We start from the raw sequence: 72,089 nt of genomic DNA on the forward strand, positions 1-72,089 counted from the left end.
TAAAACTGACTATCCTACCGATCATCGACTTCGGCGATGTCATCTACAAAATAGCTTCCAATACTCTACTCAGCAAACTGGATGCAGTTTATCACAGTGCCATCCGTTTTGTTACTAAAGCACCTTATACGACCCACCACTGCGACCTGTATGCCCTAGTCGGCTGGCCCTCGCTACATGTTCGACGTCAGACCCACTGGCTCCAGGTCATCTACAAGGCTATGCTAGGTAAAGTGCCGCCTTATCTCAGTTCACTGGTCACGATGGCTACACCCACCCGTAGCACGCGCTCCAGCAGGTGTATCTCACTGATCATCCCTAAAGCCAAAACCTCATTTGGACGCCTTTCCTTCCAGTTCTCTGCTGCCTGCGACTGGAACGAATTGCAAAAATCTCTGAAGTTGGAGACTTTTATCTCCCTCAACAACTTTAAACATCTGCTATCCGAGCAGCTAACCGATCGCTGCAGCTGTACATAGTCCATCGGTATATAGCGCACCCAATTTACCTACCTCACCCCCCATACTGCTTTTATTTATTTACTTTTCTGCTCCTTTGCACACCAGTATCTCTACTTGCACATGATCATCTGATGACTTATCACTCCAGTGTTAATCTGCTAAATTGTAATTATTCGATTTATTGCCTACCTCCTCATGCCTTTTGCACACATTGTATATAGATTCTCTTTTTTTTCTACCATGTTATTGACTTGTTTATTGTTTACTCCATGTGTAACTCTGTGTTGTTGTCTGTTCACACTGCTATGCTTTATCTTGGCCAGGTCGCAGTTGCAAATGAGAACTTGTTCTCAACTAGCCTACCTGGTTAAATAAAGGTGAAATAAAAATAAAAAAAAGGTAATGAGTGGAGGACAGAGGAGCCTCTTAAAGAAGAAGTTACAGGTCTGTGAGAGCCAGAAATCTTGCTTGTTTGTAGGTGACCAAATACTTATTTTCCACCATAATTTGCAAATAAATTCATTAAAAATCCTACAATGTGATTTTCTGGATTTTTTTTTCTCATTTTGTCTGTCATAGTTGAAGTATACCTATGATGAAAATGACAGGCCTCTCTCATCTTTTTAAGTGGGAGAACTTGCACAATTGGTGGCTGACTAAATACTTTTTTGCCCCACTGTAACCCCACCCACTTTGCCAAAGCACAGCCGCCCACACCACTAGAGGGATATCTTCAACCACCAACTTACCATCCTGAGACAAGGCCGAGTATAGCCCACAAAGATCTCCACCACAGCACAAACCAAGGGGGGGCGCCAACCCAGACAGGAAGATCACGTCAGTAACTCAACCCACTCAAGTGACGCACCCCTCCTAGGGACGGCATGAAAGAGCACCAGTAAGCCAGTGACTCAGCCCCTGTAATAGGGTTAGAGGCAGAGAATCCCAGTGGAGAGAGGGGAACCGGCCAGGCAGAGACAGCAAGGGCGGTTCGTTGCTCCAGAGCCTTTCCGTTCACCTTCAGACTACACTCAATCATATGACCTACTGAAGAGATAAGTCTTCAGTAAAGACTTAAAGGTTGAGACCGAGTCTGCGTCTCTCACATGGGTAGGCAGACTATTCCATAAAAATGGAGATCTATAGGAGAAAGCCCTGCCTCCAGCTGTTTGCTTAGAAATTCTAGGGACAATTAGGAGGCCTGCGTCTTGTGACCGTAGCGTACGTGTAGGTATGTACGGCAGGACCAACTCGGAAAGATAGGTAGGAGCAAGCCCATGTAACGCTTTATAGGTTAACAGTAAAACTTTGAAATCAGCCCTTGCCTTAACAGGAAGCCAGTGTAGGGAAGCTAGCACTGGAGTAATAGGATCAAATTTCTTGGTTCTAGTCAGGATTCTAGCAGCCGTATTTAGCACTAACTGAAGTTTATTTAGTGCTTTATCCGGGTAGCCGGAAAGTAGAGCATTGCAGTAGTCTAACCTAGAAGTGACAAAAGCATGGATTAATTTTTCTGCATCATTTTTGGACAGAAAATTTCTGATTTTTGCAATGTTACGTAGATGGAAAAAAGCTGTCCTTGAAACAGTCTTGATATGTTCGTCAAAAGAGAGATCGGGGTCCAGAGTAACGCCGAGGTCCTTCACAGTTTTATTTGAGACGACTTTACAACCATCAAGATTAATTGTCAGATTTAACAGAAGATCTCTTTGTTTCTTGGGACCTAGAACAAGCATCTCTGTTTTGTCCGAGTTTAAAAGAAAGTTTTCAGCCATCCACTTCCTTATGTCTGAAACACAGGCTTCTAGCGAGGACAATTTTCAGTCTTCACCATGTTTCATTGAAATGTACAGCTGTGTGTCATCCGCATAGCAGTGAAAGTTAATATTATGTTTTCGAATGACATCCCCAAGAGGTAAAATATATAGTGAAAACAATAGTGGTCCTAAAACGGAACCTTGAGGAACACCGAAATGTACAGTTGATTTGTCAGAAGACAAACCATTCACAGAGACAAACTGATATCTTTCCGACAGATAAGATCTAAACCAGGCCAGAACTTGTCCGTGTAGACCAATTTGGGTTTCCAGTCTCTCCAAAAGAATGTGGTGATCGATGGTATCAAAGGCAGCACTAATAGATACTATTATCTGTACTTACTGGTGGCACAGACGCTGTTTCATCCTTTCCTACACTGAAATTACCCTTGCCTAACGATTGCGTCTGAAGCTGGGCTTGCAGCACAGCTATCCTCGCCGTAAGGCGATCGTTCTCCTGTATATTATAAGTACAGCGACTGCAATTAGAAGGCATCATGTTAATGTTACTACTTAGCTTCGGCTGTTGAAGGTGCTGATGAACCATGTGCAGATAAAGCGTCCGGAGTGAAAAAGTTGAATGAGGGAAAAAAGTTGTGAGGGAAAACCGATCTTTCGCTTTTTGCCGGTTATTAAACAACTAATTGCCCGGCAGCGGTTCAATACGTTTTGGTTTTTTTCAGAACCAAGAAATTGCGTCTCTTGACTGTTGATCAAATGACCAGTCATCAGCATTGGCGCGCACATATCCAGATTAGTGACCAGAAAGCACTTGTTTAATTTTCTGCCTGGCAAAAACAGAGTAGCCTACCGAAGTTATTATTATCCATATAAAATTCAGTTTAGCAATCTGCTACAGACGCATATTTGCCAGAACAATAGGCTAATTGGGGTTTTAATTGATCATTTACATATTTCAGATAGGCCTAGTTTGGTTGGGTAATAATTACATACCTCAGTGGTGGTACTGGCTATATGTCTAAAGATAGCTGTAACATTGAACTACCTTCAATACTTATGGGATGAAGTTGGAACATATTCTGGCGAATTAATTACGATTTTTGCCGAACTACATTGGACACCTTTCTCTAAATATATCTGGTTAACGTTAGCTCTATTCAGTCTGGGAGTGCGTGTGATTTATCAAAAGTGTAGTGGAATATCCCCCCTGCTTATGTTATCCTTATTAGTCCATTAAATTAATTCATCAACAGCAGGCACAGACTGATATTTTTCCCTGCAGGATATTCATGTTATGTTTTATTTTATTTATTTTATATTTTCTTCAGATTGTGTGGTTAGTTTGCTAGCATTATTCAGGGCGATGGTCGTGGCATTTTCCACGTGAGTTAAATTTTCCTCGTGCTTTGCTAGTCTTTCAGAAGTTATCCTTATCCAACCATTAATTAGGCAATGTTAAATTAATGATATTTGAAACACCAGGCACGGACTGATATTTTATTTAGCCTTGTAGTCAATTTTTTTTTATTGAGATTGTGTGGTTGGCATGAGTTGCATGGTAACGTATAGCTTGATAGCTCTTTTGGTGTGTTCATGCAATTTGGTGGCTGGGGTAGTGTCATTTTCATATTGCAGGCTGGCTGGTAGCTGGGAGTAGCTGTATTGGAAATGTACAGGTGTAAATCCTGCAATTTCTGTTTCCTAAATCCTAAAGCATTAATTACTCTGCAAAAAAACCTAGAAATGTGGCGAACTACACTTTTGCTTGTGGGGTAGAGTGCCCTTGCACCAAAGCATCACTACTTGTTACACTACCCCGACCTCATCCTGCAATTTGGGCGACTCATTCGTTTGAGAGCAAGCACTCCTACTTGTCTGAGGCACCAGTACTGTCACGCCCTGCCCTTAGTTATATTTGTTTTCTTTATTTTTTGGTTAGGTCAGGGTGTGACAAGGGTGGTTTGTTTAGTATTTGTATTGTCTAGGGGTTTTTGTATTGTCTAGGGGTTTTTGTCTAGGGTTTTTGTTTATCTATGGGGATTTTGTATGGTCTAGGGGTTTGTAGGTTTATGGTGCCCTGAATTGGTTCCCAATCAGAGACAGCTGTTTCTCGTTGTCTCTGATTGGGGAGCCTATTTAGGTTGCCATTTGCCTTGTTGGTTTTGTTGGTAGTTGTTTTGTGTGAGTACCTGACAGAACTGTTGCGTTTTGTTCCACTTTTTGTTTTTTGTTTTTTGTTTCAGTGTTCAGGTTATAATAAACATCATGAACACGTACCACGCTGCGCTTTGGTCTACTCCTTCCTCAGACGAAAATCGTGACATGTTGTTTCCCTGCGTCACTCAGTGTGTTCTCCGTAAACGATGAGATCTTTATCAGAGCATCTGAGGGCAAATGTTGGAGTGAATATTAAAGGCCTTGATAACATTCAGCCGGAGGCCATAAAATACAATTTGATGCCAATATAGTGCCAGGAATTGCTTCAGTCCTTCATCCAAAGAGGTGAGATCTTCATTGATAAATGTAACATATTTATGTAATTGTTATGAATAGGTATTTGGCTGTCCCCATAGGAGAAAATAAAATAAAATAAAGTGGTGATCCTGACTGACCTAAGACATGGAATTTTTACTAGGATTAAATGTCAGGAATTGTGAAAAACTGAGTTTAAATGTATTTGGCTAAGGTGTATGTAAACTTCTGACTTCAACTGTATGTTTTGTGATTTTAGGTCACTGGAATTAATAAGGTGCAAATTCCTTTGCCAGACACATCAAGGCTGATCATGCTTGGTAATACATTTATTTGATTTAAGGTGGAACAGAAATATATAGTATTGTGGTACCTATCTAGAGATGTCTAGTAAGTATACACTAACACTTACTTTTTTGTATTTCAGGAAATACTCTATTGGGTTCCTCAAAATGGATGGTGTCGATCGAGGTGTTGGGGGTTACCCTGGGGGTCGGGTGTGGGGCTACACCAATGCCATGATTACTGTATATATGTGATAACCTTTGTATGCTTTCAATGTGCAATGATGGAAAAGTACTGGGTAATGGAGATGTACTGCTTTAGTTCTCAGGCTGAGAACTCCCTGCACCTGCTGATAGTCACGCAGCCTCAAGACCGAGATAGTAGAGTGAGAAACCACAGTCTAGACATGTTTTTCTCATCTTAGATACTTTGTATCTAATCAAATGCAACAATGTTAAGGTATGATTGACAAGTATAAAGAGTGTCTCATGTTTCGCCACAGAGATCTTTACTATAGACTACTGAGGTATTCTGTATGTGAATCTCTATCTGCAATTGCATTTTATTACTAAATAGTTTTATACTAAGGTTCCTGTGTCTGTGTCATCTATCTGGAAGACTGATTGTTGAAGGAAACTTGCTGTAAATGTACAGCAAGGAGGCTGTAATATGTTTTACATTAAGGAAAATCATACTGTAAACTATATTACAGCATCACTGCTGTAAAGCAAAATTACAGTATTAAACTGGCAACTGTGGTGCCAGTACAATGCTGTAAATTTACAGGGAAAAGTTTTACAGTGTACATTTTATTAAAGAAAATGCCAAAAAGTGCAGGCCTACCCATTGTTAGTTTAAGATTTTGAAGAAAATAAAACATCCGATTATTTAAAGTGACGCTAGAAACAAGCTGTAAAATACCCTGGAAAGACATGACTCCGACGCACATGCGATATCATTGTTTAGTTTCTTTGACATTGAGGCTGAGATAAAACCTATAGACTAGAAGACTGCTTGGTAAATAATCTAATTATGTCACTATGAATTGATTAAGCTATTCACTTTCTGTACAATAGATGTTTACATTGGGTTAATCCATAGAAGAAGAGTAGCCAGACTAGCCAGCAGTTAAAGCTTACATTTTTCTGCGATGGTAGGCCTACTCGTTCTAAGGGTGGAAAGGTAGGCCTAACTTTTGAATGCATCATGCTCAGATTCATAATGACGTCTCACATTGAATTATTTGCAAACAAGACACACTGAATTGGTATTGGAGAAATGTGATAAGATGAACACAAGGGCCTATCTCTCTGTCCATTCTTAGCCTGTAATTTCGGTAGTTTGTGTGGTATTAACAAATATTGAGATTCGGACCATTTTGAGACTTGTTTGTGACTCGAACAATAGTGACTTGGTCCCACCCGGCGTCCACTCCACTCCTGTAGGTAGCGACATTGCAGAATGCGTTAAGCCGTGGTGCACACACTACGCATGCTTTTGGCACAGCAGATACATATATATCATTGATGAACGGAGTTGTTGTCAAAGAAGAGCGTTGTCACTGATTGTTAGCTAGCTAGCTAGCATTCTGTAAAAATGTCTAAAATACAGATGCTGAGAGTGTTTCTCAACCAGCGGTTAACTGTGGCTGCCGAGGAGATATTTGGGGCAGTTGAAAAAACGATAGCGGAGTACCAGGAAGAGGTTTCCCGTTCGAAAGAGGAGAACGACCGTCTACAGAATATTCTTGACATCGTTATTAAACCTGAGATAAAGTTACAACGAGCAGGTTTGTGCCATTTTTATTGAACCTACATGTCATACACATTGACAACGTTAGTTGTTTCATTTTGAGAGTCAGTGTCCACAAAAGTAACATTGTGTCTAGACATTCTTGAAGAATCAACGCGCATGCTCGCCCTTAGGGTTCCTCCCGTTCCAGCTATTATTTCCCTGTTGCCACATAGCCTAATTGTTTTTTGCCCGTTTTAGATTTTTTGTTGATGTACTATAATTCAGTCAATATTTGATGGATTAGTATATCCAAAAGCGTCGAGTATGTTACTCCATTATGCAGCTGTTAAATTTACCAGAACTGTATTTTTGACCTTTTATCAATTTTGACGTCAGTTGTATTGTAACATTAGCAGACATCTCTCCCTCCAGACCTCCAGCAGCTCACTGTATTGGAAGAGGAGGTTCACCCTGAGCAGCAGCCCTGTGAGCAGGATTGGAGCCCTAGTCTTGGACAGGAGGACAGCGAGCCCATATGGATAAAAAAGGAGCAGGAGGAACTCAAAAAGCAACTTCAGTGGCTGGAGTCTGACACCAGAGAGTTCATATTTGATCCTTTCTGTGTAAGTGATTATGATCAGGATCCAACTCAGTCCTTGCAAATTCAAAGTGAGGAAAATAGGGAGAGAGACTCTCAACCAAACATTGTAACTGGACAGATAAAAACAGAATCTGATGGAGAGGACTACAGAATATCAGAACCAACCTGTTCTTCAGCTCAGAGTAAAAATAGTGAACATGTCAATGGGATGGAAAGCAAAGGAGCGCAGTCTGTTTTAAAGTCACACAAACCAAAGACCACAAGAAAACTAAAAAGAAAACAATCTTATATCAGTGCAAATGGCATGAAATGTACTCCATGTTCTTGTAAGGTTTGTGGGAGGTCTTTTCGGTACAAGCGTCCCTTTTTTAATCATGTGCAAAGTCATGCACATATAGAGGATAAAGAACATCCCTGTGGTGTGTGTGGAAAGCACCTAGATTCTAAAGAGAGTATGAAAGATCACCTCCAAACTCACGTTGTAGCTGAGCCTGAGTTTTGTCATGTTTGTGGTAAAACGTTCACCACGAAGCTTAGGCTGAAAAAGCACATGAGGGTTCACACAGGAGAGAAACCATACCGCTGCGATGATTGTGGCAGGTGTTTCAGCGATGCCGCCAATTTGATCGGACACAAAAGGACTCACACCGGTGAGAAACCATATTGCTGCCAGGAATGTGGCCAAGGATTCACTCAAAGTGGACATCTGGTTTTGCACAGGAGGAGACATACTGGGGAGAAGCCATATCTCTGTTCTGTTTGTGGCAAAAGTTTCAGCACCAGATCAAATTATACAGGACACATGAGAGTTCACACAGGGGAGAAACCATACAGCTGCCATGTTTGTAGCAAATGTTTCAGTAATACTGCGAATCTGAGTGCGCACAGGAGGATTCATACAGGGGAGAAACCATATTGTTGTGATTATTGTGGCAAAGGATTTGCTCAGAATGGAAATCTTAAAATGCACATGAAGACACACAGGAAATAAATCGTATATGCTAATTGCTGTGTTTGTGAGAAATGTCTCAGCACTGACACCCACCCAACTTGAGAATCCAAACAGGAGAGAAATACATCTCTTTCGTGACTGTGGCAAAGCCTTTGCACAGTGGAAATTTGGCAAGGCATAATGAGAATGCACAAAATGTATAAAATATCAGAATTCAGCATGCACAACCACATTTCAACAGTTTGTTTACACTGGAGAGAACGGTGATCTGGCTCATCTGACGGTGCTTATGAGGTTTCACACACAGTTGTGAGAGACTATACAAGTGTCCAAAAGAAAATGCTTTATCACAAGTGTATTAACTAGGCTTCAAACAAGTGAAATGGAGGAAAAATTGTAGGCCTACATGCAATCCCTGCTGCAAGTGCTTCAAGTAGACTCACTAGGAAGGCACATTCACAACAGGGAGAAAACATGGCAGGGCCTTCGGGGAAAGGGCATCAGACAGTGGATTGAGAGGCATATTCTCACTTCCACCAGTAAGAGGAGATGGGGTCTAGTACATACCCACAAGAACCTGGCTCTTGGATCAACAAGATATGACTGAACTAGCTTGAACTTACAGAACATTGTTAGAAGTCCACATGAATATTGCGCATCAGATTGCGGAGCAGTAGGAGTCCCTGCTCATTAGTATGACACGGGACACACATTTGAGCTGCTGTCCTGTATCTTGAATTTTTTTGTTGCATTTTTTGTCTTGAAAGTAAAATGCCTTTTTAATGATGTTGTCTTACTTTTCAAAGTATTTGTTACTTCATGCCTTTCCTACCAAAACTATTGTCATACCTCTTGAGTTTGATGTCAATTTGCTCGCAAAGAAAATAAATGCTTGTCTATTTCATTGTATATCTATTGACAGGTATAAATAATTAGTATGCTATGTTCCAGGTGAACTATTAAATGTGCATGGGCTACCATCTGAAATGTGTGCTTCTTATTTCAACCAGAAATTTAAATATAATAAAACATCAAAATGTATGATCATTTTTACATCATACATTTTCCAGACATCCAGAAAGTGGCACAGAATAAATATCAGATATGCAGTAATGGGAAATTATTTAGGAAATTCTTTCCCTGTATTTGATTTACTGTTGATACGTAATAAACATAATTGTGTGGGGAGACACAGACAGATGCATTTCCTTGGGTAACCTATCTATATTTAATTAAGTCGCTTTGCGCCTGTTAGTACAAAATGATCTATTGTAACTAACTATATTGATTATACTATGTTTTACCTGGTTAACTGCCAGTATCAAATGTCTGCCAGTGTTGAATGTTATGGTTAAAGTTTGACGCAAGACTGGATTTGAGGACACACTGATAATGTATCTTTGACACTGTGTGATTATGTAGCAGCTGATGTGACTTCCTACAAGCCTCTGGCTGGTGTTTACAGAACATTCAGTGCTGTGTCATTAATATATAAGGACCGTTAGACATTTTATATGCTTCTGTTCTGTAGGTGTTTCCTGTAGTGCTGTATTAAACCGGATTGATTTTGATTTGACTTCATCAACGACTGCTCTCCTTTTTGTTCACCTGGACATTCCTGTTACATAATGTTCATTGATAACTCTTAATTCATAAATAGCTACTCCAGTTAAATGGATAATATTTTTCCAGTAATAAATGAATAAAAAGACATGGTCTTGATCAAGTTTACATTTAAAAGTATTCTATCCTATTTTTGACTTTTAATTTGAAATTCATTAACTTTTTTTTTTAACCGGAAGTTAGACCCAGCGTTCAATTTTGTCCCACGGCACATCCGCTGAGCAACAGCACCGCAGAAGTACATTTTTGTGTTTTTTGTATTTCTGAGCACAGCAGTAAACATTTTCAACTACTGTGAGTATGCCTTCAAAAATATGATTTATGTAACTATTTTATATGTAGCAAAAGCTATTCGTTTTCATATGCAATGATAGAATAGTGGCTAAACGTAGCAATAATTGACATGAAGGAATGGTGATGTGGCTGTTGTTAAAGGCTTCTTCGACAGGAATCGTTATTTAGTATTAAAAAAAATGTAAAAAAGGGAGATATTCAAGGTTTCGAGTAATGACAGTAAAAAACGTGTGTGTTAGCTAGTTTCTGTGATTCGGTTATTTATATTCTAACTAACGTTAGCTAGCTAAACGATGTGGCAATTGAACTGTCTGTGGGCAAGCCCATCAATGATGACAAACATTTTCCTTTCCATAACCCCAGACTCTCCCTACAGTCTCTAGGTTTTTCACTGTGCATTATTCATTGGTTACAACAATTGAAAGCGTAGTTTTGCATTGTGTGAGAGGATTTGTTATCACTTGTGAAACAGTGCCATTAACCTTTTTATGTCTATTTTCTGTCACTGCTATCTAGTATTTTAGCCTACATCTTTCCTACATCGGCATCAGTTACTCTAATGAAATCTGGTGTCCCAAAGGGTGAGAACTGCCTTGTAGACATGGACTCCAAGGCAGGGGATCTCTTCAGTGCTGAGCCAGCCGACGCTGCTGGATCCGGAGGTGTGATGGGAAAGTGTGTGCTGTTGTTTTTCCAGCTCTGTCTCTATCTGTTAGTTAATCTGTCTAGTACATGGCTTGCCAATCCTGTTCCTGGAGAGCTACCCCCCTGCATGTTTTTGCTCAAACCCCAGTTGTAACTAACCTGATTCAGCTTGTCAACCAGCTAAATATTAGAATCAGGTGAGCTAGATTAGGGTTGGAGTGAACCTACAGGACGGCTCTCCAGGAACAGGTTTGGAGAGCCCTGCTCTGGTGCCAGCGGTCTGTAAACCTGGTCCTGGAGAGCTACAGGGTGTGCAGGCTTTTGTTCCAGCCCAGCACTAACACACCTGAATCAACTTGATGAGTTGTAGCACTATGCATCTCTCTGGGATCATGGTTGGTGACGGGTTCCGGTCCAAATACATTTTATTTACTGTCCTCATGTGTAGTCATTCTTCTGTGGCTATTATTGTGTCTGTAGGACAATTGTGATCTGAATTTGTCTCATTTTTCTTAATCTAGCCTACCACTAAAGGAACTAGATGGGTCAGTTTGTCCTTTCCTTGTATTATTCCTGGCTATGATGTGTTGTTGTTCATTCTGTCCACCATCAGTCTCTTGAATTGATGCTATAAAATGATTCCATCTCCCCATACCTCCTGTTTAGTTTACCACCCTGGCTTTCTGCCTTGCCTCACAGGCTGTGGCTGCCCAAAGGCCTCTCGGCCACTGTGGCCAAGGAGTGGTTTGATCGTCGCCGCGCGTCAATCCGTCCCTGGGCTGGCTTCGTGGATCATAGGAAGTTCACCAAGCCCCGCAACTTTGGTGAACTGTGCCAGAGGGTGGTGCGCAACTTTGACACCTACAACAGCAACTACATCTTCATCTTCCTCGGCCTTATCCTCTACTGCATGTAAGAGCTGCGGGACAGGAGTTTAAGGACACTGTGGTATTCAGTGAATATAAAAACACAGTAATTACATATTGCATCTAGACAGACTGCTGCCAGCAGCCTATTTTATTTTCAAATTCAAAATCTGAGTGGTTCGAATAGGCCGAGATCTATGCTGGATTGAGTTTATTTAGAATCTGTGATTATCAAAGAATAACTCTTTCCCTTTTCCAATCTCCCCCTTGTTACCTCAGTATCAGCTCTCCCATGCTGTTGATTGCTTTGGCAGTGTTTGTTGGTGCCTTCTACATCATCCACCTCAAGTCCCTGGAGTCCAAACTGGTCGTCTTTGGTGAGTAAAGCAGTCATGATCTGTGAGATGATTGATATGGAGCAATTTCAGTGCCAACAGAGATTGTATTTGAATTCCATAATTTTGCATTTGTATTAGGATATTGAGTTTGAATGTAATATTTTGGAATATGTAATGCACAAATGTAATAATTGAATTCTTGTATTTCATGTTTTGACACCGAATTGAATGAATATTGCATTGTTTTATTTAATTGAACCTTCAAATTCAATATTTATATATTCAATTTCATTCATTGTCTATGTATCTAGTTTACAAACTATCAAGTTGATCAAAGTTTCATATATTCAACTTCTCAGATGCATTCAAATTCAGTTGTCTAAATTCAGATTCAAAACCAGAGACCAACATCCTGGTACTTTGCCAGCCAGGAAAGGTAGAGGAAAGAATCAAATGCTCTCTGTGGTAACGGAAGCTTCTGGCGGTATCTGAAGCCAATGTGGCATGTTGAATTGATTTTCTTCCTATGAATTTGGCTCTAGCATATGAACCGTTTTAGCTGTAACCTATTATGACCCCATTCCTGAAAGGTTAGGCTCTCTGAAACATGGACGTGCCTTCTGTTTCCCTCTATGATGCCGTGTGCAGGACACGTTAGAAGGGAATGTCACAAAAATTTGACCCCCATAAGAATATAGTTGAATAGCCTGGTTAAAGCCCTTCCAAGGAAAGCTTTTCCACTCCCTATTTAATCTTGCTGTTGTGACTGACTGGGTTCGAACCAGGCCTCCTACATGTAACACGACTGTTAGCTAAAAGCCCATAGGAAGCTATCATGTCTTCAAGTCTCCAGCAAGGTTACTCATCAAAAGAGCCTAGTTCATCGAACCACCCAGTTTACATTGAACCCCACTTTGACCTCATACTGAGAGATCACAGCACCAATATACAGTGCATTTGGAAAGTATTCAGACCCCTCGACCTTTTCCACATTTTGTTACGTTACAGCCTTATTCTAAAATGGTTGACATTTTTTTCCCCCCTCAATCTACACACAATACCCCAAAATGACAAAGCGAAAACAGGTTTTTAGAAATTTTTGCTAATTTATTAAAAATAAACCAGAGACCTTATTTACATAAGTATTCAGACACTTTGCTATGAGACTAAATTGAGCTCAGGTGCATCCTGTTTCCATTTATAATCCTTGATGTTTTTAAAATTGATTGGAGTCCACCTGTGGTCCAATCAATTGAATTCACATGATTTGGAAAGGCACACACCGGTCTCTATAAGGTCCCACAGTTGACAATGCATGTCAGAGGAAAAAAACAAGCCATGAGGTCGAAGGCACAGATCTGGGGAAGGGTACCACAAAACTTCTGCAGCATTGAAGGTCCCCAAGAACACAGTGGCCTCTCACATTCTTAAATGGAAGAAGTTTGGAGCCACCAAGACTCTTCCTAGAGCTGGCAGCCCAGCCAAACTGAGCTATCGGGGGAGAAGGGCCTTGACCAGGGAGGTGACCAAGAACCCGATGGTCACTATGACAGAGCTCCAGAGTTCAACGACCCTAAGCACACAGCCAAGAAAATGCCGGAAAGGCTTCGGGACAAGTCTCTGAATGTCCTTGAAGTGACCCAGCCAGGGCCCGGACTTGAACCCGATCGAACATCTCTGGAGAGAATGTATCTGCAGATGAGAATGGGAGAAACTCCAAGCTTGTAGCAAGAAGACTCGAGACTGTAATCACTGCCAAAGGTGCTTCAACAGAGTACTGAGTAAAGGGTCTGAATTCTTATTTCAGTTTTTATTTTTTATGAAAACTGTTTTTGCTTTGTCATTTTGGGGTATTGTGTGTAGATTGATCAGGAACATAAAACAATATTTCAGAATAAGGCTATAACGTACCAAAATGTGGAAAAAGTCAAAGGGTCTGAATACTTTCTGAATGCATTGTAACTGGGTTCAAAATCAGGCCTACTGCACAACAACAACACGTTCAGTGGCAAACAGAAGCATATAGATCTGTGCAGCCTATTTAATGAGAGTGCAACAGAGGTGGTTTGGTGATCCATGCATGTGATGCGCAACCTTGTCTGAGACCTGAAGACGTGCTTGTTTGACTGATGGGGTTCTAACCCAGGTCTCCTGTGTGCCAGACAATGCAACTCTGACAACTCTCGACTCGTTTCGTTCATTTGAGTCACACAGGACCGGCACATTAGTTTGTTGAGCTGTGTATGTTTTGGTTATACAAAGCCATGTCCATCATAACATTCAATTTGCGCATGTTAGAGTGCCACTATTAGCTGAAATATATGATAATTTCTTTTCAGTAAAAATGTAATTAAATGTATTGTCAGCCTGTTGTCATGCAAAAGACTGCCGGTCTCAATGTAACTGACCGTTAATGGACAGAAACATGTTGAGCATCTCCAGGCCTCCATGCATACAAGCCGCTGAGGTGCGCCTTTGGAACATCCTACATTTTAAAGTCAAATAAATCTATTTTAATATACACCCTCACAATAAATCCATTATTTATTTCAGTCAGGTCTTAAGAAACATTATAACAGGTTTCTTCTTCTTCTTCTGAACAGAATATGAGTTGGTCTACTGTATGTCATCTGGCCATGCTCCATGCCATAGAAAGAAGAATATAGTTGAACTTAGTTGAATAAAATAGACAGGCTATTTTTCCCATTCCGGAGGGAGTGCGTGAACCTTTGAAAAAGGTCATATACACGCTATGTTTAGAGTTATTTGGCAACTTTAGTTGTGACCGATACAAACCTTGGAATGTCTTAGAAATCAAAACGCATATGGGCTGCATGATGCGACTACAGGCTATTGATGTTTCGAGAAAGTCGCAAAGAAGGCTTGTGCTCTGTTCCTTGCCTCAGGCTGCACAGCTGTTCTCTCATCAAGTGATCATATTTTCACCCATCAGTCTATTCTCGATTTAATCTTGTCTTTACTAATATTTAACATTTAGATTTAGAATGGCACATTGAGGCTGCGCGCTTTTCAGCCGGTCCATTTTTCAATGATGCCTGGTAGGCTACTTCGGTTTTATAGCGGAGCTGTGCTTAATATGAACTGCTGAGAAATATATATAAGAACCCCTTTTTACTCGTCAACCACTGTTTGAGAAGCATGCTCTCGTTGCGCGACAGATGATATTCCTCCCGAACTCTGCATGTCATGGGCTCTGCAACCTTGTTACTGCAGCTACCCAGTGCTTAATTTGGGAAACCAATTGGAATCTGTTTGGGAACATCGATAATAACATGTTTTCGCAATGAAACCTATATTTCACTAAACTGTTGACAGCTCCTCTGCACGCTCAATAAATAAAGGAGAGAGAGGAGGACGGAAACGCATGGTGGTGAGATATTCTGTAGATAAAGGTAATGTTTTTTATGAAAATATCAAATAAATTCCTATTACTAGGCTATTCAAAATCCAATACAAATTCACTATAATTGCAGTCTACCTGTATGCCGCCCTGCACAGTCAATGAACCAACATCATCGCCTAGGGGCTATACGTTCTCTCCCAGACTCATGGATAAAAAAATTGGAGCGTAGCATAATGTAACCAGTCCATCCAGTATGCATACTATTACAGTCCACACTCAAAGGCTAGACCAATTATGTACCAAAGACATCTTTAAATCAGTTTTGTTTTATGTTTTTCAGCCATGTGTAATATGCGGTATTGTATAAGGCACAATCATCATTTTAATTAAAAAAAATCTTTATTTTTTTTTCGGGTTTGGGCTCATAAGCCTATGCATAAGCTCTAATATGCATATGGGTGTTTTGAATTAATCATCACTTTAGAAAGCGCTGTCCATTTTGTTGTTAGTCTTTGAAACAACATCCACAACGACCATCTTTGACACTCAGTTTCAACCTGCTGTTTAACTTTTTTTCCCCCATAGGTCCATGTTCCAGAGTCGAAGCTTTCAGGAATAGGATCGTAACAGCTTATAGCCAAAATGGTTCAAACGCTAGTGCCAAATTCATAGGAAGGAAATAAATTCAACATGTCACAATGGCTTCTGTTTACCACAGAGATATACAGACAATGAATGCAATATCTACCATATTGAAACTTAATATTTAAATATTGAATTTCAATATTGAATTAAATTGAAACATAATTGTAAAACCGAATGCAATGTTTATTCAATTCAGTTTAAAATAAACAAATTACAAATTGAAAAATCTCAAATTCAGTATCCTAATACAAATTCAACATTTATGGAATTTAAATATAATTTCTGTTGGCACTGAAATCAATCCATTATTTGGGTGTAGGGTGACTAGTGATTTTATTTTGCCCACAGGAAAAGAGGTGACCGGACCTCACCAATTGAGTCTGGCTGGGGCGGTCTCTTTCCCTGTGTTCTGGTTGGCTGGTGCAGGAGCTGCAGTGTTTTGGGTCCTGGGTAAGTTACAACCCCATCTCACTCTTTACTGTACACATCAAACCTGGCATAACTGTAGACTTAGTTGTAGATATGCAGTATGGAATGTATTTCAAATGAATCTTTCTTTTGAAGGAGACAAATTATTAGGGATGTAACAGTCACGGATTTGCATGGAAGCCCAAACCGATCCAAATGTAGCTTACACCAGTAACAAAATCAATTCACTTTACGAATTGCAGAGTCACTCACATGTTTTGCTCATATTACAAACTTTTTACCTATTGAAGGTACCTCATATTTTGTGACAAAGGACACATCCTCTCCTTCATTGTCGGACTAAGCATGTAACTGTTTTGACAGCAGTGGAGGCTGCTGAGGGGAGGACGGCTCATAATAATGGCTGCAACGGAGCAAATGGAATGGCATCAAACACATGGAACCATGTATTTGATGTATTTGATACCATTCCGCTCCAGTCGTCACCATGAACCCGTCCTCCCCAATTAAGGTGCCACCGACCTCCTGAGGTTGACAGTCATTGATTTACAAGTCATTTTGCATGCCAACAAGCCCAAGAATTATCAGTAGCCTAGTCAAACTGCGCACCGTGCCCATCTTTGTTTGCTGACCAACGGCAGGTAGGCGGCCTGTCCCTGATCTTGCTCATCTGCGGGCATCTTCAGTATTCAAATGCTAAAATGGCTTGCACGATATTAGGCTTTATATCAGTTGAGTGACAACCTCTGTAAGTTGCTAGATTGTTATCTTTGCGCTGTTGAAAATGGTGTTTTGCCGGAATAAAAGTAAGCTACCGGAGACGCAACTTTACCTTTAACTTTACCTGCTGAACGGAGCTTACAACAGATTTGACTTTGATTGTTCACGTTCATCTTCAGCAATAGTTTCGGTAGTTGTGTTTTAAACGGTCTTTTTATTTTTTTTACATTATATAGGGTAAAGTTGATCATTTCATCACGAGGAATCACTTTTGCGAGGCACACGGCGGAGAAAAGAAGCTCACTTAATAACTTCCAAACGGTCAAAACCATTCGACTTTGAGATGGGGGTGATATCCAAAGTTGTGCGTATACACTGAGTATACAAAACATTAGGAACAGCTGCTCTCTCCATGACTTGGACTGATCAGGGGAATCCAGGTGAAGGCTATGATACCTCATTTGTTAAATCCACTTCAATCAGTGTACATAGGTTAAAGAAGGATTTTTGAGCCTTGAGACAATTGAGGCATGGATATTACTTTTTACGACACCAATAGGATTTGCGTTCTTTAATTCCCGCCATGAAAATTGTCAAATGATAGCGATATAGTGCTAAGATTAACCATTGTGTTTGGTTTCTCAAAATGGAGCCCTAAATGTATGACCTAGGCTTTTACTCTCCTTTTCCCCCAGCCTCTCCTATCTCTTCCATTTGATTGACTGTCTCTCATCTCACTCAGGTGCGACGATGTTTGTGATTGGCTCTCACGCTGCCTTCCGAGAGCTGGAGGGAGGATCGGAAATGGAGGAGCTCTTCATGGAGCCTGTGTGAAGGCATAGCGATAGAGGAATCTTTATATCTGTGCCATTCTAGCATCTGTGACAGCATTGGCAGTGCCATTGAGGCTACAACCCATAGGGAATCCCCACATGGGTGACTACTTTAAAATGGCAGAAGCATGTTGGAAGGCCTCAATGGTGCTGCCCATGCTAAAGCAGCCTTTTGGCCACTAGAGGCCTCTATCTTTCTCTGTGTGAACCCTCAACACTCACCTTTGACCTTTCATAATATAACACAGAATGCACCTTCTCTTGCCTCTGAAGTGATTTGCTGTTACTGACCCTCTACAACTCTTTAAAACCATAATAATACTCAATTTAGACAAATATATGGATTGACTGTCATACACATAGAGTGACTGAGATGTTCATATACCTCAGCACATACTTCATACTGTATGTCTTTTCCAAATGTGACTGATACTTCTCATTTGTGTTTAATACACCTTTCTTCCCGTGAAGTATCAGTGTCACCTTTGTTTAATGCCTCTGTACCTTCTGTTTAATGTTGTGGATATCTAATAATACAAAATGTCACTCGGTCAACTCAAGACCTGACATGTTACAAAGAGCTTTAACATCGCCACAGTAGTAATAATTCAGATTGTTTTGTATCCTATATAGCTGATGTTGAGTAAGTCCGCAGTGAGCACATGAAAAACTGCATGAGGCAAGTGGCATCAAATCGCCAATGCTTCTCTGACTGGGGAAGAAGTGCCATTTGCAGCTTTACAATGTATTTATTCAACTAGAAGTAATGGTTCTTTTGGACATATTGCATTTACTTTAAAGCAATGCTTAGTGGATATTCCAGATACCTAATGGTGATTAAGCATTATGTTTAAATCATACTTTTAGGTGTATGCAGGCATGTGGTGCAGTGTTGTTGGGTAACTTTTCAGAATTTATTAGCTCTGCTTTATGACTTTGACATTTTAAAAGTCAATATTATTTTTTTTAAATATATTTCATACTTGTCACGCTATCTTTATGCTATTTTTTTGTATTTTTAATGACAATTGGGAAGTGCATTAAACTATCCTACCTGTAAGATATTGTGTTGCGTCCGATTGTGAGTATGTTTGTGTGAGGACTAAAGTCCAAGCATGAATTCTAAAATATTTGGGTCCCTTTTGCACATATTTATTTGTGGTGATTTAAAACATGACATTAAAGGTTATATGTTTATTCTGTGTATATACAGTATATGTGCCAAAATTGCAATACTTTGTAGACCCTTTTGTGTCCTGGATGTGCCGCCACACAATAGGATGTAGTTTCCCCTACTTTTCCCTTTCCGTGTCCTCCTCCCTGTCCTTCCCTCCCTTTGTGACACTTCAGATACCGCAGTGCTCACCACCTCCCCTTTTCCCCCCTTTATACATGATCCCTGTCCATTGCTCATCAAGACAACCCCATGCACAGGTTGCCATGGAGATGACCTTGGAGGTTCACCCATCCACACACACACTTCACTCACTGGCGTACTGCACACTGCGGCAAAGCCGGGCGATCGATATTCTATTATGCGGAGGGGGAGATAGAGGAGCCACACTGCAGTGAGCTCACTGCATGGACATGTGGGAATTTAGGGGCTGTGTGAGAGAGAGCGAGTGTCGGTGATGTAGAGTATCAACGCAGTTTATACACCTTTTGTGAATAGCATTTACCAGTACGCATACCTCGTCATCTCGATCAATGCTAAGCGTTTACTCACATTTCTCCCACCCTACTACAATCCCTGTTGTGGAAAGCTGCATCAGAAATGGCAACTACTGTATTCCCTGTAGTGCACTATATAGGGAATAGGATGCCATTACGGACAAACACTAAATGTGTGAGGAACAGAGGGAGGAGGAAGTGTGTTTAAAACGGTAGGTGCAGGTACAGGCATAGGCTGTCATACCCCCATGACAGGTTTATTTGACCTACAGTAATATCTATAGCAGATATTTGCCACTGAACACATCTATTTAGCCCAGATTAATCTTACTCCAGGATTAAACATGTTTTGGGGAGAACGAAAGTGCTTTTTTAGTCCAGGATTAAGCTTAATCTCAGTCTGGGAAACTGGCCCATACTCAATCTGTACTCCTGTTACCAGTAGCTACCGAACACAAGGCAAGACTAACAAAGCTTCAGAAATGTAAAATGCTGATGACTTGATGATATTCTTTACTCGCAGAAAATTGTATAAATCTGTTTTACTAATGCGGAATATCAGTTGTCTGGGAAGATGGACTACTGCCTTCTGTTTGTAGTTTTTTTTTGGTTTTTAACATCAAAGCCAACATATTTACTTGATTTGGTCGTTTGGTGCATTACCCTGGGCTCTTGCCAACTCACAGTCTTCTATCAGCTGTACATTTTGCAGTGTAACCTGATGTGATTCTGATCGTTAGATGGCATCCTAGCGCTCTGCCAAAATGTACCTCAACACTACAGATACAACATGGGAACACAGGCAAACACTAGATACAGCAGATCTCACTGGTCTAAAGAATCCCTTGTAAATCACTTATTCTCTTACAGATATTTCATCGTGTATACACAACCCCAACTGTTGTCCAGGTGAAGACAAAATATATCAATTACTGATCAGTTTTATCCTACAACATTTCATCAATTCAGGCCTACATTTAGCATTTAAGCCATATAGTATCAGACTGACATGCGAAAAGAGGGGGAAAGGAAGCTGAGTGTCAGTGTGGCGAGTGTGTGGCGAGTCGAAGGCAGGGAGAGAGAAAGACACACAGACAGTGCTAGGTTGTATTAAATGTTCGAGATGTTTTATTGGTGTTGGTTTCGTTTTCTTTCACATACATGTTCTACTACTGTTTTTTTGTTGTCTTCTGTAGTCTCAACCCCCTACAGCCCTCTGAGTAAGACCCAGCCTGAAGTGGCTGTTCCTCTGCTGGTCTCCAATGCAGACATTCACACAGAACTCAATACCTGGACTGTGTCACCTAGACTGGACCGGACTCCAGGAACATGGACTCATCATCTCACACCAAATAATCACACCACACTGCACCGGCACGTCAGAAGTGGTAGTAGGAATATGGACGCCATAGTTTCTGTCTCACATGTTTTAATAATAAAACACAACCTTGTCGTTTTTTTGGGGGGTTACATTTTTGCATCGGCTTTCTGAAAACCTGGCGGAAAAAAAGATTGGAAACCACACAAAAAAAGGAAACAGAGTGATCTTTCCTCTTTTCCCATAACACGCTCAACAATGTCGCCGATGTTCTTTTTCATTGAATGTATATCTTGAGATGTTTTATTTTCAACATGTCATTTTTATTTCTTTAAATCGGTATAGAATTATATAGTTTTCCTAGAACACACAGAAAGATTTGAGTTGTATTTTCCAACTGGGGGTGTACTGTAGTATTTAACAAGGACAATGGTTCACACAGTGCACACAAACGTAGACAAACAGGGAGTAGAGGGGAGAGGAGGGTGTGAGAGACAGAAGGGGGACTGGGGACGCCATGGCGGGGTGTGCTTTGTTATGCCTAAATGAGGGAAAGCAGCTCTCACACACCCCCCTCCCTTTATATAAATAAAAAAAACAAGTAAAACCATTGAACCCCCACCCCATATTATAAAAAAACAACAACACTGTCGAAGAAAAAGGAAAACGGTCGGAGTGAGAAAGACATCCGCTCTTCCTCCTGGAGAAAGGAGAGGGCGAGAGGGGACGGCTCGATTGGTGTCAGCTGTGGGATCTCGCTCGTGATCTGTATGTCTGTGTGTGATCGGAGGACAAGCAAAGGGTCGCAGGAGGAGGAAGAGAGGGAGGAACAGAGGTGTGGAGATAGAGGGAGGGAAGAAAGGGAGGGGAGGAAGGAGTGGTATGGCCCTTTTCTTGCCGAGCGTCGACACTCCCTTTAGATCATAGCTCATTCAAATCTACATACACAATATGCAGCTGCCGTTTGGTAGATATATTGGTTTATGTACACAGCAGTGAGAGAACACATGCAAAGAGTATCATAGGAGATGGAGAGGAGGGGGGTGGGGGGGTTGATGTAGAAAGTCGTAAAGGTGCTTTGCTGTTTTTAATTTGGGGCAGTTGTGATGAAAATTGCTTTGAAGCGGTTGTTGTCTTTTACGGGGTGGGGCATCTGAAGATGTGTCTTGCCAGGGATGGAATGAAGGGGGGAGAAACAAATGGAAAATGTAGGGGTATGAGTAAAGACGGTTTCCATCGCTCAATAGTATGTCTCCCTTTCCACCCAACCTGTAGGAGGAGAGGGGAGGGGAAGAGAAAGAGAGGCGTTAGAGAGTTTTCTTGTTTTTGTGTCAATTAAAGATTTGCGTGAAGTTTCAAATGCAAATCTCATGTTAGGATTTGGGCCTAAATGTTATACGTAGAGAAAGAGACAGCCATTTACCTCCTGGGTTCCTACGGATGAGCAGTTTTCGGATCTCATCATACACAAAAATGAGGACACTGTAGGGGACCGCACAGAACCACCAGCTGGGCCTGGAGGAAGGAAGGAAGGAGAGAGAGAAAGAGAGAGAAAGCAGAGGTTAATAAACACACAACATGGCAGATAGAAGATCAATAAGAGGACCCCACAAGTTGTCAGTGTAGGTGTGTGTACGGTATGTGTGTATGTGTATGTCTATCTGTTTGGTTTCTGTAGGTGTATATCTATCTGTTTGTGTAGGTGTATGTCTATCTGTTTGGTTTGTGTAGGTGTATGTCTATGTCTATCTGTTTGTGTAGGTGTATATCTATGTCTATCTGTTTGTGTAGGTGTATGTCTATGTCTAGCTGTTTGTGTAGGTGTATGTCTATCTGTTTGTGTAGGTGTATGTCTATGTCTATCTGTTTGTGTAGGTGTATGTCTATGTCTATCTGTTTGTGTAGGTGTATGTCTATGTCTAGCTGTTTGTGTAGGTGTATGTCTATGTCTAGCTGTTTGTGTAGGTGTATGTCTATGTCTAGCTGTTTGTGTAGGTGTATGTCTATCTGTTTGTGTAGGTGTATGTCTATGTCTATCTGTTTGTGTAGGTGTATGTCTATGTCTATCTGTTTGTGTAGGTGTATGTCTATGTCTATCTGTTTGTGTAGGTGTATGTCTATCTGTTTGTGTAGGTGTATGTCTATGTCTATCTGTTTGTGTAGGTGTATGTATACAGTATGTCTATGTGTATTTCTGTATATTTCTAGGGTTTACTCCACTCACTTTAGGGGGAACATCCTGAGTGCCACATCCATGCCTGGGGTGTAGGATAGGAAGGCAGCCAGAGCTGTCTCCTCAAACAGGCCAAATATCAGGATCTTGTTCCTAAGAGGAGAGTAGTGCAGAGGAGAGACATGAGAATGAGAAGAAATATAACAGGGTGAGAGAGACTAATATACATAGAGACCAAGCATACTGTATATTAACAAACAGACGGACAGACAGACAGACAGGAAAAGAAATACAGAAACAGACAGACAGGCAGACAGACAGGAAAAGAGACACAGAAACAAGACAGGCTGACAGACAGAGACAGACAGGAAAAGAGAGACAGAAACAAGACAGGCTGACAGACAGAGACAGACAGGAAAAGAGAGACAGAAACAAGACAGGCAGACAGGAAAAGAAATACAGAAAAAGACAGGCAGACAGACAGACTTACTTCATGCCCTGCTGGAAGACAGAGTTACGCCTGGTCTTGCAGACAATGACATCAGCCCACTGTACCACCACGATACTGACGAAGAAGGCTGTGTGACACGTGAACTCCACGATCTTCCTCTGTTCATATGTCTACACACAGCGAGGAGAAGGAGTGAGACACAGTATTTGAATCATAGAATGAAATAGAACGATAGAATGGACATTGGCATCCCGGCAATGTGACTAAAAGGACAGCCATCTTGGTCAGGGAATATTTATTTATAGAATCTGATCAAATATGGTGAAATAGTGTCAACAATGAATTTGCAGATATTCTTGTAATATACTGTATTGCTATATTTTGAATACTTATTTTGGCTGGGAATTGTAGCGTGTACCTACCCATTGCTGGCCATAGCTGTCTTCCAGGTCGTTGCAAGCGCGGTCGTCCCAGTTGAGCCTGATACCCACAAGAATTGAGGGTAGGAAGCCATTCTCAGCCAAGATCACAAAGTAGGAGAAGAAACCTCCCAGAGCCTGGATCATACCTTCACACACAGACACAGACACAAAGCGTTAACACATGTTCACTCTGGAAATTATGTTACCGGATCCCACAAGGAGAAGCCATTGACTTTGTCATATAGACCCGTGAACTATGATCCACTAGCCATAGATTTAGGATCTATAAGCGACGATGCACTCATCAGTCTGTCAGATTCTACCACAGGGTGGTCGAAGACTAATCAACCATACTGTCCACAGTGTAATGCTCAAGGACTTCATGGGGAAGTATTGACCATCGATCTGGCTGTGGGCTATAATAACATGTCCAGCTACATATGCACTGTCTTTATGGCCCCGACCAGGTAGAGGAGCTAATGGGGACCCACCGATTTGTCCGTAGGCGATGCTGATGAGCCTCTCGTTCACCAGCTTGTCCCTGGTGGGGTTCCTGGGCTGACGCTTCATGATGTCACTCTCGGCTGCCTCATAGGCCAGGGAGATGGCGGGCACCTGCGGGAGGGGGGGGGTCACAGGTCACAGATGTGAGTTTGTATGAGAAACTAATAGTTTGATTGATTGCTTCATTGTGAGATAGGGCATATCAAGTTTACGTGTGACATTTTCGTCAACGATGCACAATTTCGTATTTCCGGAGCTCTCTGCCGTATGTCTGTGTGCTGTGTGTGTGTGTGTGTGTGGGTGCCACGTGTGTGTGTTATGTGTGTGTGTGCCTTACCATGTCAGTTCCCAGGTCAATACAGAGGATGGTGATGGTTCCCAGCGGTAGGGGGATGTTGACGATGATGAAGAGGAGGAAGGGTGTGATCTCAGGGATGTTACTGGTCAGGGTGTAGGCAATGGACTTCTTCAGGTTATCAAAGATCAGACGACCTGCAGGGAGACAGGAGGACACACACAGAGGTCACACACTGAACTCTGACCTCTAACCTCTGTAGAATTGAGCAAAGGTCACTCAAGGTTGGATCAGGGTCTGCCCTTATTCATAAAGTATCTCAGAGTAGGAGGGCTGATCGAGGATCAGGCCCCTCTTGTCCATGTGATCTTATTCACTCTGATCTAAAAAGTCTAAACTGATTCGCGATCAGCACCTACTCTGAGATGCTTTAAAAATACAGGCTCAAAATACAGACCCGTCCCTCCTCTCTTCTCCTTTTCTGGCCTCTTTTACCTTTCGTCCACTTCTCCCTCTCACATGCCCTTCTACTCTTTCCATCACTTCTCCTCTCTCTCCCCATTTCTCACCCTCTTCCACTCCGGTGACGATGGAGGCAAAGTTGTCGTCCAGCAGGATCATGTCAGCGGCCTGCTTGGATACGTCAGAGCCGGAGATTCCCATGGCAACGCCGATGTCAGCCTTCTTCAGGGCAGGAGAGTCGTTTACACCGTCACCTGTCACAGCCACGATGGCACCCTGGGAGGGACAGAAGAGTTAGCTTGTGTCCCAAATAGCATCCTATGCCCTTTATAGTGCACTTTAGTAGTGCTTTTGACCATAGCCCATAGAAAGTCAATATTGTACCAAAACTAGGGGGAAGTGATGGGGTCAATTCCCTGTTCAATTCAATCAATTCATTTTCAAATGCATGAATAAAATGTCAACAATCTCCCCGAACTGAAAATGGAATGAACCCCAACCTTGTTTCCAGACTTATATTAGTGTAGTTGTGGAAAGCAAGTTCACTTTTGTTGATCGGGTGATGGATTCAGGTGGTGTGTGTCTTTCTGTATGTATGTGTGTGTCTTTCTGTATGTATGTGTGTGTGTGTGTGTGTGTGTGTGTGTGTGTGTGTGTGTGTGTGTGTGTGTGTGTGTGTGTGTGTGTGTGTGTGTGTGTGTGTGTGTGTCTCACCAGTCGCTGGCAGCCCTCTACGATGATGAGTTTCTGCTGGGGGGAGGTCCTGGCAAACACAATCTCAGTATGGTTTCTGAGGATGTCATCCATCTGATCCTGAGACAATTCCTTCAGGTCTGTACCATGGATCACACAAGCCTTGGCATCCCTGGAGACACACACACATTATAATAACTAGCTTGGATCCACAGAGACAGGGCGAAAGGGACATGAGAGTGAAAATGAATGAGAGCAATGAATTAGCAGAACAGGATCCCGTGTGGTCTCACCGTCATTGTGAAAGGATGTACTGTGCTTGTGTGTGTGTGTGTGTGTGTGTGTGTGTGTGTGTGTGTGTGTGTGTGTGTGTGTGTGTGTGTGTGTGTGTGTGTGTGTGTGTGTGTGTGTGTGTGTCGTGTTTCTCACCTTGGGTTGACCTGGCTGACAGGGATATTGAGGCGAGAGGCGATGTCCTCCACTGTCTCGTTGCCCTCGGAGATGATGCCCACGCCCTTAGCGATGGCCTTGGCAGTGATTGGATGATCACCTGTCACCATGATGACTTTGATGCCAGCCGAACGGCATTTGCCCACAGCGTCGGGCACAGCGGCACGGGGAGGGTCAATCATGGACATGAGGCCCACGAAGCACAGGCCCTCTGTGGTGAAGTTGACGTCGTCACAGTCGAAGGCAAAGCCCTTGGGGTACTGGTCCTCTGGCATTAGCAGGTGGCAGAAACCTGGGGAGTGACAGGAGGTGCTAGCTTAATTTACCTGTTCTACTCATTTTCGACTAAATCAGTCAATCCTTCAGCTCTCACTTCTATTCATCATTGGATACGGTACATTTGACCCATTCTCCAAGAACCAAAATCCTGACCTTCCCTCCTGCGTCTTTCTCTCTCTCCCACTCCCCTCCCTCTAACAACCCTCCCCACTCCTCTTATGCGTTTTGGAAGGCCCATTTCTTTCTCTTCTTACTTCTCATCCTTCCCTCCACATCAACTCTATCTCTCTCACCCACCCCCCTCTTTCTCACTCTCCCTGTCTCACCGAGTACTCTCTCTCCCAGTCCTCCAAGCTCCATGTAGGCGTTCTGGAAGGATTCCTTCATCTCCTCGTCCATGGGCTGCTCCTTGCCCTGGATGATGATGGTGGTGCAGCGGTCCAGGATCCTCTCTGGGGCTCCCTTCATCACCAGCAGGTAGCGGTTGTCATTGGGATCCTCTGTCTCATGAACTGAGAGCTGTGGGTTTGGTTGAGGATGGAAGGGGGAGAGAGAGAAATAGATGGCAAGAAGAGGGAGAGGTGAGATCGGACATGGTCACGGTGTTAGAAACCAATCCGTTTGAGTGTTGTGTTGTGTTTGTGCTTGTGTGTATATGTACACGTTTGTGTTACGTACCTGGTACTTGTTGGTGGAGTTGAATGGGATCTCGGCCACCTTCTTGTTCTTCTCCCTTATTTGTTTGACAGAGCCACAGGACAGCTCGATACACTTGAGCAGGGCAGACTCGGAGGCATCACCAGCGGTGTCCCTCTTCAGGATGGGCAGTTGGTCCTGGCCGGCTTTGAACACGGCGCGGTTGCAGAGAGCTGCGACACGAGCAAGGGCAGCCCATGAGGCTGAGGTCTTGTCGAAGGAGGCACCTGGAGAGAGAGGTGGCCGATTAGAGATGATAAAACAATATAAATTCCTGATCTGTAATTAAACTGTACTTGTCTGTGTATGTGAATACATAGGTTATAGAACTACTTCAAATCAAGAGGGATTCCTACACTTAAAATTGTCTCTAAACGTGACTGTAACCCAAACTTTAACCCTAACACCAACATCTAACCCAAACTCCAGCTCTAACACTAACTCCAACCGAAACGCAAACTCAAACGCTAACTCTAACATTAACTCTAACATTAACTCTAACTCTAACATTAACTCTAACTCTAACATTAACTCTAACATTAACTCTAACATTAACTCTAACACTAACTCTAACATTAACGCAAACTCTAACGCTAACTCTAACGCTAACTCTAACGCTAACTCTAACGCTAACTCTAACATTAACTCTAACACTAACTCTAACACTAACTCTAACATTAACTCTAACACTAACTCTAACATTAACTCTAACGCTAACTCTAACATTAACTCTAACGCTAACTCTAACATTAACTCTAACACTAACTCTAACATTAACTCTAACAGTAACTCTAACTCTAACATTAACTCTAACATTAACTCTAACTCTAACTCTAACATTAACTCTAACTCTAACTCTAACACTAACTCTAACATTAACTCTAACTCTAACTTTAACATTAACTCTAACACTAACTCTAACATTAACTCTAACTCTAACATTAACTCTAACTCTAACTCTAACTCTAACTCTAACATTAACTCTAACTCTAACACTAACTCTAACACTAACTCTAACACTAACTCTAACATGAACTCTAACACTAACTCTAACTCTAACTCTAACACTAACTCTAACATGAACTCTAACACTAACTCTAACTCTAACACTAACTCTAACTCTAACTCTAACACTAACTCCAACCCAAAGTCTAAAGGCTAGCGCACATCACACTGAACGTGGATCGAGCATTCGCCAGCCAATCTTTCACCCTCGGTTCTACTTGTAAAATCGGTTCGCAAATTACGTTCAGAGGTGCTAAGTACTCTCGGCCAGCAAACGCTATTGGTGTGTCTGAGCCCTTACATTATATCTAACACTAACTCCAACCCTAACCCCTCCTGATCTCCTCTTACCAGACTGGTCCTCTGTGGTGTCAGCCTCGTGGATCTGGTTGTCGAACCACATGTGGGCCACGGTCATCCTGTTCTGGGTCAGCGTGCCAGTCTTGTCGGAGCAGATGGTGGAGGTGGAGCCTAGGGTCTCCACAGCTTCCAGATTCTTGACCAGGCAGTTCTTCTTAGCCATACGCTTGGCAGTCAGAGTCAGACACACCTACAGCACAGAGACAGGGGAAAGACAGGGGTTATCCAGGAGCCAGAATGAAGGAGCGTACTGGTACGAACAAACTAGAAAGGGTACCTATTCTGGAGAAAATGAGTGCGCTTGCTTCAGCTGTCTAGTTGGTCTAGAGATCTATAATGTATTTCTGTAGAGCTATCATTGGTCTGGATCTAGTCTCAATCAACGTCTTATTATATTGATTGTGTAGTTAGCTGTCTAGTTGGTCAAAATCTACAGTCTAGTTGATCTAGAATGAATCTCATTCACAGTATGCAAATGTGACATTTCAGTCCTTTATTTTTTTATATATTTGCAAAACATTCTAAAAACCTGTTTTTGCTTTGTCATTGTGGGGTATTGTGTGTAGATTGATGAGGGGAAAAAATATTTAATCAATTTTAGAATAAGGCTGTAACGTAACAAAATGTGGAAAAAGGAAAGGGGTCTGAATACTTTCTGAATGCACTGTATGTAATAAATGATATTTAGCAGATGCTTTTATCCAAAGTGACTTACAGCCATGAGTGCATAGATTTTACGTACGGCTGTCCCCGGGAATCGAACCCACTGTCCTTGCGTTGCAAGCATCATGCTCTACCAACTAAACTGAGGAGGACCACTAGAATCTGATGTCTAGAGGTCAGGTATGAGGTTCAGTAGAGTTTCAGAGAGAAACAGCAATAGAGAGGAAGGGTCAGATGGAGAGGGGACCAGGGTCACTCACAGTGACAGTAGCCAGCAAGCCCTCGGGGACATTGGCCACAATGATGCCGATGAGGAAGATGACGGCCTCCAGCCAGGTGTACCCCAGGCAGACGGCCAGGATGAAGAAGGTGATGCCCAGGAACACGGCCACGCCTGTGATCAGGTGGATGAAGTGCTCGATCTCCTTGGCGATGGGGGTCTTGCCCGACTCCAGACCGGAGGTGAGAGTGGCGATACGGCCCATGACGGTACGGTCGCCGGTGCACACCACAATGCCACGCGCCGTACCTGACAGAGAGAGAGAGAGAGGGAGGGAGAGAGGGGGGAATATAAATATTAATTCAGGAAAAGAGAGGTTGAAATGAGAGAAGAGAAGTCAAGGTGGGAACTCTTGTATGCTTATGTGGGTAACTTCTGTGTCAACAGCAGCTCTATGGTATAATATTACGTTTGAATCAGCTTAGTTGAACCAGTCAAAAGCTTAGCAAGCCTTAGTGCTGCTGGGGTGCAGCATCCAATACTGCAGTAGGACCCTGTTGACTGAATTTGGTAGGTCGAGTCTGACACGCAGGAATAGAGAAAAGAGGATAGGAGAATTGTCAGGGACAGAACAGGTGATGTGTCTGTCTGTTTGTCTGTGAGTTAGCAGTTTCTACGGTTACCTTCAACGCAGTTGGTAGAGAAGAAAGCGACGTTGCGGGTCTCCAGGGGGTTGTCATGGGTACAGTCAGGTGACCTGCTCTGGGGTTCTGATTCGCCAGTCAGGGAGGAGTTATCCACCTATAAAACAAAACCCAGAAAGACAAAATATTTTATGTAAAATGTGTAGCTGTGTGAGTGTGTGTTATATGAACTATGTGTGTGTGTGTGTGTATGGTACCTTGCAGCCGTGAGCAGAGACGACTCTGAGGTCGGCGGGGATCCTGTCTCCTCCCTTCACCTCCACCAGGTCTCCTGCCACCACCTCCTCAGCGTTGATCGTCATCTTCTCGCCCTCACGGATCACCAGCGCTTGCTACAGGGAGAACACAGAGGGAAGGTTATATAGTCCATACACGCATTCATTTATTCACACACACACACACACACACACACACACACACACACACACACACACACACACACACACACACACACACACACACACACACACACACACACACACACACACACACACACACACACACACGTGTTTACCTGGGGCACCATGTTCTTGAAGGACTCCATGATTTTGGAGCTCTTGGCCTCCTGGAAGTAGGAGAAACAGCCGGTGACCACGACGACAACAGAGAGCACGATACCCAGGTACAACTGAGGAGAGAGAGAGAGACAGGGAAACCCATTGTTACACTGGGTACACTGCAGGTCAATGCATAGCAGGAGTATTTAGCTTCAAACTGAACACAGACCACTGTGGTAATAGTCACTAGACTAGATGATCATGCAAAAACAAGCAAAAAGCCATTTGGGTGTATGTTAGAATTAAGGCTAGGGACTGGCGCTGCTGGCAGTGTGTGTGAGGTTTCGTCAACTTAGGTATGTGTGATTCAGCTGTGTGTGGCTCTAACTGTCCCTTATTCTGTGGCTGTGTTTACGTTTAGTGTTTGGGTGCATGTGTGTGTGCGTGGGTGTGCTTGTGTGTGACTCACGTTGTCTCCTGCCGGCTCGTCCTCGGTGGCGGCCTGGATGGCGTAGGCCAGGAAACAAAGGATGGCGCCGGTCCACAGCAGGATGGAGAAGCCACCGAATAGCTGGCGACAGAACTTGATCCACTCGGGGGTGGTCGGGGGAGGGGTGAGGCAATTGGGACCGTCCCTGATCAGAAACTCAGCCGCCTTGGCGTTGGTCAGACCCTGGGTGGGGAGAGAGTGGGGTGCGTTAAACCTAGAACTGAATGGGTTGAAATAAGGGGTAACACCATAAAAATCCTATTAAATCTAATATGTAATTTTAAGCCTGCAGGTATAATGCTTTATGACTACGTATAAGCATGTCTGAGTCTTTACAATATTATAATGAGGCTTAAAATGTGTTATGTCTTTTACGTAGAACGTTTTCAACTGACTCAAAAAGGCTGTAACTTAGTAAGGATCATTATAAGATTAGAATTGAGACTTTATAAGGGGGCTTGAGATGTCTTAGAATGCATTAAAACGTTGCTCAAACTGATCCCCTCAAATACACCGACCCGTGTGGCATGAGTGAATGTAAAATAGTAAAATAGCACCATCTAGTGGCCTAGTAGCAGCTCTGTTAGTGACACAGCAGGACTCGGCGACGACTCTAGTATCTCTGTGGTACAACATAGATAGACCTCTATGGTACAGTGCAGTAGGAGGAGTCACCTGGACAATGTCGGTGTTGAACTTCCTGCAACACTCCTCTATGGACATCTTGTGTTCCGTCTGAAAGGTAGAGAGGGGGGGGGGGGGGGGGAGAGAGAGAGAGAGAGACAGATAAAGAGGGAGACAGAGAGAGAGAAAGCATAGGGAGGAAGAGAGAGAGAGAGAGAGAGAGAGAGAGAGAGACAGAGGGAGACAGAGAGAGAGAAAGCATAGGGAGGAAGAGAGAGAGAGAGAGAGAGAGAGAGCGAGAGAGAGAGAGAGAGAGAGAGAGAGAGAGAGAGAGAGAGAGAGTGTGTATATAGGTGTATTTGTGTGGGAGAGAGACACAGAGAAACATTGAGAATATGCCACAAATATCACAACAATGAATTTAAAACAAACTAGGAGAATTTGGACTTAATTATTATCATTCACTTTAAGGTCTTTCTCCAAACTATTTAGAGAGTGTGCGTTCCAGTTACACATTGACTCTTGGGGGGTACCCTGAAATGATTAGATATTCATACTCTTAACTTATGGAGAGGCATTATGTTAGTATTTCAATAATAGTTATGGGGGTGCCCAGCACACCCCTTGAGCAGGACAGAGTGTGTGCGCCACTGTGTGCCAGTCACTTACAATCGGTACTTCTTTCTTGAGTTCATCCATATCCTTCCCCTTCTTGCTCTTCTTGCTGGGAGAAGATTTGCCATCTTTATCCTGCGAGGTAGCAACGCGGTAACTGTCCGACCGCCCATACTGGGCGGGGGGGGGGACAGTAAGAGAGGGGGGAAGGGATTAGGGGGGGGGATACTTTCATTATTATTTAAATAGAAACATGGTTAAAGCACCAGACACAAGAGACGGGGAGAGGGACTTCATTCTTTTTCTCTGATACCCATTTGATCTTCACAGAGATCACAGACAGAAGGATCAAACAGCCATCTGGTTTCACTGCAGTGTCTGTCTCCTCTTGGGAACCCGCTATCACAGTTTGTATCCACTGGCCACCTGCTTCATTTGTCATTTATGTGAACTGTCACCAGAGACTACTGTATGTTCTACACACACACACACACACACACACACACACACACACACACACACACACACACACACACACACACACACACACACACACACACACACACACACACACACACACACACACACACACACACACACACACACACTAGCTGGTGGGGCACAGAGGCCCTGAAAGAGAAACTCGACACAGTGCATTATCTCAGTCCTCAAAACCTCTCTAATTATTATTTTATTGAACTAGGCAAATCCGATAAGAACAAATTCTTATTTACAATGACGGCCCACACCGGCCAAACGCGGATGACGCTGGGCCAATTGTACGCCGCTCTATGGGACTCCCAATCACAGCCGGTTGTGATACAGCCTGGAATCGAACCAGAGTGTCTGTGGTGACGCCTCTAGCACTGAGATGCAGTGCCTTAGACCGCTGCGCCAGTCGGGAGCCCCTAGATTAAATTCATATCAATTGAGTTAGATTGGATACATCAATGTGACTGTGATGTGTTGAATATGAAACAGTTTTGCAGACACACGCGCGCACGCGCACACGCACACGCACACGCACACACACACACACACACACACACACACACACACACACACACACACACACACACACACAGATGTCTCTCTTCTAGGGAGCTCAAAGTATTGCATTAGCTCAATTTCCGATGTACACTAACTGGTGCTCAAATCAAATCAATACAGAAGCCCCTGACCAGAGTCCCTCAGTTGACAGAATGAGAGAGAGAGATAGACAAAATGGCTTCCAGGAGGGTTCTATGGGTCCTAGTGGAAAAGCCGCTCATTGACACAGCAAACTCATCAAGGAAACTGACCTTGCTGCAGGATCAATAAAATCAGTGATGTAATAAAGGACCAGAAGGGTTAAAGGGACCACAGAGTCCAAAAGGTTACCTGTCTGTATCTTACCACACCCCTCACCAAGAACATGAAACTCACACTTTATCATCAATTCTGATGATATGGTCACTTTTGTTTGTTGTAGCATCATCAAGGGACTGTATGGTGTAGTGTTCAACAAAACACAGGGAAGCCCCCTGGTGGCTAATGTCAAGATGACATGCTCTAACAAGCTTGGTCTACAGCAAAATGTTTCTTTAACTAGGCAACTCAGTTAAGAGCAAATTCTTATCTACAATGACGACGCATGACACTGGGCCAATTGTGCACCACCCTATGGGACTCCCAATCACGGCCGGATGTGACGCAGCCTGGATTCGAACCAGGGACTGCAGTGACGCCTCAGGCACTGAGATCCAGTGCCTTAGACCACTGCAACACTTTCCACTCGCCACACAGTGCTTTGGTTTGACTGGGTTTTAACTGTGTTACTGCTTGGTTGGAACAAAAGCCTGTACCTACACTGGCCCCCTTTGGATATGATTGCCCCCACCCTGTTAATTTATTCTGAATAATAAAGGGTAAATACACATTCAAGTCAAGTTTTTATTTTTGCCCTGGTCCATCACAAACCAAATAAATAGCCTATTTTCTGAGCTAAACACACATTACCTAGGCTCCCACACCCTGATAAATGATAAACACACTTGACTGACTAAGTACAATGCCATGAATGGGTGAGTAAACTTGCCACTGAAAGTCCCAGTGCTTAATGCGAGTTCAGTTGAGACATTTCAGATGTCTTGAATCTTCCACTTGTAAAAGAGACCAGTCTTAAGCGGTTCATTGTGGTCAGAAAGGTTTGAGGAGGATTTATAGTGAGCACTGCAGCTCTCCACTCTGCCCCTGATTTACAGAAGTAATACTGGAAGACACTAGAGTCTCCCTTGAACACTAACCCTGAAAAGATTGGTTCAAACATTCGGCCAAACACAACTCCCCACAAAACAACACACAATTTGACTACAAAATGTACAAAATCAATCTTCCCACGTGCGCATGTGGATGTCATTATCCAAGAATGTGAGTGAACTCTCGCTGCAACAAGACCAGACAGGCCTAGCGAGCCGAATGCAGAACAAAGGAGAGACTGATAGAAGACTACTGCTACTCATGCCCTTTGAGATTGGCCTGCCTGTGTGTGTGTGTGTGTGTGTGTGTGTGTGTGTGTGTGTGTGTGTGTGTGTGCGGACTTCAATATAACATGCACATTAAATACTCTGGTTGGCATCGATAAGCATCTTCTGCCAAACAGTGTAGGGGTAGATGTTATAGATAAGCTACCAGGTCTGGGTTAGGCACACACAGGGGTGGAGTTTCTAGCTAGGCAGGCTTTTCAATGGCTAACACTGAGTGGGCCATAGAAACACATTTACAGTACATTGTTAGGTCCGACAGCACACCTGCTCATCACACACACACTTACACAATCTAGTGCTAATACAAACACTGGAAGAGCGGAGGCAGGTGAAACAGGCATTGCAAGAGAGGGATGGACAGAGAGAGATTAATGAAAAAAAGAGAAAGACCGTGATGGGGGCAGATGGAAAGAGAGATAGCAATGGGAGGTGAGAGAGAGGGAGAGAAGAGCTCTTCTCTCACACCACTAATTAGATATTGACCACTATTTTTTGCCTGTTGACTCAGGCTGTGTATACCAGTGAGTGACAGCGTGACTGGGATCCCACTCTAACAGATTGTTCTATAACACTGTAAAACAAACAACCCCACCTGCAGGGTCGCGACCTTACAACCTGCGGACCCAGAGAGTGGGTGTTGGCCCCTTACCGTGTGTGTGTGTGTGTGTGTGTGTGTGTGGTGGGGGTGTTAACATGCGTGCAGGCACGTGTGTGTGGGCTAATGCCACTCAATCTTTCATGACACACATGGGACAACCCAAGCTGCTCCTTTTACCCACAAGATTTCTTCATTGCAGTTAAGAGGTCACAACTATCGCCTAGGTTACAAGGCAAAACATTTAGAGAGCGTGGTTTTGTTCCTCATTGTTCAATACAACATGGTATACGTCATCTGTCTGTCTATCTATTTATCTGTCTGTCTGTCTGTCTGCTTGCCTGTCTGTTTCTACCATTTGTTGTTGAGAAATGTAACGCAATGACGTTGTTACAGAGACGAAACAGAGACCGCAGGCTGAAATTACAACCACTGGCTCTCACACAGACAGACAAAAGAAAGACAGACGGACCTACTGACAGACACAGACCGGAGGAACTGGAGTCGGTGACTTACAAACAGATCGGCACCACAGTATAGAGTACCGCATCTCCTCCGCACATTCTAATCTTTTCAAGTAGAAGACAAGACTGTCTGGAACAAGGAAGACAGGCACATTCACTTTGGAGCAGAAAGCTAAAGCTACTAGCGTGCTAATCTAGCGTGCTAATCTAGCGTGCTCATAGTAGAACATCATTGGGTGTGTGTACACCGCGTTTGAAAACAAACGAGCAAGAGTTCATCAGGTTCTACTGATGTCATGCTGCTGTGGTTTGTCTGGTTCTAATGTTCTGTTCTGGTCACATTACCAGGGAGGTTGGCATGGCGACCGAGGCTTAGTGGTGGGCGGTGGCCTAGTACTGTAGGATCCCCTGATCTGATCGCTCAGTAATAATTGATGTCTAGGTAACTGGACATTCTAGGAAATAGCCAACACTTACTGTGTGTGTGTGTGTGTGTGTGTGTGTGTGTGGTGCGTGTGTGTACCTTTATAAGAAAGAAAGAGATACTTCCTTATATGCGCAAGCTATAAGCCTGCCAACAGCTAGGCAGAGGTGAGTCATTGTCGAGGTGGCTGCAGTCTGTCTGTGCAGCGAGAACACGCACTGCGGCAGACAGAGAGAGCGAGCGAGAGGGGAGGCGGGGGGGAGCAGAAAATAATAGGAACAGTGAAGGGAAAGGGTATGAGAAGAGGGCGAGAAGGGAAAAATAGGAGACTAGGAGAGATATTAGAACAGACAATGGCCTATATGTCATGGTTTCTCTGACTCATTCGTTCTGAAGTGAACACGGGGCATGTTTCATATGTTGAACACTTCCACCCTTTAGTGAACCCCAGTAGCCAATACCATCCCTCAGGAGCATGTCAGTGTGTCTGTCTAGGGCACACAGGATTGGGCATGCCCCCTAACGGCGATGGAACTGCGTGGGCATGAGGTGTGGCATACCAGCCTCTCCTACTGGTACGCACCAGAGGTGAGGGGTTTCACAAGAGGCGGGAAGAAGTTGCAGCACTTGGGTTTCCGTTTTAGGGAACCTACAAAGGGGAAATGGTAACTATTGCAGGAAAACAGTTTGACTGTGTGAAAAGCTTGCATTGACTAAGATGTTAGATAGATGGCTCCATACTACACACTTCCTGAAAGAAGTGATGTCAACATCATTACCTTGACTGGTTCCCAAATGACACCCTATTCCCTATATAGTTTGATTATCTCTTGTAAGCCTATCAGGCCAGCCTGTGACACTACTAGTTGATAGGCTGCTGTGAAGGGATCCTAGCCATTGGGGAAGGTTTGGGGGCGGAGGGGAGTGATGATGACAGTTAAATGTCGATTCCGTCCTGCTGTGCTCTGTGGCAAGCTTGTGTGTGGGGGTGGGGGTGCGTCAGAGAAGGCTGGTGGGAGGAGCTACAGGAGGACGGGCTCATTGTAATGGCTGGATTGGAATTAATGGAACAGAGTCAAACGTGTGATTTGTTTGATACCGTTCCATTCAATCCATTACAATGAGTCCGTCCTCCTATAGCTCCTACCACCAGCCTCCTCTGGTGTATGTGTGTCTGTGCGTGTGTTGTTCGCCTGTGCTTGCCTGTTCGTTAGTGTGCCTGTGCTTATTTGCATCTTTGTCTATGCCAGTGTTCTTCAAAGTTGGGGTCGCGACCCTTAGTGGTGTCGCGGGGGAACTGTAGTGGGATCGCCACAATTATTATTGTTTTTATTTATTCTTTTTAATAATTTATTGGAACTAAAAATTAAGAGTACACTGTATTATATGGTGACAATATACAAATGTTCTTGAGAAAGATCATTTGAAAAATAAAATTGAATTGAGTAAATGTATTTCTTGGTTTTGATAAGAGATGAAGACACACTGAATTAAATGTGATTTGTTGATGTAAAAATCGAAATGTACAGATTTTAACGTTGTGTTATTATATTTGCGATGGGGTGGGGTCACAACAAATTCTTGGGAGAAAAAAATGGCATCCCCAGAAATTCTGTCGGGAAAAAAATGTGATCCCTGCTGAAAGAGTTTGAATATGACTGCTCTAGGCCTTTGTGTGAACTGTAGACTATATGCGAGTGTGCATAACAACATAAACTGCATTGTTGGTTAAGGGCTTGTAAGTAAGCATTTCACTGTGAGGTCTACTACACCTGTTGTATTCGGCGCACGTGACAAATACAATTTGATTTGATAGGGACATTTGGTTCCAACAGCCCTTGGGTATAAGGCTAGGTAGCCACAGGGGGCATGGCCTAGGGGTAGGGGGGCTGGTCTGGGTAGGTGGCTGGGCCTGGGGGCTCATGCTAGGAGGATTAGCTAGACTGATTGCTCTTGTCTTGATTAGCCTACTATATTGTACACCAAATACAGTAACTGTCCCAAGCTGACTTCCAGTAGAGAGTTTCTTCTCCATATTAAAGAGTGATAATGAAATGGGAAAATCACTGCATTCAGACCTCCAGGAGAATCAAATCAAATGTAATTTTATTGGTCACATACACATATTTAGCATTTGTTATTGCGGGTGTAGAGTAATGCTTGTGCTCCTAGCTCCAACAGTGCAGTAGTATCTAACAATACACAACAATACACACAAATCTAAAAGTAAAAGAATGGAATTAAGAAATATATAAATATTAGATGGAGCAATATCGGAGTGGCTTTGACTAGAATACAGTAGAATAGAATACAGTATGTACATATGAGACGAGTAAAGCAGTATGTAAACATTATTTAAACATGATTAAAGTAACTAGTGTTCCATTATTAAAGTGGCCAGTGATTCCAAGTCTATGTATATAGGGCAGCAGCCTCTAAGGTGCATGTCTAAAAATGGTTTCATATCAAGACACGTCTTGGTTGTAAAATATTTGGTGTTGCTTTTTGTCACAATGACAGTTACTTTAATTTCTGGATTCTCAACTTCTTCTCAAATGGTGATTTTCTTCATTTAATAAATATATAAACAATGGTGGAAAACAACCCAATTGGAATGTCGTGAAGTAAAAGTAAAGTTGTCAAAAATAGAAAAATCTAAACGCAAGATGTAATGTGTTGGTCCCATGTTTCATGAGCTGAAATAAAAGATCCCAGAAATGTTCCATACGCACAAAAAGCTTATTTCTGTCAACTTTTGTGCACAAATTTGTTTACATCCCTGTTAGTAAGCATTTCTCCTTTGCCAAGATAATCCATCCACCTGACAGCTGTGGCATATCAAGAAGCTGATTAAACGGCATGATCATTACTCAGGTGCACCTTGTGACCACTCTAAAATGTGCAGTTTTGTCACACGACACAATGCCACAGATGTCTCAAGTTTTGAGGGAGTGTGCAATTGGCATGCTGACTGCAGGAATGTCCACCAGAGCTGTTGCCAGAGAATTTAATGTTCATTTCTCTACCATTAGCCGTCTCCAATGTTGTTTTCGAAAATTTGGCAGTACCTCCAACCAGCCTCACAACCGCAGACAATGTGTAACCAAGCCAGCCTAAGGCCTCTACATCTGGCTTCATCACCTGCGGGATCATCTGAGACCTGCCACCAGGACAGATGATGAAACTGAAGAGTATCTGTCTATAATAAAGCCCTTTTGTAAGTAAAAACTCATTCTGATTGGCTGGGCCTGGCTCACTATGGGGTGGCCTGGCTCCCAAGTGGGTGGGCCTATGCCCTCCCAGAACCACCCATGGTGGCGCCCTTGCCAGTTATGTGAAATCCATAGATTAGGGCCTAATTTATTTATTTCACTTGACTGATTTCCTTATATGAACTGTAACTCATTGAAATCATTAAAATTGTTGCATGTTGCGTTTATATTTTTGTTCAGTATAGTAAAATACAGATACCCCAAAAAACGACTTAAGTAGTACTTTAAAGTATTTTTACTTAAGTACTTTACACCACTGTAAATAAATGAAGTTATATTAAATTCAATTAAATTGTTTTGATGTTCAGATGTATGGAATTCCAGCCAGACCCTGAGGTCATGACCTCTGCTTATAGCAGAAATGATACACTGTGTATCTATTTGCATAGATACATCTATTTGAACACACACATCAAACGTCCTGTATCCTAATTTAGCTCTCGTTGACAAATCATTTGTGTTCCCTTCAAAAAAACAAACAAAACCAAAACAAAATCCCATCTTATAGCATTACCCCTCCTGTCCTAACCTCATCCCTTCATCCTTCCCCCATGGCCATCTGTCCAGCCCCTGATCTGTTCATCCTGGCAGGCAGCTGTGCTCCAGTTTAGAGTCTGCATGTGTCCTTGTCTCTTGTCTAGCCCATTGTGAGTGCATGTCAGAGTTTTCTTTAGGAAAATGTGACGCGGGACATAGACTGTTTCCTATATGCACTTGAATGACGAATGGGAAGCGCGCTTCAATTACCAGTTGAGAAGTAAAAATAGTAGTTATTTTTAATCGTGGCCATCAAAACTGTTTTTAACACGCGATTGCATTTAGAATTGTTAAGCAATGATTGGGCTCATAAAAGCACATGTATCACTCCAGCAGCAACGAATGAGCTGTTTGAGAATCTGTAGCAGCAGATAAACGACTAACGGAAATACACACGCGCCAATTTAAATTCCACAAAATTATGCAAATTAACCTATAGACCAGTAAGCAGGACGGGTACCGATGAATAGGCTAAAAAGCATTATCGGCCAAAAGTCGGCTATTACCAGCTAACGGAAACCCTGGCATATATGTGTGTGGATGTGAGTGTGTGTGTGTGCTCCTCAGTGAGAACAGTGTTGTCTAGATTGGTATCGTAATTCTGAGTGTTTAGTGGCCCTTGTAGGGACAACGGTAGATCCTCTGTCTTTCTCCTATGAGGGGTTTCCTGAGGATATTCTGTGTTTAATGCAGATGATTTCGGTGACAGAGAATACATAGCAACTCCTGCTCTGGGTACTGTCGTGTCTTATAAAGTCTTCTGGCCTCTGAAGTACTGTGCTACCTGTGACACGGGTCTGGGAAACGAAACGTCATTTGGGCAGATAAATAAATAAATACATTTAAGCTTTTCTGTATATTTTCAACTGAGACCAATTCAATTTACGTAGTTGATAATGAAAGGGGGAAGAAAACATACGCACGCACACGCACACGCACACAAACACACACACACACACACACACACACACACACACACACACACACACACACACACACACACACACACACACACACAAACACACACACAAACAAGCTAGGAGTACACTCTGAATTAGTAATGACTGTGTTGGCAGGGAACCCAACTCTCCTCTGTCTCTCACTCTAAAAAACCCCACTTAACATTTCCCGAACATTGCAGCAACGTTAAGCAACCAGGCTGCCCTATCTTGCATTACAATCGATCAAATGTTTAATGTCATGTGACTAACTCATGACCTTAGTACAGAATCCAATCTGCTTTGAAGGGTAAGGGAGTCATCAAAACTCAAATAAAACCATAATGCAACATTTCCCAAAAAGTCCCCAAATACTTACATAATACTCTATTACCCTACCGTATTACCCTACCCTTAAAGTAGGTCATTCTAGCTAAGCTAGAAGACAGACATTCAAACCATGTCCTTCCAAATGACTCTTTAAGGACAGAACCCTCATGAATATCCCACTAGGATATTGATTATTGACTATCAGTAGGATGCCAGGGCGGCTCGGTGGACATACAGTGCACTGCGCAAACCCTCCAGACTCAGCAGCAGGACACGAATGACTGCAGATGCAGTGAGGAGGGGAGTGAGCTAGCACTCTGCACCAAACTCTGGGCTGGGCCACAGCTATATCTTAGGAAATAAAAGGGGCTATCTAGAACCTAAAGGGGTTCTTTGGCTGTCCCCATAGGAGAATCTTTTGAAGAACCCTTTTTGGTTCCAGGTAGAACCCTTTTGGGTTCCATTTAGTACCCTTTCCACAGAGGGTTCTACATGGAACTCAAAACGGTTCTACCTGAAACCAAAAAGGGTTCTACATGGAAACAAAATGGGTTCTCCTATGGGGACTGTCGAAGAACCCTTTTGGAACCTTTTTTTTCCTAAGAGTGTACCTTGTCCCATCATGACCAAGCAAGCCTTACCTAAATACCTACACCCTTACCCTTTCCTATACCCGTCCTGTACACACCTGGCCAGTCTGAGGAGATCGCCAAGCGTACAGCTCTCTACCTCTGTGCCACTGCAATGATTTATCCCCACACCACCTACACCAATATGCCCTTCCTTAATACTGTATATCCCTTCCATTTCTTCCCTTCAATGAGAGAGGTGATGGGGGATATCAGGGGGAGCAACCCTATGCTCCTCAGTCTCTGTCCAGTGAACTCTCCCTGATATCCCCCATCACCTCTCTCTGTACCCCATATGGATGGATACCTATACCTCCCCCCTGTCCTGTCATCCCATCTGCCTCCTGTCACTGTGGTAACCAATCCCCAAGAGCAGAGGCAAGCAGGGGAAACAGGAGCCATGGCAATGTGAGCTCAGGTCATTCTCCCGCAACAGGATACAGCCCTCCCCCTCTCTCTCTACACCTACAGATCAGTCACAACTCATCTCATCCCCCTCCCTTCTTCGCCCTGCACCCACCCACCCTCCATCCTCCACCTCCTTTTCTCTCTTGCTCACATGTATGAAGGTGAAATGTGTGTAACCGTCTTCACTTGCTCTCCTCTCCTCTCCCATTTCTCTTTCTCACTCCCTCTCTCTCCCTTCCCCCCCCCTCTCTCAGCATCATTAGGTTACCCCATCCCTGACTGCACCAGAGCAACTATACACATCTCAGCAACCTCAATTGCTCACAACTGGTGTGTCAAATTAAATAGGCTGTCTGTCTTCAGTGCCCCTGACACTTCGCCTCAGTGTTTGCTTGCTAAAGCATCCCTTTCTGCGTAACTCGCCGAGTCTGCCAATCACAGCGTTTTAAAGGGAATTTCCACTCAACAGGCACCGCCCCCATTTTGACGCGGCAGCCCGGCGGCCTTGGGGACGGACAGTTGGCAGTGTCATGGCATAGCGCGTCAAGCGCCAGATCGACTTCGCAGAATGTCTTGTATGTTGTCAAATAATCATAGGGGTGAGATGGGTTAAGGTAAAGGACATATGCCTTCCAATGATATGAAAATTTAATTATTATCAGAGGTCACACAAATATTTTATTTGCGCGCCGGATGAGGACCTCCGCCCCCTGTCTCATTCACACATAGATCAGACAGTGGCGCCTAACTTTGCCACGGAAGTGGTTCGTGCGCAAGCACTTTTTTCTCTCGGTCCCATTTGACGCAGTGCTTGCTGCTACAGATGATTCTCGCATCCTCATGAATAGCCTATCACCAACGACTGCTTCATTTCTCGGCGCTCCACACCAGACTTCGACCGGGAGAAATGCCTCCAAGGCCCACCCAGGTCATAGATGGAGATAGCTGATATCATTCGTGCCTGCTCTGTCGGTGTCTTCAATAACGTTCGGTAACCGTGGGCGATCCAGCTTCATCAGCCATTGGGATTTTGTGGCATCATGTCATCAAATTATTTCAACCCCTAGAACCGAGTCGGGGATTAAATCGTAAACTCTCATACAATCAAGATAAATGATGAGACAGAAATTGCGCAACAGTCCATACCGATAGTCGCAGCATCACCTCGAAATGTTCCTACAGAACTATTCATAGTCAAATTATTATTGGCTTTACAAAACAGTGAAAATATTGGTGTTATTATGAACAATCAATATTTTTATTGAGACGTGATGTTTTTCAAAAATATCAGCCAGGGCCGGGCCGCATCCCCCATTTGACGCAGTGAGGGATTCAGAACTTCGTGTGCATTCTATTCACTTACAAATCCACAGCCCCAAATGTATCATCACCCAGCATGCACAGGACATCTTTTTAATCTATCGTGTGTTTTCACTGTCAACGATTATCGAGTCCCTGTTGTCACAAATTAAAGGGGAAATAAACTGGGGAAGCGCTTATTCCTGGTAACCGCATTATGACGCATGGGTCACCGAAGCTGCAGTGCGCTCAGGCATTGCATACCATACCGACATACGCAATCTCCTCAGTAGCCGGGTAGACTAGGGTAGATTTTTCCAGGTAACTACTTCTTCATCAAATGCTGCGAAGAAGAAGTTACATGCGCTATCGAAGATTTAAAGCAGTAGACAATTGGGTCGCGATGATGCGAGGATAATTTACATGGGCAATAGGGTGAAGGGGGTACTGTAATCATGCACCCATTCGAATACACAGCCACGTATTCTAAAATCATCAAATACAGGCTAATAATAACGGAGGTGATTAACAGAACATTGTGTCTCATTTGAAATCCCTCAGTGACATGCCAAGTGAAGCCTATACGCAGTGGTCTCTCGCTAACTCAATCTCTCTCTCTCCCCCTCTCTCTATCTCTCCCTCTCTCACGAGAGCCGGCTGTCAGAATAAACCGATTACCATGGCAAGGTTATAGACAAAGTGTCACGATATGCCTAATATAGCCTATAGTCTATATTAATGCATATGGCAAAACCCTGAATTAGACAATTCAATCATATTTTATCACTAACTTGTTCGTTCCATATCGTATGAGAAACAAAAGAAACAGCAGCAAATTACAGTAAATTATTCCATCAGCAGATTCTAACCAATTCATTGTCAAATTGAAACCTTACAACTGCAGTAGAAATTACAGAGAGCTGTTTTGTGCCTGCTCTAGCCTACTCGCCACATCAATTTGTCGCAGTCTATGAGACCGTAGACTACATAGCCTAAAAAAAATCCGCATTGGAGTCAATGTCACTCAAATATTTCCAGAGGAGAAAAAACATGACACTGCAGTATGGTGCCCTTCCCCGTCAGCATCTGGGGTTTTAAACAGTTTTCAAGGCATTTTATAACTTTCATGCATCATAAGGCAGTTATAAAGTTGGTAGACGCCGGGCTTACCCCCATGTTGGCGCAGTCAGGCTTCTCTCCTCAGGTGATGCAAAGCTTGAGACGTGTCAGCCCCTCAGGTGGAATTATATCAAAATGGTATTGCCTTTTAAAAACGTAAGAAAGATTTGTATTCAGTTATTCAGGTAAAAAGGAAAGGAAGCGACAAAGACGTCAGTCAAGCAAATTTCTATAAAACAAATGGGTTAAATTATTAAATAAACTGATTGTCTCTAACCTCCAAAAGGTTACAGTCTTTTCCCTCTCCACCTAAACGTCTTTCAAGTGAAATGTAGCGGTCTCAAGCAGAGCATCACGCGAGGATGCGGGTCCTTCTCTTGCTCTCTGATAGTTGCGGTAAAAGACCGGTGAAACTCAGAAGCCGCACTGCTCCGGTTTTTTAGGATTTGATCTCCCTCCGCGGCTCTGTTGGCTGCCGCAGTACTCCCTTCTCTACACACTACCACTCCGCTTATGGAAGAAGCGCCGGTGGGTGTGAGCGATCGCAGCGCCCCATTGTAGCAAAGCTGATAAACCATGGACCTGGTAAACCCGCCCAAGGACCACTGAATTGACCAATAGGAATTACGAGCAACTATTTGATGACAGGAAATCTAGCCAATCATCACAAGTACGTAACACTGGCCAATAGAAGACCTAATCAGCCCCTCCTTCTTTACTGCAGAATTCCAAGGCCGTTAGCAATCAGCATCCTGAGAGCCCCTAGGCCGAAATTTTGTGTAAATGGACATACAAGGTTAGATAATATTGTCGTGGTTGTCTTGTATTCATGTAACTTATTTATGTTTTATAAATTGATGGTATTGTGTGCTGTATTGCATGTGATAATCACCAGTGTCTTTCTGGTCGTGTTGGTCACTGTGCACTTCAATGCCTCCCCTAGGCCTGCAATTACATAGCAGACGATGGAGAGAATAGGCTACATTGATAGAATATAATAGATCTAGGTCCAACAATTATGGTTCTTATTGGACAGTAGACTAGAATATCAATCAATCAATCAAATGTATTTACAAAGCCCTTTTTACATCAGCAGATGTCACAAAGGGCTTATACAGAAACCCAGCCTAAAACCCCGAAGAGCAAGCAATGCCGATGTAGATGCACGGTGGCTAGGAAAAACTCCCTAGGAAGGCAGGAAACAAGGAAGAAACCTAGAGAGGAACCAGGCCAGTCCTCTTCTCGCTGTGCCGGGTAGCATAGAATAGAATAGATTGCAGAATAATATTCCGATATCAGACAGTAAGCATGGACAGGCTATGACTGGTCTCCAACCCATTGCTCAGACAAGCAGATTCTCTCCATATGAGAGTGTATGTCTCACGCTTTAAGGAAGTAGCCTATTCACTGTATGGTGTGTGTGTGTGCGAGACGACAGAGGTGGACGAGTTCAGAACAAACTACTGTCAAAATTAGAGTGAGAGATTACCAGTGGTGTCCAACTGCAACTGGGTTAAGCAAGCCATTATCTGCATGTCTGTTGCAGATGTTGTATGTCTGCTTATCAGGCAGATTACACCCTCTTTGTGTTGAAGTAAAAAAAAGCATTCTCTCTCGCTCTCTCTCGGGGAAAGTGAGACAAACAGACAGAGGTGTGGCACTATGTAGTATGCAGTATGAAGTTGATAGAAATGGAGAGAGAGTGAAAGAGAGAGGCCATGGAAAAGGAGAGAGAGAGACAGAGAGGAACTGACACACAGAAAGAGACAGCTGGCCTACATGTAGAAAGTGAGTTGTAAGTGAGTAAGTGAGTTGCCATTGCAGGTCACGGATTTTCTGTGTGTTGTTTTACCCCTGAATGTATTAAGTGGAGAATGAATGCTGCAGTACACTGTCTGCACGCAGCCTCACAGCTGATTTGCAAGGGAAAGCACAGAGTCATGGTTCACCTTCCAAGGCAGATGCATAGCACTGCTGCCTCCACTGCCCCTCACAAGATGGCCGAAAGGATGACTAGAGAGAAAAATAACCATACATAAGAAATAAAGGTTGGACAAGGGTTACATGAAGGTTATACGTCTTAACAAGGTGTTTTTCCAATTTATTCTCACCGATCTTTAGATGAGGGACACACTTGACATGACACAGGCCCTATGTCAGATTAACTACCAGTGAAATAACCTTTGTAGCTATGCCGTTTCAGAATGCAATGTCCTGTATGTCCTTGCGGTGATACTGCCTTCAGTGCCAAGACTAGCTCTGCTATTGAGGCAATAAAATATCCCCTGATTTCCACAGATCAGGCTAAAATGAGGGAAAGGGGATACCTAGTCAGTTGCACAACTGAATGTGTTCAACCAAAATGTGTCTTCCGATTTTAACCCAACCCCTCTGAATTAGGGGGAGCGGTGGTGTCACGCCCTGACCATAGTTTGCTTTGTATGTTTCTATGTTTTGTTTGGTCAGGGTGTGATGTGAGTGGGCATTCTATGTTGTATGTCTAGTTTGTCTATTTCTATGTGTTTGGCCTGATATGGTTCTCAATCAGAGGCAGGTGTCAGTCGTTGTCTCTGATTGGGAGCCATATTTAGGTAGCCTGTTTTGTATTGTGGGTTGTGGGTGATTGTTCCTGTTCCTGTGTCTGTGGTTTCCATACGGGACTGTTTCGTTTTCGTTCGTTCACTTTGTTGTTTTTGTTCAGTGTTCTATTTGCTTTATTAAAATATGGAAACTTACCACGCTGCGCATTGGTCCTCCGATCCTTCCTACTACTCCTCCTCAGAAGAGGAGGAAGACGAGCGTTATAGGTGGTGCACATAGATGACATGAAATAGGCCTTATATCAGTGTAGAGCAATGTAGTCTCACATGGTTTATTATTACCTTATTACCTCTATTACTGTCTCTGTTTCAAATTATTAAAATAAATAATAATGATTATTATCAAAGTAATTGTATATCTCTCTGTCAAGCACATTTCCTCCCCAGGCAATGTAATGTAGGGATGGCAAGAGATGTACAGTGCATTACAATACAGCAATATAGCACTTTGTCATCGTATGTATGCTACTAATAAAGTTATTCAAGCCCCTTTTAAACAAAATGGCTGACAGCAGTATCCTTCTTTAACCTCTGCCATCCTGCTTCCGTGTCTCTCATTACCCCCACTCTCTCCATCCCCCCCTCCTCCCTCTCTCTCGCTGCCCTGCAGTAGAGGGAGAAGGCGGAGGGGGAAAATCCCCAAATTCTCAGTCTCCATAGCAACAGTAGTCAGGTGACCTTGTATCCGACTCATACTGCTGAGTCAGATAAATTGAAGGATTGAACAAGATGGAGAACAGAATATAGTGAGACAGAGAAAGAGAGAGAGAGAGAGAGATGAAATGGAACCCAACATCATTTCATTCTCTGATGCTCTGATGCTGGATGTTGTGCAAGCCTTTGATGTGTAAATAATGTTGTGTCATCCTATTCCTCCTCTACTCTTATAATGTCAGGCATAAGGGACATAAGCAGGTTTTTCCCCTCCTTTTTCTCTTTTAGGAACTCAGTCCGGATCTCACCTTATTGTTGAGAGTTCAAATTGTAGAATTCACAAGGTGTAAATTCGAAATGTGTTTGTGCATCAGCAGTTTCCTCTTGTTTTGTCAATCACTGACAGTCACTCAATTAGCCATGTCAGCTAACCATTTTTTGATTGGAAAATTGGTTTAGCCAGTTATCAAAACTTGTAGTAATTATGTCCGAATACCAACTGGGCTGACAGGGCACGTGCCCAGGGGCCCTGACCTCCATGGTGGCCCGTATTGATTTTGTTAGTCACTCTCACACAGATATCATAAAACATGGCATAAGTCATGGCAAAATGTGTAGAATTGCAGGAAATTAGACTTAAAACTGCTAAAATGTCTCTCTGCCCCATGGCAAAATAAGTAGAATTGCATGGAAACTGTTATAAAAGTGCAAAGTTTCTCTCTGCCCCATGGCAAAATGTGTAGAATTGCACGAAATGAACGTTAAAACGTCATTTTTTCCCTCCGCTGTCAAGACGGGGGCCACTATTTCTTTTCTTCCCTGCTTGGTGGGTGGGCTCCAACAACTACTCTCACTTAGGGCCCCTAAAAGGCTAGATATGGCCCTGAATGTCAGTGTCTGATTGTTAAACTGTTACTAAAAGTAGCTCAGTCTCAGGAGTGGTCGGGATGAGTGGTCGTGATGTGTGGTCGTGATGTGCATGTGTTTGTGTCTTACGGAAAGGTTACGCAAATGTCATCCTACTGTATCTCTACATACCACCCTAATGTTAGTCTTGCATTGTTTAATGTAGTAGCTGTGTCATTGCATGTGGGAGAGAGGCTGAAGTATGTGTGGAAATATAGGTATGAATTGTAGGTTTTAAAGAAGGGTTATAGAAATGTGTTCTTTTGTTCAATGGTTTAAGTCAGGCTGAATGAGAGAAAGAGAGAGAGAGAAAGAGAGAGGGAGGGAGAGAGTGTCAGCATGCGACAGTCAGGATGGGTGGAAATGTGTGATGCAGATGCTGCCATGGAGCATTTGTGAGTGTCATGGAGCATGTGTGTGAGGGTCAATATGGGATTCAGTGTGTGTTAGGGTCAGGGACAGGGTGTGTGTTTATATTCTATGTGTGAAGTCGGCAAGGAGGATGTGTTAGTGTCATGGAGCATGTGGGAGGTAGAGTGTGAGGATGAGAGAAAGAGTGTGTGTGTGTGTGTTTGTTTCTGTATGTGAAGGTGATCCTTGTTAATCTGGTTTTATAAATGTCTGACATAATCTATGTTCCACTCACAGCGTCCAGAACAGGGGGAGGGGAGGAACAGAGGAAGAGAGAGACAGAGAGAGAAGGACAAAAAGAGGAAGGGAGTGAGATCATACGGTACAAAGGACCGTGTGTCAAATGATGGAATGAACGAGAGAAGGGGATGACAGAGATAAAGAGAGGGGCCAATAGAAAAAATGATCTGCTTTTCTTTTTGGGATGTAAAGCGCTTGTATGAATGAACTGTTGGTATGAAAGGATCTATACATACTTCTGAATCTTTTTATTATTATTATTATTAAGAGGAGGAGCGCCAAAGACCCCACAGCAGGGGTAGACAGAGAAGGATGGAAATGGAGGAGTGAACTAAGAATTACACGTGGGATGAAGTAACACGGAAAGTGTGACATGGGACAGTTGATTAGGGATAATGTTGCCATGGAACGAAAGTATCACAAGAGAGGGCAAAAGGCCCCAAAAGGGGATGAGGAAAGAGGAGGACTTAAGGGTAGAGATCAAAAGTGCCGATCGGATTAATAATGAGCTAAAGACTCACAGGGAGAGCATGGTTCCAAAACACATGCAACAGTAGCCTACTAGTCGATGTATTCGAAAGAAACATTTCGACAAATTCAGCTCCAAACATTAAACCCCCCCCCTCTCCCTTCTGCTACTAAACTGTACATCTGGTCCCAGACATTTTCCCCACCTCCATCACTTCTCTCCCGTCTCTTCCCCTCCCCCTCTCCCTCCTCCTCTCTCCTGTAGCTGTCCTTTCAGAACCACCACTGCAGCAAAAGGAGCACAACTCGGCCGTAGTCACTCATCCCGGCTAGCCTCCACTCCCTGCCTCTCTACTCCAATCTCTGCAATACTTACACTTAACTGACTTTAGTGTGAATTGACTAGCACAGTGCATTCGGTAGGTATTCGGACCCCTTGACTTCTTCCACATTTTTGTTACGTTACAGCCCTATTCTAAAATGGATTAAATTGTTATTTTCCCACATCAATCTACACACAATACCTCATAATGACAAAGCAAAAACAGTTTTTATTATTTTGAAAATGTATAAGAAATACAAAACTGAAATATCACATTTACATTAGTATTCAGACCCTTTATTCAGTACTTTGTTGAAGCACCTTTGGCAGCTAATACAGCCTTGAGTCTTCTTGGGTATGACACTACAAGCTTGGCACACCTGTATTTGGGGAGTTTCTCCCATTCTTCTCTGCAGATTCTCTCAAGCTCTGTCAGGTTGGATGGGGGGCGTCACTGCACAGCTATTTTCAGGTCTCTCCAGAGATGTTCAATCGGGTTCAAGTCCGGGCTCTGGCTGAACCACACAAGGACATTCAGAGACTTGTCCCGAAGCCACTCCTGCGTTGTCTTGGCTGTGTGCTTAGGTTCATTGTCCTGTTGGAAGGTGAACCTTCGCCCTGCTCTGGAGCAGGTTTTCTTCAAGGATCTCTCTGTACTTCGCTCCGTTCATCTTTCCCTTGATCCTGCATAGTCTCCCTGTCCCAGCTGCTGAAATACTTCCCCACAGCATGATGCTGCCACCACCATGCTTCACCGCAGGGATGGTGCCAGGTTTCCTCCAGACGTGATGCTTGGCATTCAGGCCAAAGAGTTCAATCTTGGTATCATCAGACCAGTGAATATTGTTTGTCATGGTCTAAGAGTCCTTTAGGTGCCTTTTGGCAAACTCCAAGCAGACTATAATGTGCCTTTTACTGAGGAATGGCGTCCGTCTGGCCACTCTACCATAAAGGCCTAATTGGTGGAGTGCTGCAGGGATGGTTGTCCTTCTGGAAGGTTCTCCCATCTCACAGAGGAACTCTGGAGCTCTGTCACAGTGACCATCAGGTTCTTGGTCACCTCTCTGATCAAGGCCCTTCTCCCCCGATTGCTCAGTTTGGCCGGGCGGCCAGCTCTAGGAAGAGTCTTAGTGGTTCCAAACTTCTTCCATTTAAGAATGATGGAGGCCCCTGTGTTCTTGGGTACCTTCAATGCTGCAGAAATGTTTTGGTACCCTTCCCCAGATCTGTGCCTTGACACAATCCTGTCTCGGAGCTCTACGGACAATTCCTTCAACCTCATGACTTGGTTTTTGCTCTGACACACTGTCAACTGTGTCCAATCAATTTAATTTACCACAGGTGGACTCCACTCAAGTTGTAAAAACATCTCAAGGATATTCAATGGAAACAGGATGCACCTGAGCTCAATTTAGAGTCTCATAGCAAAGGGTCTGAATACTTATGTAAATAAGGTATATGTTTTTATTTTAATGCATTTATAAATATTTGTAAAAACCTGTATTCGCTTTGTCATTGCGTGTAGATTGATGAGGATTAGACATAAAAAAATGTTTTTGAATAAGCCTGTAAAGTAACAAAATGTGGAAAAAGGGAAGGTGTCGGAATATTTTCTGAATGCACTGTATAGTATATTCACTGTTAAACAGTGTTTAATAATGTTAGTTTGCTTTTGGTGCAGAGTCATTCGTGTTTCAAACATGAGCTTCGAGACACTCTGAGAAACTGAAGACAAATTCATGAATTTCATAAAATTCATGAATTTGAATCTTTTTTGAATTGACAGGATTCTATAGTATCTCTGTATATTTAAAAAAAAGTATACATCTACTGCATTGTCCATGGCCATCCAGAATCACAACACGCTGAAGCTCTCATCGCTTTCGTGACGTTGTCAGCTAATTCATCATTAAGCGGGCACCCCTCAGAGCCTGGTTCCTCTCTAGGTTTCTTCCTAGGTTCTTGCCTTTCTAGGGAGTTTTTCCTAGCCACTGTGCTTCTACATCTGCATTCCTTGCTCTTTGGGGTTGTAGGCTGGGTTTTCTATATAAGCGCTCTGTGACATCTGCTGATGTAAAAAGGGATTTATAAATACATTTGAGTTGATTTAATGTCAATTGGATCCAAATACAGTATGTGGTGTTAGCTAATATCTGTACCATGAATAAGGGAAAAATGGCTTTTAAGTAAGATTACTCAGCAAAGTGAACTTTTGACCTCTACTCAAGAGGAATGAGCTGGCTAAACCCATGATCCATTTCAGCCAACTCAACATTCTGGATTCCATTTGGATTTGCCATTTCTCTGTCTACAGTGTTTCACTCCCATGTTTTCCGCTAATGACTCTGCAAACGACAACAGCATTTGGGTCTGGCTATTTAGGAGCCATTTTGCGGGTGATCTGCCATAGTTTGTTTGGAGCAGTTTGCTTTCTGATGCTAGGTCTGTTGAGCTGGTGATGTGTTACTGCCAGTTATTGTAAAGACAATGTTTGGTGTCTGTTTTGAGTGTTTGTAGTGTGTCCTTAATACTATCATGCATTGAGTGTGTGTTGTATATGTGTTTAGCTGACAATTGTCCTAGGTGTGCGATGGCATGCCTTGTATGATCAGGAGCCTTAGACTTGATTTGAATGACAGGGCTGTGTGTGTCTGTTCAGTGTGTGTGTGTGTGTGTGTGTGTGTGTGTGTGTGTGTGTGTGTGTGTGTGTGTGTGTGTATTTATGTACTGTGTGTGCATTCCTGGGCTGAGCTGTGTACAATAAGCAGCCTTGGGAGTGCTGTGCCTGACCGTTAGGTGAGCTCAAGACAGGACATGTGCTCAGCTGGGAGCTGGCCCTTTAAGTCCCAGCAGCCAACCAGAGAGGAGATGCTGGGAGCAGGCTGTCCTTGGGAATGACCTTGCAGGGGGGCTGAAAAATGGAGGGAGAGAAACAAAGTGAGGGAGAGAGAAAGAGGAAGAGGGAGAGAGGAAGAAATGTGGGGGAATAGAGAAAGGATGAAGGGGGAAGAGAGTAGATGAACAAGAGAGGGGGTATATAGGGAGCTGGGGGGATGGAGAGAGAAAGAGGGGGGTGCAAGAAAGGGGGAGGAGAGAGTGAGAGCTGAGAGAAAGGGCATAGTGAGATTTATAAAGAAGGAGAGAGGAAGAGAGAAAGAGAGAGAATCCTTAGGCTACAGTGTCCATTGCTACTACATAGGTCACTATAATACAACAGCGTATCCAGTGAGGTAATATATGGAAGGTAATCTTTCAGTCGTGATCATATGCAAATACACACCTTGTTCAGAGAGAGAGAGAGAGAGAGAGAGAGAGAGAGAGATGAAAGGTAGAGACAGTTCGAGACACTAAGAGGATTGAGAGTTCAACTAGTTCTCACTCTTTCTCCCTCCCTCCTTCCTTTTCATCCGCTCTCTATCTCGCTCCCTCACGGTGACAAACATGAACGTCATCTAGTACGGATTACATTTACAACACACCACTCTCCCATTGCATAAGACATTCTCTGAAAGGGATGCAGAGAGGAGGATAAGAATAGAGAGGGATTTGAGACAGGAAGCGAGGGTGAAAATCAAGGTAGAGATAGGAAATGAAAGGAGGATGAAGGGCAGGTAATAAAGATAAAAAACGTATTATTCTTATAATGGCTTTGAGTTTTGACAGTGATCAAAAAGGATGAGAGCGAAAATGATAAGTCAGAGCTCAAATCAGAATGGTGTATTATACTTTCTCAATTGCAGCGTTCCCTATGATCTTAGTATCTATATTAGAGGTTGCACTTGCGACATACCTCTCCTTCATTGCACCTGTACCTGTGTCACTAGTAGGGATGTAGTACCCTAGCCGGTTAGCCAGTTAGCCGTTTGCATACATTCAACTGGCTAAGGCTAATGCTCATAGCACATCATCATTTCACCAAGTAGGACACGTTCCTGTATAGTCTTTATTATGTTGTCCCTGGATCAACAAGTCCATCAAGCAATCAGACCATCGTCTACCTTGTGAGATCGCCAACATGCGCAATATGTGCAATGCTCCCCTTGTACCCGCCAAAAGTAAACATTCCTAGTGCAACTGACTGACCTGCTGTGCGCCGCTGCAAAATCTGAACTAGCTCTTCAACATAAGAGGTAAGCTGACGATGATAAAGATAAATACATGTCTGAATGGGTCAAAGGGCAAGTTTAACCTGCATCATTTAAAAACATGCAATTCTGCATGTCCCAAGGACAAAGCTGGGAGATACTATTTGTTCCTTTACATGTGGTCTGGTCAGACTTTCAAATGCAGTCAAAGTGTTACAGGCTGAGGGTGTGAGACGGAGTTGGGCAATGTTCTTGAGGTGATAGAATGACGCTTTACGCAGTTGTTTGACGTGGCTGTCAAAGGTCAGGGAGGAATCAAACTTTACACCCAGATTGGAAACTGAGGGGGAGAGAGGGATGTTCTGTCCTTCAATGGTGAGGCGTGTTATTGGTGAATGCCCGACCTGGTGGGGGGAGTCAACAAGTAGGGCCTCGGTTTTGCTGCTGTTCAGTTTAAGTACGTTTTGCTTCATCCATGCCCTTATTTCCTTAAGGCAGGCGTTCAGGCGGACACATGCATCAGAGGGACCTGGGTCAGTTTCTACATACAGCTGGGTGTCATCAGCATAGCAGTGGAATGAGATTCCACACCGGCTAATGACACGACCGAGAGGGAGCATGTACAGGACGAACAGGATGGGTCCAAGAACAGATCCTTGTGGGACACCGCAGGGGACGTGGTGGGTGCAGGACCTGGACCCACCTAGCGACACATACTCAGTCCTGTCTGAGAGGTAGGAGTGAAACCAGCTCAGAGCTGCTCCAGACAGCCCAATGGTGTCCCAGAGGCGTTCCAGGAGGATCAGGAGACATCCTATATCAGCCGCCATCAGCAGGTCGTTGGTGACCCTGAGTAGGGCCATTTCAGTGCTGTGGGCCTGCCGGAAACCTGACTGTAACTTCTCAAATAAGTTGTTCTGTTTAAGATGGTCCTGGAGCTGTACAGCAACCACTTTTTCCAACACCTTGGAGAGGAAGGGCAGGATGGATATTGACCTGTAAATTGGCCAGAACTTCTGGGTCCAGAGTGGGCTTCTTTAGAAGGGGGCTGATGACAGAGGTCTTAAATGCAGGTGGGAGACTGCCAGATTGGAGGGAGTGGGTTATTAGAAGGCTGAGTGCAGAGGTGCATGATTTGAGCAGGGCGGTTGGAATAGGATCCAAGGTACAGGAGGAGGTTTTCATTATGAATATAGTTTTCTCAATACCTCCCTGGGTGAGGGAGCAGGAAAGAGGCTGAGGTGATGTCGGTGAAAAAAAAAGTAAATTAAGCTGTTACACTGCTCTTCCGTTGTCTCGATGACAGACTGGGTCTGTGGTTTGAAATGATGGTTTATGGTAGAAAACAGGGGCTTTGAGTTTGCAGGATTTTTATTAATGAGGTTGGAGTAGATCGTCAACCATGTCTCTTTCAGTGCATTGGAATAGGCCGTTTGATGATCTGGAAAGGCCAGTTTGTGGACAGTGAGGCCCGTGTTTCTGAGACGCCGCTCCAGGATGCATTCAGTGTATTTCAGTTCTGGAGTAAACCATGGAGCGTGTTTTTGCGGGGGCATGCAGGCCAAGCACACTGCTCAGGGATTGGTTGTAAAACTCCACAGTTTAATCTCATCCACTGACGAAAAAGCTGGAGGAGACAGGTTCAAGATGTCCTCTGACATGCTGGCAGGGTCGATGTTTTTCCAGTTCCGGAAACACATGCGACGCTTGGACTTGGTTAGAGGGGGAAGGAATGTCAAGTCCAGTACGACAACCTTGTGGTCAGACACACCAAGGTCATAGACCTACATGTTGTTGACGAGGGCGGAGTCAGTGATGACCAGGTTAATTATGTGCCCACTGGTGTGCGTGGGGGCGTCAACGAGTTGCTTCAGGTCAATCAAACTCAGAAACTCAGCAGAAGAGTGACATGATGAAGAATCACCTATTGCTAGAACCTGCTTCATGTTAATTTCATTATTTATTTCAGGTTAAATATTAATACTATTTCACCCTTTTATTCATATGAACAAATAGTAGTATTTATAGTTTAATAGTGTCTTTATTAATCAGGGCCAGCTCCAGGTATAAGCAACATACTGTACGCGGTCGTTTAAGGTCCCCGGTCACTAGGGGGCACCCAGCCCAAAAACGCAGTCGGGGTTTCGACTTACTGTTGAGAGTTATAATAGAATACACAAGATGCAGGTTCGACATTTAGTTGTGCCTCAGCAGTTTCTCTTGTTTTGTCTGTCAATGAGAGTCACTCAATTAGCCGTGTCAGCTAAAAAAATGTTTTACTTGTAGTATTCATGGCCGAATACCGACCCGGGGCCAGGGGCCCTGACCTCCAGGGGACCCACGTTGATTTTGTTAGTCACTCAGATATCATTAACATGGTAGAAGTCATGGCAAATGTGTAGAATTGCAGGAAACGAAGTTTAAAACTATAAAAATGCCCCATTTCAAAATGAGTAGCATGACATTTGTTATAAATTTGAAAAAATCGATCTCCCTCACGGTAAAATGTGTATAACCGGAGAAAACATGCTTTAAAACTGCAACCAAATCTTGCTTAGTGCTCCAAAAGGCTAGCGCCGGCCCTGTTATTAATGTTGCAGCTAATATATTAAAACGCTTCATGCTTTTTAAATGCATTACTAAATGGTTTATACATGTGAACTAATGCATTAATACATGCTAGTTAATGTATCTTTATTGTAAAGTTCTACCTATTCATTTGCAAACATGCCCATAAATATTTGATTGTATAACAAAGTTGACACTTTACACAGAAGGCACACATGAGAACTGTCTTTTAATAGGCACTTCTGATGATAATGGCCATAACAGACATGACACTTGACCTAACACAGGAGATGCAGATGTAAAATGTGGAATATAAGTATAAATATAAATATAAGTGTATATTATTGAGTAGCTGACACCTCTGCAACAATTCCTGAGAGCTATAGTGTAAAGGTACGTGAATGTTGAAGAAGTTGTTGTAAACAGCCGGTAAATGAGTACAACAGCTTGCATTTTAAAATCACAGCACACCCTGTTAACAACATATACATTAGCATGGGTCGTTCGCGAACAAACGGCTCTTTTTGAGTGGCTCTTTTTGGTGAACGTCTGGAACCGAATCGCATCTGTGAAAGAGCCGTTCATTTGGCTCCCTGATCTGCATACTGTTACTGCTGCTTTATGAGCTCCAGACATCGATTATCTGCAGATAAATGATAAAAACATTATCTGAAGATGAGTGAGTTGCTTTCCCTCACATTCTGCGGTAAAGGTCATTTGTTGCCATTTGTTCATGAAGTGCAGCCCTAGCGAACTGAAATAATAGCATGAGTCAGGACAAAAGGTTGCTGCTGGTATACCTCAAAGATATCACCATAAGTATTGCAAAGTCAATTTGAATCAAAGCTGAAAGTTCATGAATACTTAACAATGTTGAGATAGTATTGTCATTTTTTACTAACAAAGTGTACCCTCCCCAGTGTCCAGCTTTTTGTAAGGGATGTGAGATCGTATTACATTTCCAGTCCCCGGGCATCCCCTTGACGTGGCAAATGCTCTGAAAACACAGCACATTGATACTTCTCTACATGAAAAGAACAGGACCCCTTCTCTTACAGGTGACTTGAACCATAATCCTCATCTGAAAAAGTGAAAAGTGCACAATATCAAAAACAGAAAATATTGTGGGCTGCAACATTTCTACCTGACTCAATTATGCCATCTAAAAATACATATAGTATTTATTTGAAAATTGTGTCATGTTTCATCATGAAGTGCTTTCAGAATCAAACGTTTTGAACTGTGCTGGAGAATAAGCTATAGTACAGAGCCAAACTTTATTTTCCATCCAGGGATTGTCACGACTTCCGCCGAAGTTGACTCCCCTGCCTGTTCGGGCGGTGCTCGGCGGTCGTCGTCACCGTCCTACTAGCCGCCACCGATCCCTTTTTCGTTTGTCTGGTTGTTTTGTCTTATTAGTTGCACCTGTTGTTTTTGTTTCGTAATGAGCTTCCCTATAATTAGGAGTTTGACCCGCCCTTGTTTTGTGCGGGATTGGTTTTGTTACGTGTGTGTATGTTGGGTGTTTGGCAAGTGTTTTCACTGCGCCCTGGATGTTCGGGCTTATTCAGTTTGTTGTAAAAAAGTAAATATAAGGATTATTTTTCCTAAGCGGCTCTCTCTCTCTGCGTCTGGTTCTTTCGCTCACCTAGTCCCGCGTGACAGGGATGGACATTTGACATAAAACAACAGTCACATAAAAACATGGAATCATCATCACCATAATTCATCATACACAGAAAACTGCACGTTTACCAGGAAGTTTGAAAAGACAGGCTGAGTGGGTGGGTAGCTGAAATTTGACTGACAGCTCTTTGAAACGCCTATGTCAAGAAACTTGGATGCATTTAGCAGTGTTGCAGTACAATCATCTCAAGAAAATGTGTTGATACACAAACCAACTCAAACAACATTTAAATTGCATAAATTATGTCTTTTTTTTATACATCTCCCGTTCGGCATGTCTCTTGTGATGCGGTTCACGGCAGCACAGACGGATATGTTGTCATTAACGACCTTTACCCCCCCTTTTGTTCCATCCTGGCCCGAAGACCTAGCTAGCCAGTACCTAGCTAACACCAGACATAGATGAAATGGGAGACATAAGTATTTTTTTGCCATAGATGAATAGTGTAAACTTTTAATTATATTTGCTGACACCTTACAGTCATATTTTGGCACCAGTAGGGTAGCTAGCTATCTAGCTATATAAACCATGCCCCTCCGCAAACACACCTTCTCCGATGTTGGTTACAAGGCGGTACTTATTTAAATTAGGTAAGAGAATCTCATGTTACCATTGGTGTATTAAAATGAGAGTTAGGTTGATGTAACCCTATACCTTTAATAATCCCACCTCCCCAATCCAAGTGTTTGACATGGGGGAGGGGACCAGTAACTTTATGATCAAACTTTATCAGTTTAGAAGCAATTGTCATTTCTCATACTTTGGTCATGGTTTAACCCAAATATCATGAAATGTAATGAAAAACACAATTTTGACTGTTCATGTACCTTTAAACAGATTCCAGCAGCTCCAGCTCCATTGTACCTCCTTCTATCACGAGGCTGTTGAGGGGAGGACGCCACATAAAAATGGCTGGAATGGCGCTAATGGAATGACATCAAACACCATGTGTTTGATACCATTCCACTCCTTCTGCTCCAGCCATAAACCCGAGCCCGTCCTCCCCAATTAAGGTGCCTCCAACCTCCTGTGTTCCCTAGGTCTCTTTTATTTATCTCTCTATGATTAACTAGGTCCTACAGTATGACATACAAACTCTGAATTAAGGAATTTTAATCCCAGGTTCTCTCTAATTCGGTCTCGTTTACACCAGACTGTGTTCCTAGGGCACAAAAACCCACGTGCGTCAGCAGTAGCATCGGTAGGTAGCATCGGTGCCGTAGCCCCAGGAGATGCAACTACGCTAAGGCTGTGTATCTCCCTTACTCACTCTGTCACACTGAACAGAATGGAGCATGTGCTCCTGCTGTGAGAGGGGCTGATGGGAGAGTCAGGGAGAGGCCTGTATTTCTGCTGTTGCTGCTGTGCCCAATGAGTCAGTGTGACAGAGTGCAAGCCTAGCGCCACGCTCACGTCTCTCTTTCCTTTCCTTTCCCCTCTGCTATATCCTCATTATCGCTGCACCTGGTCACCCTATCGAGCTACCGTACTCAGGGTCTCACAGTCAGTCTGCTGCTGCACCTCATTCTACTGCACCAATCCACTGCCAGACTCGACTGTCAGACACACTCCTCTGCAATATGTAACTGCCTATGTACCGTTGGGTGTCTGACTGTCTGCTACGTCCCATGAGGGTGTGTGCATGTACTCTTTTCCAAGGCAGCTGTGACAGAAAAAGGCTGGTGTGTGCTGCACACACACACACACCGACACACACACGTGTGCACACAATCACACATTTACACACAAACACACACAAACACGCAAGCACACACACGCAAGCACACGCAAACACACACACACATGCAAGCACACAAACACACGCACACACACACACACACACACACACACACACACACACACACACACACACACACACACACACACACACACACACACACACACAGTTCCCTCTCTGAGAATGAGTGGGTAATAATTGGCGCTGCAATGCTCCAGCATCTGATTTACCAGATGTACAAATATAGACTGGAAGCCTGTCACCTCTGTATTACAAGTACCTGTAGGATAGTTTTGATTAGTACTTGGAATTCATCAGATAATACAATATGTACCATACCTTGCTTCAGTATGAATATGCATAGAAACACCTGGAGTGGGGGGGGGGAAGTGTTGACGAGATAGAAACAGCACACCTTGTGCTGGACTGAAAAAATACCTATGTGGCAACTTTGCAGCACTTTTGATGCCCCCCCCCCCCTCTACAGACTCCTCTCCACTCCCTCCTGTTCCCTTCCTCTGTCTTCTCACCCTCCACCCCTCACTCTCTTCTTGTGAGTAAACTCATGGAGTCTATTTTTAGAAGAAGCGAGTCAATCGCACTCATCTTTTATCTGCTCAGCTATTTGTGTCTCTCTCTCACACACACACACACACACACACACACACACACACACACACACACACACACACACACACACACACACACACACACACACACACAGCTGTAACATATTTTCTCTCTCTCTCATATTGACTGTGTGTGTGAATGAAGATGTAATGTGATAAGGAGAGGGATGAAAGAGGGATGGGGGGGGTTGGCAGTTTCCAGAGTGACCGATGGCTGATTGGCCAATTCCCCATCCCATAATGCTTAGAGGAAGGATACTCACTCAAGGTTACACATGCCAAAAGACAGGATATCACAAACACATACACACGCGCCCACGCACGCACGCACGCACGCACGCACGCACGCACGCACGCACGCACGCACGCACGCACGCACGCACGCACGCACGCACGCACGCACGCACACACACACACACACAGTATCAGCCTTACCCTTGAGTTAAGCCTTGCACCTGGGTAAAGTCAAGGGCTTTTCAAATTCCTCTGTCCCTCTCTACACATGTATTCATGTATTACTAATGTGCAATATGAGTGTGTGTTTGTGTGTGACATGATGGATCCACTGAGATAATGGACACTGTAGTGCGAAACAGCTCCACCTGCTAGGACAAACCTTCTCCAACAGTTCTTCCTGCAGACTGCAATCAGACTGTACAATAGCAGCACAATTACAGCAGATACTGTATCAACAATTTGGATGTTAACACTGAACTTGATCAATTGAAATAGTTTTTAAATTGGATATATATATGCTGTTTAAAAAAAGGTTTTCCAATTCCTGTCTTAAATGTTCTTGTAATGGGGAAACAAAATTCATGTTTTTGTAGAACGTGACTAAAACAAACCCCAGTACCATTAAACCGTTGATAATAGCCTACAAATCAAGCTTAGATGTTTGCCTTTTTAAAATGTATTTATTCATGTATTTTCTGGACTATTTCTCTCTTGCGTAAAAGTCTAAATGTAATTCTTAAGTAATGTAATTCAGATGTCTGCACATTTTCTACAAATAAACTGAAAGTGAAAAACTGAAACAATACAGTATGTACAAAACATTAAGAACACGCGCTCTTTCCATGACATAGACTGATCAGGTGAATCTAGCTGAAAGCTATGATCCCTCATTGATGTCACCTGTTATATCCATTTCAATCAATGTAGATGAAAGGGAGGAAACAGGTTAAAAAGGATTTTTAAGCCTCGAGACAACTGAGTGCCTTTGAACGGGGTACGATAGTAGATGCCAGTCGCACCGGTTTGAGTGTGTCAAGAACGGCAACTCTGGGTTTTTCACGCTCAACAGTTTCCTGTGTGTATCAAGAATGGTCCACCACCCAAAGGACATTCAGCCAACTTGACACAACTTCGGGAAGCATTGGAGTCAACATGGGCCAGCATCCCTTTGGAATGCTTTCGACACCTTGTAGAGTCCATGCCCCGAGGAATTGAGGCTGCTCTGAGAGCAAAATGGGGTGCAACTCAATATTAGGAAGGTGTTCCTAATGTTTTGTACACTCAGTGTATTGTATGTGTAAATGTGTCAGAGGGAATTTGTCTCTCTAAAACAACTGCAACAAAGTGATAGATGGAGGACATGCTGTGAGTGAACTGAGGTGATGCTAAGTGCTAAACTAAGCTAGTAGCCACACCGATACATCCAACATAAACCCAAGGTAAATTCGGATAAAAAATATGTCACATTGGTGGTCAAAGTAGAATCAAACTACAGTGGGTTTTCTACTCTCTCTGGTAAATGTAAAGTTCAGCCCAAAGCTCAAATGTGAAATTAAATCAGGTTGAAAATTAAACAGCACAGTCCTAATTACTAATGACCACACATATACATTTGTTGATGACTTTTACTGATACATGCGAACAGTAGCAGGGACCATATGTGACGATCATATATACACACATTGGATGATTCATTTCACACTGTGTGCTACAAGCATGGTCAATGGATTAGAGGTCTTGGGGAGGGTTGTGTCTGACACATAGTCCTGGTCTGATTTGAGTGAACATCTGGACGCATGCAGACACACTCACACAGCCGGTTCTCCCTGGTTCTGCTTTATGACGCAACCAAACACTGATGCATCCAGGAAGCGGCTCTTTTTCATCCTCCAATCAGAGCAGAGAGTCCAGACTAAGGTCCAATCAAACTGCTTTGGCATAGAATGGTGAATTGACAGCGGATGACATTTTTAAACGTTCTGCTCAGATTTTTGGTTGAGCAGGAGTTAAAGTATAAAACATTATGAAAATGTACATTAAAATGACACATTTTATTTGCACCTTCATCAGATGAAGGACATGTAGGCAACACTTTATAGTTCAAATGAGTGTAGTGTTTTCTAAGCCATTGCTTCAAACGTTTGAGGATAACCCTTTCATCTTCTGTCTTCTGCTTAGAGGTTTACAAAGTAACGCATTTCAATGGCCTTCTTTGCAGATGCTGCAAACTGATCACACACACACGCGCACACACACACACACACACACACACACACACACACACACACACACACACACACACACACACACACACACACACACACACACACACACACACACACACACACACACACACACACACACACACACACACACCTCCTCATTAGCCAGAGTAGCTGGAACCCATAGAAAACGTGATTAATTAACCAATGCTACAACACACTAACAAATCGTGCCAATAAATCACTGTTAATTTGCCCTGAGAGGCTATACTGAGAGGTGGTTTATCACTGGGGGCTGCAAGGAAAACATCTCAGCACTTATTGGAATAGTACAACAACAAAAAATGCTTTGGTTGCCAGAGGCTGTTTCTACTTTAGTCAAATCCTTTGTCATAGGAACAAACAGCCAAGCAAGGGGTGGTTGGGGTTGGTTTGGCCAGATGTGGATTCGGTAATGACTTCTCCCTGTTGGGGGAGAGCTTATGTTGCCAGATCTGTTTCTACTTAAATCAACTACTCTGTTGTTGTCATACATTCATGCCATGTTTCCCAATCTCGGTCCTGGGTCCAAAGGGGTGCACATTTTCCTTTTTGCCCTAGCAGTAACACACCTGATTCAACTAAAAACTTGATGATGAGTTGAATCAAGTGTGTTAGTGCTTGGGCAAAACAAAAGGTGCACCCCTTTGGACCTGGGGACAAATACTGGGAAACATTATTGTAAAGGATATTCTCCTTTGTATAGGAAAGAAGTACTAAACAGCTCAAGCAGAACCTGAATGACTGAGTCCCAGGCTAGGGTGGATGTGGGTGGATCCTATGTTTGACCATATTTGATCAGTTACTAGAATGAAACATTTTCTTGACCGATATGACAGATTTTTTTCATGTTGCTAAGATGCCAAAATCCACTCTAGTGAATTATTAGGTTTCTATGGTGGGTCCCTTACATTTTTCTTTATATACTGTACTTCCTATTGAATGGTGACGTGCTTAGACCTTGTTACCCCAGGCTTGGTTTTGGTATAGAATTCAGTTCTGGGTTTGTTGTTTGATTGAGTGAGCTATTTAAATACCCTTTAGTGTATTTAAATACTAAGGCCGGGACATTTAAAGGTAATTTCCAATTGAGCCTTCATCTGCAGCGTTTACCTTGAATGCCATCTCTGAACGCGGTAACATTGCCTTTAAAAAGCTGCACTGGAGCGCTCAGATTGAATCCCTGCCTAAACGTTTGTATAATAATGGCATCATCACCATTTGACAAACAAAACCACATGTCATTACCTGCCTGCCCTCCCCATCATCATGGATGACTGATATTAATAACACATGAAATATATAAATAGAATAGAGCTCTGTTCAATAAGGAGATGACTAAGATCATGAACATTTGACAAATAAACCCAGATGTCATAATCTCTGAGAGGTGTTGTCATTCCTACCCGTTGCTAGTGCCGCCTCAGCCAACGTACGATCATGTGTAAGATCCCATCACCCTTTATCTCCCTCTATAACCATACTGTAGTAGGAGGAAAGATGTCTGACCAGACAGAACATTCTTTACCTGCCTAACAAGGTAATGAACAGAATATTGTCACCGTGTCCACACTCTGCATCTGCAGTGCAGGCCTCAGTTTGGGATTGGAAAAGAGATGGGATTCGGGCACATTTTGATTGGAGGAGAGCTGGGACTTGGCAAGACATGATTGGAGGGTGAGACCCTGCATGTTGCTGGGCTGTTGGTGTAGAAATACACTAGAATTTTTTATTGCCAGCCAAAACAGGGCGGAAGGTGGAGAAAGGAAATTGTAAAAGAGAGAAGAAAGGGGTGGAAAGGAAGGGAAGGACATGGAATTGATGAGAGCTGAGAGAACTCAGGGTAGAGGAATATGAAAAAAGGCAAGGCACAGTAGGGAAGTGACAGAAAATGCACTATGTAGCTCTAGGTGTGCTGAGGTATACGCCTGATTATGTGTCCCTGCTTGAATCAAACTGTCTGAAATGCAATTTCTCTCAGTAGAGTTTTCCTTATTCAATCTTGTTCCGAAGGCAGCTCTGCCTTGATGGCAGAACCAATGTTCCCTCTCGGCGTATTGAGTGCGTGTCGGTGGCAGGGAAGTCAGGCGCAGGAAAACAAACTTGGTATAAACGGAGTAGTTTAATAGGTGCTCATAAAACTCCAAAAACCAAAATATACAACAAATAATAATAGTGGGTACAAAACCCGTCGCACACCGACACATGACTTGCACATACATACAATAAAACAATCTCCGACAAAACATGAGGGGAAACAGAGGGTTAAATACACAACATGTAATTGATGGGATTGAAACCAGGTGTGATGGAAGACAAGACAAAACCAATGGAAAATGAAAAATGTATCAGCGATGGCTAGAAGGTCGGTGACGTCGACCGCCGAACACCGCCCGAACAAGGAGAGAGACCAACTTCGGCGGAAGTCGTGACACTCAGGGGGGATGGCAAACTACGTAAGCAGCGAAGGCAGAGTTTGCCGATAGTAATCAAGTAGAGGCGACGAATGTCGTCCCTAACTAAAATACCACACACGAATCTAAGAATGAAGAATAGTGACACTCCCATTTGTTTCTGATGTCAATGGTGCTGTAATGCCTGTTCATCAAATAAGTTCTACCCTTCACAATGTGTTTTCCACCATGTGCTTTTCACTGTTGTTTTGTTTTTTGCCGTTTACTGCCAGGCCACTGAAATAGAAATCGAGCGCTACCTACGCCTACCCAGACAAGAAACGTAACAAACAAAAGGCTTGCTAGGTAGTAGGTTGGTGGTAGATGAGGGGCGTTACATGTGGGTTGCCATAGACACGTGGGTTGACATAGACAAGTTAACTGGTTGGATTTTCTGCGTGAACTCTGCAGTGATTGGTCAAATTTGCAATCCCCTGCATTTTTTATTATGTGTTTAATTTGGTCACATAGTCACAAATTCACTGAGGGACTAAGTGAGTGAAAGTCAGCAGTAGGTACAGTAACGAGAACCCCTATCATTAAATATTAACAGTAATTCTTAAAGCAGCTGGCATCTCCACAACCCAGGGGAAGCTTTAAAATATCACACAGAGATCCTGTCCTCACTCAGTAGCTCAGTTACATTTACACTCTGGCTAGAAGTTGTTCACAGATCTAGGATCAGCTTACTCAGTGTCACGCCCTGACCTTAGAGAGCCTTTTTATTCTCTATTTTGGTTAGGTCAGGGTGTGACTAGGGTGGGCATTCTAGTTTTGTTATTTCTATGTTGGCCTGGTATGGTTCCCAATCAGAGGCAGCTGTCTATCGTTGTCTCTGATTGGGGATCATATTTAGGCAGCCTTTTCCCACCTGTTTGTTGTCGGATCTTGTTTTTGTATAGTTGCCTTGAGCACTGCAATACTGCACGTTTTGTTATATTCTTTGTTGTAAGTTTCACTATTAAATATAATGTGGAACTGCACGCACGCTGCGCCTTGGTCCACTCATTTCAACAAGCGTGACAGAAGATCCCACCACAACTGGACCAAGCAGCGTGCCCGGGAGGAGATGGCATCCTGGTCTTTGGAGGAGGTCGAGGAGAGAATATCCTGGACTTGGGAGGAAGTCTTGGCAAGACACGAAAGCCTGCCATGGGAGCAGACGGAGGCAGCGAGGGAGGAACAACGACGACACCGGGGTTCGCGACCATGACGGAAGCCCGAGAGGCAGCCCCAAAACATTTTTTTTTGGGGGGGGGGGCACACGGGGTGGTTGGCGAAGACAGGGGTTGAACCAGAGCCAACTCCCCGTACTCACCGTGGGGAGCGTGTGACCGGTCAGGCACCATGTTTTGCGGGGATACGCACTGTGTCTCCAGTGCACATCCACAGCCCAGTGCGTTCTGTGCCAGCTCTCCGCACTTGCCGTGCGAAAGTGGGCATCTGTCCAGGACGGGTGGTGCTGGCTCAACGCGCCTGGTCTCCAGTGCGACTCCTCGGTTCAGGATATCCTGCGCTGGCTCTACGCGCTGTATCTCCGGTGCGCCTTCACAGCCCAGTGCGTCCTGTGCCAGCTCCCCGCACTTGCCGTGCGAAGGTGGTCCTTTGTCCAGGACGCGTTGTGCCAGCTCTACGCTCCAGACCTCCAGTGCGCCTCCACGGCCCAGTATATCCTGCGCCGGCCATATGTACTGTGTCTCCAGTGCGCCTTCACAGCCCAGTGCATCCTGTGCTAGCTCCCCGCACTTGCCGTGCGAGGGGGGTAATTTGTCCAGGATGCGTTGTGCCAGCTCTACGCTCCAGACCTCCAGTACGCCTTCACGGTCCAGTATATCCTGTGCCAGCTTCACGCACCCGGCCTCCAGTGCGTGTCTCCAGCCTGGTACGTCCTGTGCCAGCTCCACGCACGAAGCCTCCAGTGATGATCCATGGCCCGAAGCCTCCAGTGATGATCCATGGCCCGGAGCCTCCAGTGATGACCCATGGCCCGGAGCCTCCAGTGATGACCCATGGCCCAGAGCCTCCAGTGATGACCCATGGCCCGGAGCCTCCAGTGATGACCCATGGCCCGGAGCCTCCAGTGATGATCCATGGCCGGAAGCCTCCAGTGATGATCCATGGCCGGAAGCCTCCAGTGACGATCCATGGCCCGGAGCCTCCAATGACGATCCATGGCCCGGAGCCTCCAGAGACAATCCAAGGTCCGGAGTCTCCAGCGACGGTCTGCAGTCCAGAGCCTCCAGCGACGGTCGGCAGTCCAGAGCCTCCAGCGACGGTCGGCGGTCCAGAGCCTCCAGCGACGGTCGGCGGTCCGGAGCCTCCAGTGACAGTCTGCGGTCCAGAGCCTCCAGCGGGAGTTCCCAGTCCAGAGCCTCCTGCGAGGGTTCCCAGTCTGGAGCCTCCGGCGACGATCCACGGTCCGGAGTCCCCGGCAACGATCCATGGTCCAGAGTCCCCGGCGATGATCTACGGTCCGGAGTCCCCGGCGACAATCCACGGTCCGGAGCTTCCTGCAACGATCCACGGTCCGGAGTCCCCGGAAACGATCCGCGGTCCGGTTCCTCCGGCGATGATCCACGGTCCAGAGCCTCCAGCGACGGTCGGCGGTCCGGAGCCTCCGGCGACGATTCACGGTCCGGTTCCTCCGGCGACGATCCACGGTCCGGAGTCCCCGGCGACGATCTACGGTCCAACGATCCAACGATCCACGGTCCGGAGTCCCCGGCGACGATCTACGGTCCGGTTCCTCCGGCGACGATCCACGGTCCGGAGCCTCCGGCGACGATCCACGGTCCGGTTCCACGGAAGCGGAGGGATCAGCGAGCGGAGCGGGGTCTACGTCCCGGACCGGAGCCGCCACCGAGGCTAGATGCACACCCGGACCCTCCCCCATAGAGTCAGGTTTTGCGGCCGGAGTCCGCACCTTTGGGGGGGTTACTGTCACGCCCTGACCTTAGAGAGCCTTTTTATTCTCTATTTTGGTTAGGTCAGGGTGTGACTAGGGTGGGCATTTTAGTTTTGTTATTTCTATGTTGGCCTGGTATGGTTCCCAATCAGAGGCAGCTGTCAATCGTTGTCTCTGATTGGGGATCATATTTAGGCAGCCTTTTCCCACCTGTTTGTTGTGGGATCTTGTTTTTGTATAGTTGCCTTGAGCACTGCAATACTGCACGTTTTGTTATATTCTTTGTTGTTTTGGTTGTAAGTTTCACTATTAACTATAATGTGGAACTCCACGCACGCTGCGCCTTGGTCCACTCATTTCAACAAGCGTGACACTCAGCCTTTCTGTTACTAGCGGTTTGAGCGTTGGGCCAATAACCGAAAGGTTGCTGGTTCGAATACCCGAGCTGACAGGTAAAGAATCTGTCGATTTGCCCTTGAGCAAGGCACTTAACCCTAATTTACTCCAGGGGCATTGTACTACTATGGCTGACCCTGTAAAACAACACATTTCACTGCATCTATCTGGTGTATCTGACAATAAAAAATATTGTTTTAAATAATCCTAACCTCAACCATCAGGGTGAAAATGAAGAATTGACCTTAGATTAGTGATAGATCAGGTGGGGCGGTTTCATCATATTCCTATTTCTACAACTGGTAGCCCAGCTCTGTTCCATGTGTAATTATACACATTGAACCACTATAGACACCAATCAATGAATTAGTCATTTTAGTCCATCTGATGGTATGGGAATGTCTGTCCTATCTGCTCTAGATTGTGCTGTGTGTTTCCAGGTAAAGTGTGACTTTGTGAAAGAGAAGAGCCTCCAATATGTTCCCTTAATAAATGAAAAGCTGACCAGTTTGCCCATTTATCCAGATTGTTTTTGATGCACTAGTTTTTTCAGTCAATATTGTGCATATTTAGATACTTTATATAAATGGTGCAGCTAGCTTGATATCTGAAGCCTTTCCTGTATAAATGACACAACAAACTTTACAACGTCTTCCTCACAGAAGATATATTTTTTCCTCTTCATGGTGGTATTGCATTCTATGAGCTCTGAGCTGCATTCTGTGAGCTCTGAGCTGCATTCTGTGAGCTCTGAGCTGCATTCTGTGAGCTCTGAGCTGCATTCTATGAGCTCTGAGCTGCATTCTGTGAGTTCTGAGCTGCATTCTATGAGCTCTGACCTGCATTCTGTGAGCTCTGAGCTGCATTCTATGAGCTCTGAGCTGCATTCTATGAGCTCTGAGCTGCATTCTGTGAGTTCTGAGCTGCATTCTATGAGCTCTGACCTGCATTCTGTGAGCTCTGAGCTGCATTCTGTGAGCTCTGAGCTGCATTCTGTGAGCTCTGAGCTGCATTCTGTGAGCTGTTTGAATGTCAAGTGACCACTTCAAGATACTGGTGACACTCAGCCAGGCCACACTGTGAGTCAGAGATTCCACCATGCACTCAGATCAGTGGAGGCTGGTGAGGGGAGGACGACTCATAGTAATGGCTGTAATGGAGTGAATGGAATGGTATCAACTACATGGAAACCACGTCTCTAATATCCAGGCTGTATCACATCCGGAAGTGATCGGGAGTCCCACAGGGCATTTCAGAATATTGAATAACATTTTATTTGTTCATTCGGAAAGTATTCAGACCCCTTGACTTTTTCCACATTTTGTTATGTTAAAGCCTTATTCTAAAATGGATTAAATACAATGTTTTCCTCATCAATCTACACACAGTACCCCATAATGACAAAGCAAAAACAGGTTTTTAGAAATGTTTGCAAATGTATTAAAAATAAATAACAGAAATACCTTATTTACATAAGTATTCAGACCCTTTGCTATGAGACTTGAAATTGAGCTCAGGTGCACCTTGTTTCCATTGATCATCCTTGATCATCCTCCTATAACTTGATTGGAGTCCACCTGTGGTAAATTCAATGATTTGGAAAGGCACACACCCGTCTATATAAGGTCCCACAGTTGACAGTGCATGTCAGAGCAAAAACAAAGACATGATGTCGAAGGAACCGCCGTAGAGCTCCAAGACAGGATTGTGTTGATGCACAGATCTGGGGAAGGGTTTCCATCATTGAAAGGTCCCCAAGAACACAGTGGCCTCCATCATTCTTAAATGGAATAAGTTTGGAGCCACCACGACTCTTCCTAGAGCTGGCCACCAGGCTAAACAGAGCAAGAGTAGACGGAAGCCACTCCTCAGTAAAAGACACATGACAGCCCAGTTTGCCAAAGGGCACGTAAAGACACTCAGACCATGAGAAACAAGATTCTCTGGTCTGATGAAACCAAGGTTGAACTCTTTGGCCTGAATGCCAAGCATCATGTCTGGAGGCATGGTGGTGGCAGCATCATGCTGTGGGGATGTTTTTCAGTGGCAGGGACTGAGAGACTAGTCAGGATCGAGGGAAAGATGAACGGAGCAAAGTACAGAGGGATCCTTTATGAAAACCTACTCCAGAGCGCTCAGGACCTCAGGCTGGGGCAAAGGTTCACCTTTCAACAGGACAACGACCCTAAGCACACAGCCAAGACAACGCAGGTGTTGCTTTGTCTCTGAATGTTGTCTCTAAAAGTCTCTGAATGTCCTTGAGTGGCCCAGCCAGAGACCGGACTTGAACCTGATCAAACATCTCTGGAGAGACCTGCAAATAGCTGTGCAGCAACGCTCCTCATCTAACTTGACAG

The 72,089-nt window shown here is 43.8% G+C and overlaps 3 protein-coding genes across 6 annotated transcripts; 2 read left to right on the top strand and 1 right to left on the bottom strand.

Moving 5' to 3' along the window:
- The first annotated feature begins 6,530 nt into the window (after positions 1-6,530).
- LOC120047547 (zinc finger and SCAN domain-containing protein 2-like) lies at positions 6,531-9,858 on the top strand. Its single transcript, XM_038993077.1, has 2 exons — positions 6,531-6,785; positions 7,163-9,858. Exons 1-2 carry the CDS (start codon positions 6,593-6,595, stop codon positions 8,320-8,322), a joined length of 1,353 nt encoding a protein of 450 aa, XP_038849005.1. The 5' UTR covers positions 6,531-6,592; the 3' UTR covers positions 8,323-9,858.
- A 241-nt stretch (positions 9,859-10,099) lies between these two features.
- LOC120048310 (prenylated Rab acceptor protein 1-like) lies at positions 10,100-19,104 on the top strand. 4 transcript variants are annotated; one of them, XM_038994178.1, is made up of 6 exons: positions 10,100-10,200; positions 10,781-10,875; positions 11,512-11,757; positions 11,991-12,088; positions 16,407-16,508; positions 17,950-19,104. In XM_038994178.1, exons 2-6 carry the CDS (start codon positions 10,802-10,804, stop codon positions 18,039-18,041), a joined length of 612 nt encoding a protein of 203 aa, XP_038850106.1. In that variant the 5' UTR covers positions 10,100-10,200; positions 10,781-10,801; the 3' UTR covers positions 18,042-19,104. The 4 variants fall into 4 exon arrangements, with proteins under 4 accessions (XP_038850106.1, XP_038850107.1, XP_038850104.1 ...); XM_038994179.1 differs by having other exon boundaries at positions 11,545-11,757; XM_038994176.1 differs by having other exon boundaries at positions 10,108-10,200; positions 10,717-10,875.
- A 1,729-nt stretch (positions 19,105-20,833) lies between these two features.
- Positions 20,834-45,607, bottom strand: LOC120048311 (sodium/potassium-transporting ATPase subunit alpha-3-like). The gene is made up of 22 exons (XM_038994180.1): positions 45,450-45,607; positions 45,224-45,317; positions 32,687-32,806; positions 32,069-32,128; positions 31,373-31,576; positions 30,921-31,034; positions 30,604-30,738; positions 30,386-30,503; positions 29,743-30,011; positions 28,811-29,009; positions 27,437-27,681; positions 27,085-27,277; positions 26,459-26,771; positions 26,051-26,201; positions 25,444-25,612; positions 24,917-25,071; positions 24,567-24,690; positions 24,076-24,221; positions 23,693-23,823; positions 23,254-23,355; positions 22,453-22,544; positions 20,834-22,298 (listed from the first exon to the last, which is right to left on the bottom strand). The coding sequence occupies exons 2-22, from the start codon at positions 45,227-45,229 to the stop codon at positions 22,270-22,272; spliced, it is 3,075 nt and encodes a 1,024-aa protein (XP_038850108.1). The 5' UTR covers positions 45,230-45,317; positions 45,450-45,607; the 3' UTR covers positions 20,834-22,269.
- Positions 45,608-72,089: the final 26,482 nt, after the last annotated feature.

The sequence above is a fragment of the Salvelinus namaycush genome, chromosome 5 (assembly GCF_016432855.1).
Source record: "Salvelinus namaycush isolate Seneca chromosome 5, SaNama_1.0, whole genome shotgun sequence".
NCBI classification, from domain to species: Eukaryota; Metazoa; Chordata; class Actinopteri; order Salmoniformes; family Salmonidae; genus Salvelinus; species Salvelinus namaycush.

What these genes read in the sequence shown, in the direction of transcription:
- LOC120047547 (XM_038993077.1), top strand. Translation starts at nt 6,593, where the DNA reads ATGTCTAAAATACAGATGCTGAGAGTGTTTCTCAACCAGCGGTTAACT. An exon ending in GATAAAGTTACAACGAGCAG is followed by an intron (nt 6,786 to 7,162) that starts GTTTGTGCCATT and finishes CTCTCCCTCCAG; the next exon opens with ACCTCCAGCAGCTCACTGTA.
- LOC120048310 (XM_038994176.1), top strand. Translation starts at nt 10,760, where the DNA reads ATGAAATCTGGTGTCCCAAAGGGTGAGAACTGCCTTGTAGACATGGAC. An exon ending in GTCCAAACTGGTCGTCTTTG is followed by an intron (nt 12,089 to 16,406) that starts GTGAGTAAAGCA and finishes TTTTGCCCACAG; the next exon opens with GAAAAGAGGTGACCGGACCT. An exon ending in TGCAGTGTTTTGGGTCCTGG is followed by an intron (nt 16,509 to 17,949) that starts GTAAGTTACAAC and finishes CATCTCACTCAG; the next exon opens with GTGCGACGATGTTTGTGATT.
- LOC120048311 (XM_038994180.1), bottom strand. An exon ending in TCAACACCGACATTGTCCAG is followed by an intron (nt 31,577 to 32,068) that starts GTGACTCCTCCT and finishes CTCCCCACCCAG; the next exon opens with GGTCTGACCAACGCCAAGGC. An exon ending in ACGAGCCGGCAGGAGACAAC is followed by an intron (nt 31,035 to 31,372) that starts GTGAGTCACACA and finishes CTCTCTCCTCAG; the next exon opens with TTGTACCTGGGTATCGTGCT.